Genomic DNA, 72,089 nt, shown 5'->3' with positions numbered 1-72,089 from the left:
AACAATTTTCCAAGTACTATACGAAGGAGGACAGTGTTTGTTACTGCAAAGACATTGGTGGTCTATTCAAACAGTTTGGTGAACCATATGATTCAAAAGAGTGGCGATTGTTCATAAATTAAGATTAAAGGCCGTATTATTGCATATTGGCAACTAAAAGCCATCTATTCCGATCGCGCATACAGTAAATACGAAGGAAACGTATGAGATAATGCAAAAATTGCTTAAATTAATCAAATACGAAGAACATGATTGGAAAATATGTGCCGATCTTAAAGTCGTTGGAATGCTATGTGGTCTACAAAGTGGATACACTGTTGCTTTCTATGCAAATGGGATAGCTGAGCTCGTCAAGACCACTACATCATAAAGGATTGGCCAGAACGAATCGAGTTTCAAGTTGGGGTGGATAACATGAAATACTCCCCACTTATAAAGAAGGAAAAAATAATTCTACCTCCGCTCGGCCTTATCAAAAACTTTGTCAAGGCTTTGGGCAAAGAAGGCGAAGCTTTTCATTATTTGAAGACAATCTTTCCAGAGATTTCAGAAGCAAAAATAAAGGAAGGGATTTTTGTGGGCCGCAAATAAGGAAAAAGATGACCAATAACCATTTCAAAGAACTATTGCCACCAGTGGAGGCAGCAGCGTGGGATTGTTTTGAAAAGGTCTTTACTTTTTTTTTAGGCAAACACAAAAGTCCTAACTACGAGATGATAGTGAACGACTTAATCAAAAACTATGCGGAAATGGGTAAATAAAAAACATATTTAAGACCGTTTTCTCAGTTAACTTTAAAACCCATTTGCTCGATAAACAAAATATTTCTATGAAAATTTTTTAATTTACATGAGAATATATAGCCCCTAAATCTGAATTCATCGTCCAGTTCTGAACAAACAAGAACGAGAAAAATGTAAACAAAAAATTTGCTCTGAATTGAAAGATAAATCCAGCCTAAGAAAATTGTATACTAATGTGTCACTTATGTATTTATCTAATATACTTTTTTACTTTCGTTCAGGAGTACATATGTCTTTAAAAATTCATTTTCTACACTCCCATTTAAATTTTTTCCTGCAAAATCTTGGCGACGAAAGTGACGAGCTTGGCGAAAGGTTTCACCAGCAAATGAAAATGATTGAAAGTCGGTATCAAGGATTCTGGGATGTCGCTATGATGGGTGACTACTGTTGGTTTCTCATAAGAGAAACCGATCCAAATCTAAATAAGCGCGAAAACAAGACACATAACTTTTTCAATTATAAAATAAGATCATAGAGTTAAGAATCATATGTACATATGGTATTATTTGTAGGGCACTTAAGTTTTACTATATGGATATATTATTTGAATGCTTATAACTTTTGTATTAGTTCATCGATTTTGTTGAATGAAAGCTTTTTTTTTTATAATAAAACAGAGCTTAGAGAGAAAAAAATCTGCAAAAAAATAAAAAGTTTTCGAGATCCTTCTTCGCAAAATACACATTTTTTTATATTTTTGCAAAAAAATTAAAAAAATCCGTAATTATTGTTCGTTATCTTTGAATCTTCAGGGCCTAGCGAAAAGTTTTGTATGCACAGTTTATATCAAATTTTATTGTCTTTTAAAAGCTTTAAACCGGTTTGGAATTGCTCTATTCGTTCTTGAGACATACATATATGATTAAGTGGACCAAATTTTTTTTTTTTTTTTTTTTGTAAAGAACCCTTATTCGTAAATATTTCAAAAACGTTACCATAGAATTAAAAATAACCTTGAATTTTGGAATCAGAGGGCGATTTTACATAGGAATTTCAAAATGGCGTCTCTGGTGCATTTTGGCTGTAAACCAGTGTTATTAATAACCTAAGTGATAGTCATCTCTGCGTACTTGGTAACTTCAGCTTATGCAACGAATGTTTGTAATTTTGGTCTTAAACCTAATAATCTCTCTGCAAATCATTAACTATATTTCATTGATAATCTACTTAGTCTTAATTTATTGCAAATCAACAAGTGTGCTAATACTTTAAATAGATTACTTGATCTCATATTTATTAGTGACAATATTAATTGTGAAATCAGTGAATGTACAAATCCAATCACTCACAAGGACAGGCATCACCTACCATTGGTTATTAATTTTAGTATTTATAGTTATGCACAGGATACTTCTGAAAGCAGATAATTAATTTTTTTTAATTTTAACTCGTTTGATTTTCCCAGTTTTAATGGTTTTTTATCTGAAATATACTGGGAAGCGGTACTTGAGGGACTTGATACCTCTAATATTTTCCTAACTTTCAAATCTATTCTATTAAATCATTTTCTGCATAAAATTCCTATAAAAAGAATGAGTCCTTACAAACTTCCGTGGTATATGAAAGAGTTGAAAAAATTGAAGAATCTCAGAAATAAATATATGCGTAAGTTTAAACATACGAACAACCGCTTGTTCTTTACTAAATACAAGCAATATTTGAAGAAATTTAATAATTTGTTATGCAAAAAAGTTGTTATAAGCTTTTCTGATCTGATATAATTTGGATAAGCTTCTGTATACCAACTATATTCATACAATCGAGTCTAATATTAAATTGAAACCGAAAACATTTTGGAGCTATATCAAGTCGAAAAAGGTCGCTCCATATACTGTCTGGAGTCTTCTTTGATGGCCACTCAGCGCGAACACCATGCTGTATTATTTGCGGAGTTTTTTAAGTCAAATTTTGCTGCCGACGATAGTTATCTATCGTTTGATGCCTCTACGAATCTTAACACTGCTCTAAACTTTGGTGCCCTCTGTCTCTCTTCTGATGATATTAGTAATGTTATTCTCAAACTTAAGTCTTCGTCTCAACCAGACGTTGATGGGTTTTCTTCAGTCCTATTCAAAAACTGCCCGACCTTAGTTTTGACGAGTGGAAGTTCACCTCTATTACCCCCGTCTTTAAAAGTGGTAACAAAAATTATGTGCGTAATTACATACCTATATCAAAGCATTCTACCATCTCCAAAATTTTTGAGCATGCTGCTAATGCCAAGTTTAGTTCTGCGGTTAAGTCTTTAATATATCCCGTCCAGCATGGCTTTGTCGCTGGTAGATCAACAGTTTCTAATCTTTCTGTTTTTAGTGAATATTGTGTTGAATCTTTTTCTGCAGGTTTTCAGGTTGATTGCATTTATACGGACTTTTCAAAAGCTTTTGACAGAATCCCTCATAGTGTTTTAATTAAAAAATTAGGTTGACTTGCTTTCCCCTCTTCGTTTTTGTATGGATAGAGTCCCATTTAAGTAACAGACGAGTGTCTTGTTTCCATAGATGGACATTCGTCTAGTCTATTTGTAGCCACTTCTGGGGTTCCCCAAGGGAGTATATTAGGTCCACTTTTATTTATCTTATTTATTAATGACGTAAGTAGTCGCTTTTCATTCGCGAAGTGTTTGCTATACGCCGACGACTTAAAACTATTTTCTACCATTAAGACGCTAGAGGATGTCTTAATGTTGCAGAATGATATTAATAAGTTGCACCAATGGTGCCTGAACTCTAGTATCTCTTTGAATCCGTCCAAATGTTTTCAAATGACCTACTCGAAGTCAATTAATCTTCTAACTACAAATTATAGTATTTCTAATTGTGAGCTTCAATGTGTCAATGAGATTAAGGACCTTGGTGTTGACTTTGACAATAACTTTTGTTTTAGTAAACACATACATTTCATAACCTCTAAATCATATTCTATGCTTGGCTTTGTGAGGCGCAATGCTGCCAAATTCTCTGATCCCTACACGTTTAAGCTACTTTACTCGTCTTTTGTTAGGTCTCATCTGTAATATGGCGCATTTATTTGGAGACCAAGTAGTCAAACTGCTATTACCAGAATTCAAAGAATACAAAAAAATGTTTTCAATATGCCCTTCGTCCTTTAAACTTCGCAGACCCTACACCCTCCTACTCTGCGCGACTTCTGCTTTTAAGCCTTAAGTCTTTAGAAAATCGCAGATCAATACTCTGCTTATCATTTACGTATGACGTTATTAATGGGTCCGTTGACTGTCCATATTTATTAGGTAGGATTCGATTGATTTTTCCTCAGCGGTGTATGCGTAGTTTCTATTCATTTTATTGTCACAATTCCAAAACCCACTACTTCCAGTAATGCTCCCATCGCTCGCGCTCTGCGTGAGTTTAACTCTATCAGTACTGTTGTAACTCTAGATTTTTCTGCTCCAAAAGCGAAACTGTTAAATATTTTGAAATCTGCTAATTACCTTGTATTATTTTTCAAATAAGTATCTCTTAATTTTAGTTTGTATCATAGTATGTAAGCATTGAAGTCCATTTTATCGGTTTTTTATCGATTTGTTGTCGAAAAAATTTATATCTTGCCGAAGTGTTTATGGAGTGTTTAGAGTTCAAATAAGAAAAGAAAGCGGATACTTCTTTGATTTATTTCAACAAATTAGTAAAAAAAATTACAAAGAACCATTCTCGAACTCTGAAATCCCATGTCTCTTTCCTCGAGGCAAACTTCGAAATATGAGAAATACCTTATTTGCGGGTAGCTGAATCTATTCCAAAAAGTTGGTTTTTTCCAATACCCAGCTGACAGTTTTACAGTGTTATCGCTGTTGCTTAAAAATTTCAAATCCCCAGTCATAACAATGGATTATGCTTGGGCTGATGGTTGATATCCAGCGAGCTGTGCAGCCCTACATAAATCTTGTAAGGAAGCATCCTCCTTCGCTCTTTTGTTGACATATCTCATCCGCTTTTGTTGACAGGACAAACAAGTACTAATAAATTAAAAATATTACAGTGCAAACGTGTGGAAAAATAAATAAGTAAATGATTGATGACCTTGGGGTCTTTAAGCGCTCAATATTGCAGGACTTTTAATTGAAATTCTAATGGAGATAATTAATTCAAAGGCCAAGAGCAACGTTCTGTGTATGTTGAAGTAACTATTGCTTGGATCGAATGATATACTTCAAACCCTACACACATACATACATATATAGAGCACGCATAGAAATATCAACAGATGAAGTGCATTTTCAAGTAAACGACTAGACGTAGCTAACAGTGAGCTGCAATTATTCATCTTTTAAGGTTATTAGTGGACTAACCAAAAAATGAATATTAGTGCGTACACAAAGAACACAAACAAAGAATATCAAGCACTTATATCCACTAAAACACATTTACATAGTCATGCTCCGTAAAATGAATAACCGCTCATAAGCCACGAAGCAGTTCAGTACTCAATTGTCTTATTGAGCAAGAAGTCAACTGTGTTATACGAAAACACTATTTGGAATCAGTAAGACTAATAGTGCAATAAAATGAATATAATCATATCAGTCTTCTGACGCTAGCAACACAACGATGTACACGAAACTAAACTGAATACAGCGCTAAATAAAAACCGATAGTAAACGAAGTATACAGTGTATTACACACTAAACCAAGATGCTACTGTGTTAAAGTGACTATGATTTCAGTTTATACTCAACAATGTCATATGGCATGGGACATATGTGTTGCGGGGCACTCGTATGTATTTTCTATTTTATGTGCTAGTCACTCCTAGTATTTTTCTGTACTTGAATAAGTACACATTTAGACACAATTTTTTGGCTCATGACTAAGTGCACTAATTTTATTAGTACTTAAAGCAGATCTCTGGTAGCTAATTGGCATGCTGCGCTCGCCTCAACCAAGCAAAATTCCAAATGGACTAACTTACGCTGAAGCATTGATACGATGTGAGTGAGTGCTTCATAAACATAATTGGCCCATTGTAACGGTTGCCCGCTTTTTATGTACGCACCAACCATCATCCTATCGAGTTTGATACATTTGAATGCCTGCAGCTAAACTGACAATGGCGAGTTTATAAAATCTCTTATTCACTGTCAGTCCACTTATAAAACGTATTTTCATTGTCAATTTTTTTCTTGTTAGACCATCGTTCGTCGCTTGCTGCAACATTCTGTTATAACTATTTAATCTACCCGGTGCAAAGGACAACAACCGCGAAGAGCTCAGGGCAAGCCACTTATATATACAAACATATATTTCTTTACGCTTAACGACAGCCTACAGCGTTCTGTTTGAATAAATTTAAGTGAATGGAAAAGTGGCATTCCGTTAGCTTAATGTGAAAATGTGATAAGTCACTTTTTTTGAAACATTTTATTTTAATGCAGTTTTAAACTGAATTCAAAACACATCGATCACAAAAAAAAATATTTTCATTTTTACGTGCTGTGGGCAATTATGTGTAAATGTGCTAAGTCGTCAGCTGTTAAAAAGAATGTGCTAAGTCAACCTGTAAATAATATCAATCTCAATTACTAGTAATTTCTTTGTTGTTGTTGTTGTATGAACCATAAAGACACTCCCCGAAGGCTTTGGGGAGTGTTACCGATGTTGATGGTCCTTTGCCGGATATAGATCCAATACGTTCCGGTAACAAAGCACTATTAAGTTACTAGCCCGACCATCTCGGGAACGATTTATATGACCACATTAAACCTTCTAGGCCATACCTCCCTCCTCAACCCCTAGTTCCATAAGGAACTTGGGTCGCCAGAGCTTCGGCTGGATTCGCCACGGTTAGGTGAGGTTGACAATTGGGTTGGAGAAGCTATATATTGCGCTGGCAACCCCTTGAGAGGGTTGCGAACACAATTTCTTGAAATTGGATTCACCCAATTGAGACATGCCTTTGGTGTTGATAAATGTTTTGCGCTGACCATAACCTATTTCAATACATGTCGATAACTACATGCTTTCTTACAGACTAGTTAAAAATAGAAAACAATGCAAGCTTAAACTTATATAAACTGTTATTAAAATTAATAATACTACTGAATCGATTTGCTAGATGTATAGTCCTAGTTGTAGGTTCATTCATATCATAATTCCTTTTATGAGTTATTTCGATAAATAATATATTATGCCGAAGATCACGCAGTGGGATGTATGAAATGAACATATTAGATAAATCAGAGCAATCGGTGCTAAAGTTTATTACACTATACGCAAGCATGAGTGAGATAAAAGTTCTTCTGTCATGCAAAGCCTGAAGACCAAGCAACTTGTGCCTGCTGGTATATGATGGGCGAGTGAAGCATACGTAAAGCAATTTTTGTAAAAATTTTTTGAACTCTCTCAATTTTATAGGAGTTAGATTCATAGAAAGGATAGCATATTATTGAGCAATATTCAAGACCACTTCTGTCCAAGCATATATAAAGTGTCTTCAACGTCATAGGGTCCTTACGTCTACTGAACCCAACCATTGCAACAAATTTTGAAACAACGAAGTCAATGTGACTAGAAAAAGAGAGTTTGGAGTCAAAAATTTCACCCAAGTCTTTACTCTCTTGACAACGATTAAGCGATTTGGCATTTAGTTAGTAGATAAAGTATGTGGCAGTTGTCTTTTTGGAATAAGACACAACACAGCATTTGTTTGAATTTAAATTATCATCTGCGCACCATCCGGCAAAAGAGTCCAGATCAGAACCGTTAGAAATAGTTTGACAAATAAATTTTTTGGGAAATATATAGTTTTAGTGTTATATTTCAATCTTTAAATGGGAGGAGTGATGGGAAAACATATTGAGTAAAAAGTACTAAGTCAGTAGAAAAATTTTTTTTGAGTGCGGAAATTGTGCTAAGTCATAAAATAGCAGCTGGGTTAGCATACATGATTTTTATTTATCTTTTTCAAAGCTTCTACACTCAAAAGTATTGCGACTAAGGTATCCTCATTCACAGTTTTGAAAAAATTATTCATTTTTTTTTTCGTCTCCTGTAAAATTTGTAAAAACTGACTTAGCCCATTTTCACATTAAACTAACGATTCGTGCTATGAAGTGCAATGGAAGGTATCTACGCCATCACTTTAGTCAATTAGTACTATGATCTTACGATTTGTGCACTTTGGTCAATATGAGCTACGTATGTGTGAGACACGTAAATACCTTGTGGCAAAAGCTGTAGTACTTTTTTAAGCTCACGAACGTTAAAAATCTAATTTAAACTAAAACTCAGATCTCCACACGTAATTTTGAGGCGTCCATTGTTGACAGGAATCCTTAGGGGAGAAGAAGACATCCATATACCGACCCTGACACAGAGGTCTGGTTCACTGACGGATCAAAATTCGATGGCGAAAAAACGGGAGATGGCATCAACTTTGGTAAATCGATACCAATGGGATACTACCCCTTTATTATTCAGGCAGAAACCTACGCAATAGAAGTTTGCGGTAGAAAATTTCTATGAAGAAGCTTATTCCCGAGGAGTATCCTCGTTAAGTCAGACATCCAGGCGGCCTTTGGCGCCTTGCAGTCTTACGCAATTACTTCTAAGCTAGTGGATAAATGCATCGGAGTCCTACTGAATTGAATGCCCAGGGCTAAACAGGCCAAAGTGCTTATACTCCCAGGAAAGATAGTATCAGCTAAACTAATTAATCTAAGGATAGAGAACGCACGAACTGTCAATGGGTATTTTACGAGAAACTGTAGTCTACGAGATCACCTTAGTAAATTAAATCTATCCGATACACAATTTATTTCAATATTTTATTTATTTTTCTACCTTCTCGTTGGGGTGAACAATTCATCCACTACCTCTAAATTACTTTGCAGAAATAAAAATTGAGTGCACTGTGCAAAACTATGAATCGAGCGACGATTATTTTACGGTTATAAGGTGAATAGATATGCACTGCCAACTAGATTGCGTGCCAATGTATTGTAACAAATTTTGGGAAATTCCGCTTATTTGAAACCTTTTGCTAACGTTCGAATCGCTAAACTGTTGAATAAATCATTCCAATATTCTGTATTGAAAAATGGTCTTTATTAGACTACTTTTATACTTCACAATTATACTTCACTTCGCAACTGATAGCGTATTTAAATCAAACTGACTAGTTATTACTCAGCTTGCGCTGATTTTATACTCTCTGTTGCCTCGTCTGCATATTTCTCCAAAAGTCTAGATGTTTCACCTTCTAGAACTCTTGTAGTTCATGCTTGGTTACCAGCTATACATGTATATTTGTAGTTTATAGCCATATGCGTGTGCATGTGTGAGTAACTACTTCGGCTGGTGACTACATGTGTGTGCGTGTGAGATATTTCTTCGTCGCCTTCTACATAAATGTTGCTCCTCTTTAACGTGAACATGTATGTATATAAGAGTGGCTGCTCCATGTTTTTGTTGTTGCGTGATTATTTACTAACAGCCTAGTGATGTCAACATTCGCCACAGTATTTAACCATTATATTAAGTTCGTAATAAATGTTGTTTATTAAGTTGTTTTTCTATGTACCTACTGCTCTACACAGTAAATCTCATATTTTTAAGTTCATATATTTCTGGAGTCATGTTTTTTAAATACACTTAGACGTTGTCTATAATGCCACCTACATGCATTAGTTTTAGAGACGGCAAATTTTTCGAATTTTACCTTCTATGGATTTTCGGGATTTCATATGATGAATTTCATATCAAATCCAATATGCGTTGAACCCGACCCTCTCAGAATTTGATTAAATTTTGCATGGGGTTACATCTTACCCACCAAACACAACCTCATTTTTAGAAATTGCATTTTCGAAAAATTGTGGGCGTGGCAAGGTATCGAAATATCCGAAAATATTAGAAAAATGACGATAATAGGTACATTTAAAGTGTGATTACTACGGAATGGCTTTTCCGATTTCAAAGATCTTTATACCATTAGAAAGGTATTGAAATAAGCTTTCTAAAAAATACACTGTAAAAAAAAATTTATGGTATACTGAAAAAAAAAATTTTTTTTAACAAAATTTAAAACTGAAAAACCACTTCAAAGATCAAGCGATTTTGAAAAATAAAATTTTATTTTAGAAAGGTCTATTTAATAAATATATCATATCTGAAAACTAAAATGGGGTTTTTTTTTTAATTTTTTTAAGTAAATGCATCACTTGGTTAATTTCTCATATTTGGATATCACGCGTAAATTAATCAACCAATTTGAAAAATGTTTATACCGTTAGAAAGGTATTAAAATCACCTTTGAAAACATATACTGTAAAGATTCTATATTACACTGAAAGAAAAAAAAATTTTTTATTTTTTTCTAATTTTTTTTTTCAAACTGGGAAAACACTTCAAAGACCAAGCGCTTAAAAAAAATTTTTTTTAGAAAGGTAGATTTAATATATATAACATATCTGAAAACTAGAAGGGTGTTTTTTTTTCTTCTTTTTTTAATTTATTTAAGTAAATGCATCTCTTGGTTACTTTCTGATATTTTGATATCACGCGTAAACTAATCAACCGATTTCAAAAATGTGTATACCGTTAGAAACGTATTAAAATTACCTTTGAAAACATATACTGTAAAGATTCTATATTACACTGAAAGAAAAAAATTTTTTTAATTTTTTTCTAAATTTTTTTTTTTTCAATCTGGGAAAACACTTCAAAGACCAAGCGATTAAAAAAAAAATTTTTTAGAAAGGTAGATTTAATATATATAACATATCTCAAAACTAGAAGGGTGTTTTTTTTTTCTTTTTTTTTTAATTTATTTAAGTAAATGCATCTCTTGGTTACTTTCTGATATTTTGATATCACGCGTAAACTAATCCACCGACTTCAAAAATTTTTATACCGTTAGAAAGGTATTACAATCACCTTTGAAAACATATACTGTAAGGATTCTATATTACACTGAAAGAAAAAAAATTTTTTTATTTTTTTCTAAATTTTTTTTTTTTCAAACTGGGAAAACACTTCAAAGACCAAGCGCTTAAAAAAAAATTTTTTTAGAAAGGTAGATTTAATATATATAACATATCTGAAAACTAGAAGGGTGTTTTTTTCTTTTTTTTTAATTTATTTAAGTAAATGCATCTCTTGGTTACTTTCTGATATTTTGATATCACGCGTAAACTAATCAACCGATTTCAAAAATTTGTATACCGTTAGAAAGGTATTAAAATCACCTTTGAAAACATATACTGTAAAGATTCTATATTACACTGAAAGAAAAAAAAATTTTAATTTTTTTCTAAATTTTTTTTTTCAAACTGGGAAAACACTTCAAAGACCAAGCGATTAAAAAAAAAATTTTTTTTAGAAAGGTAGATTTAATATATATAACATATCTGAAAACTAGAAGGGTGTTTTTTTTCTTTTTTTAAATTTATTTAAGTAAATGCAGCTCTTGGTTACTTTCTGATATTTTGATATCACGCGTAAACTAATCATCCGATTTCAAAAATTTTTATACCGTTAGAAAGGTATTAAAATCACCTTTGAAAACATATACTGTAAAGATTCTATATTACACTGAAAGAAAAAAAAATTTTAATTTTTTTCTAAATTTTTTTTTTCAAACTGGGAAAACACTTCAAAGACCAAGCGCTTAAAAAAAAAAATTTTTTTAGAAAGGTAGATTTAATATATATAACATATCTGAAAACTAGAAGGGTGTTTTTTTTCTTTTTTTTTTAATTTATTTAAGTAAATGCAGCTCTTGGTTACTTTCTGATATTTTGATATCACGCGTAAACTAATCAACCGATTTCAAAAATTTTTATACCGTTAGAAAGGTATTAAAATCACCTTTGAAAACATATTTAAATTTTAATTTTTTTCTAAATTTTTTTTTTCAAACTGGGAAAACACTTCAAAGACCAAGCGATTAAAAAAAAAAAATTTTTTTAGAAAGGTAGATTTAATATATATAACACTAGCCTTTACCCGCGGCCCCGTCCGCAAGGAAAATTTTAAATATATGGGCTATTCGCGTTAGCCTGCTTATTATCTGTTTAAAATTTTGTTTTCTGTCTAATGCATTTTATTTTTGTAATTGAGTAAAAAAAAGAACTAAATGAGCTGATAACCTGATAGGATCCCAAATGATCCCGAAATTATCCAGAAAAAGCTACGAAATGACCCCAACGCTATCGCGGACGGATCCCGAAAACCATAAAGAAATGCCCCGAAAGGGTCTTCAAAAGTTCCACGAATAGTCCCAAAAAAACCCGAAATGAGAGCGACACGATTCTAGACGTATCCAGAGAACCACACAGATCCCTGAAGGTGTTCCAAAATGATCCCGAAAAGGTTCCGAAATGACCCTGACGGGCTCCCGGGCGGATCTCAAAAACCATACAGAAAATATCCAGGAAGGGTCCCTAAATTATCCCGACATACTCCAGAAAAAGTTCCGAAATGGCTCCGAGGGGATCCACGATAGATCGCGAAAACCATACAGAAATGATTCCGGAAGGATTCCAAAATGATCTCGAAATAGTCCGGAATTGACCCAGATGGGATCCCGCACAGATCCAGAAATGATCCCGGAAGGGTGCAAAAACTATCCCGGAAAAGTAACAAAAAATCCCGAAATGGCTCCTACGGCATCCCGGACGGATCCAGAAATGATCTCGGAAGGGTCCCCAAATGATCCCAAAATGGTCCCGAAATGACCCTGATGGATCCGGCAAACCATCAAGAAATTATGCCGAAAGGGTCCCAAAATGATCCCGAAATAATACAGAAAAAGTCACGAAACGACATCTAGAGGATCCCCAAATGATCCCGTATTAGCCCCGAAAAGGTCCCGAAATAACCCCGACGGGATCCCGGACAAATCCCGAAAACCATCCAGAAATGATGCCGGAAGGAATCCCAAATGATTCCGTAAAAGTCCGACGGGATCCCGAACGGATACCGAAAATCATCCAGAAGTGATGCCGGAAAGGTCCTCAAATGATCACCTAATAGTCCCGAAATGACCCTTAAGGGGTCATGGACGGATCCCATCCAGAAATGATCCCGATATAGTCCCAAAGAAGTCCCGAAATGACCCTGACGGGATCTCGAACGCACCCCTAAATGACTCTGACGGGATCCCGGACAGATCCCGAAATCCATCCAGAAATTATCTTGGGAGGGACCCCAAATGATCCCGAAAAAGTCCCGCAATGATTCCGAGGGGATCCTGATCGGATACCGAAAACCATCCAGAAGTGATGCCGGAAAGGTCCTCAAATGATCACCTAATACCAAAATGAACCTGACGGCATCCCGGACTGATCCCAAAATCCATCCAGAAATGATCTTGGGAAGGTCCCAAAATTATCCCGAAATAGTCTCGGAAAAGTTCAGAAATTACCCTGACGGGTTCCCGGACGAATCCTGAAAGCCATCTCTAAATGATCCCGAAAAAGTCCCGAAATGACCCTGACTGGACCCCGAAAGGATCCCGAAAACTATCCAGAACCGATGCCGGAAATGTCCTTAAATGATCACCTAATAGTTCCAAAAAGACCCTGACGGGATCCCGAACGCATCCCGACAACTATCTAGAAATGATGCCGAAAGGGCCCGCAAATGATCCCGTATTAGTCGAGAAAAAGTCCCGAAATGAACCCGACGGGATGCCGGACGAATCCCAAAAACCATCCAGAAATGATGCCGGAGGGACACCAAATGATCCCGAAAAAGTCCCGTAATAATTCCGACGGGATCCTGAGCGGATACCGAAAACCATCCAGAAGTGATGCCGAAAAGGTCCTCAAATGATCACCTAATAGTCCCAAAATGACCCTGACGGCATCCCGGACAGATCCCGAAATCCATCCAGAAATGATCTTGGGAGGGTCCCAAAATTATCCCGAAATAGTCTGGGAAAAGTCCAGAAATTACCCTGACGGATCCCGGACGAATCCTGAAAACCAATCTTAAATGATGCCGAAAAAGTCCCGAAATGACCCTGATGGGACCCGGAAAGGATCCCGAAAACTAACCAGAAATGATGCCGGAAAGGTCCTCAAATGATCTCCCAATAGTTCCGAAAGGACCCTGACGGGATCCCGAACGGATCCCGACAACTATCCAGAGATGATACCGAAAGGGCCCGCAAATGATCCCGTATTAGTCGAGAAAAAGTCCCGAAATGACCCCGACGGGATGCCGGACGAATCCCAAAAACCATCCAGAAATGATGTCGGAAGGGACCCCAATGATCCCGAAAAAGTCCCGCAATTATTCCGACGGGAATCTGAACGGATACCGAAAACCATCCAGAAGTGATGCCGGAACGGTCCTCAAATGCTCACCTAATAGTCCCAAAATGACCCTGAGGGCATCCCGGACAAATCCCGAAATCCATCCAGAAATGATCTTGGGAAGGTCCCAAAATGATCCCGAAATAGTCTCGGAAAAGCCCAGAAATTACCCTGGCGGGTTCCCGGACGAATCCTGAAAGCCATCTTTAAATGATCCCGAAAAAGCCCCGAAATGACCCTGACGGGATCCCGAAAGGATTCCAAAAACTATCCAGAAATGATGCCGGAAAGGTCCTCAAATGATCCCCTAATAGTTCCGAAATGACCGTGACGGGATCCCGAACGGATCCCGACAACTATCCAGAAATTATGCCGAAAGGGTCCGCAAATGATCCCGTATTAGTCGAGAAAAAGTCCCGAAATGACCCCGACGGGATCCCGGACGAATCCCAAAAACCATCCAGAAATGATGCCGGTAGGTATCCCAAATGATCCCGAAATAATCCCGAAATGACCTCGTCGGCATCCCGGACGCATACCGAAAATTATTCAGAAATGATGCCGGAAAGGTCCACAAATGATCTCCTAATAGTCCTGAAATTACCCTGATGGGATCCCGGACGGATCCCGAAAACCATCCAGAAATTATGCCGGAAGAGCCCCCAAATGATCCCGAAAAAGTCCCCAAATGACCCCGACGAGATCCCGCACGGATCCCGAAAACCATCCAGAAATGATGCCGGAAGAGCCCCAAATGATCCCGAAAAAGTCCCCAAATGACCCCGACATACTCCAGAAAAGGTTCCGAAATGGCTCCGAGGGAATCAACGACGGATCGCGAAAACCATACAGAAATGATTCCGGAAGGATCCCAAAATGATCCCGAAATAGTCCGGAAATGACCCAGATGGGATCCCGCACAGAGCCAGAAATGATCCCGGAAGGGTCCAAAAACTATCCCGGAAAAGTAACAAAAAATCCCGAAATGGCTCCTACGGCATCCCGGACGGATCCAGAAATGATCTCGGAAGGGTCCCCAAATGATCCCAAAATGGTCCCGAAATGACCCTGATGGATCCGGCAAACCATCAAGAAATTATGCCGGAAGGGTCCCCAAATGATCCCGAAATAAAACAGAAAAAGTCACTAAACGACCCCTAGAGGATCCCCAAATGATCCCGTATTAGCCCCGAAAAAGTCCCAAAATGACCCTGACGGGATCCCGAAAGGATTCCGAAAACAATACAGAAATGATGCCGGAAAGGTCCTCAAATGATCCCCTAATAGTCCCGAAATGACCGTGACGGGATCCCGACAACTATCCAGAAATGATGCCGAAAGGGTTCCCAAATGATCCCGTATTAGTCGAGAAAAAGTCCCGAAATGACCCCGACGGGATCCCGGACGGATCCTGAAAACCATCCAGAAATGATGCCGAAAGGGTTCCCAAATGATCCCGTATTAGTCGCGAAAAAGTCCCGAAATGACCCCGACGGGATCCCGGACGGATCCCGAAAACCATCCAGAAATGATGCCGGATGAGCCCCAAAATGATCCCGAAAAAGTCCCCAAATGACCCCGACGAGATCCCGGAAGGATCCCGAAAACCATCCAGAAATGATGCCGGAACAGCCCCCAAATGATCCCGAAAAAGTCCCCAAATGACCCCGACGATATCCCGGAAAGATCCCGAAAATCATCCAGAAATGATGCCGGAAGAGCCCTCAAATAATCCCGAAAAAGTCCCCATATGACCCCGACGAGATCCCGCACGGATCCCGAAAACCATCCAGAAATGATGCCGGAAGGGTCCCCAAATGATCGCGAAATAGTCCCGAAATGATTCCGGAATAGTCCCGAAAATGTTCCAAAATAACCCCGACGGGATCCCGGACGGATCCCGTAAACTATACAGAAATGATCCCGGAAGGGTCCCAAAATGATCCCGAAATAGTCCCGCAAAAGTCCCGAAATTACCCCGGCGTAATCCCGGACCGATCCCGAAAACCATCCAGAAATGATCCCGGAAAGGTCTCGATATGACCCTTACGGGATTACAAATAAGGTGAAGCTAATTATAAAACCATGTTAATAAGGCAGCAGGCGCATTGGAGCGAATAAAAAGTTAGATAGAAACATAAAGCTAATAAAAGCGTGCTAATAAACACAATTGATGGAGGGCGGGAGTAGAGGAGAGGACCACTGATCGTTCCTTCAAAATTGTCTAGATCTCGTTCTGTATGTACCAGATACCAAAAACTATTGATTTAGGAGAAAATTTAGATTGAGTTATAACAATTTATGGATTTTACACCAGAGGGGGAGATAAAGGGGGCGGGCGGAGGGTGACACTGCTTACTTTGTAAGCCCTCGACTTATTTGACCCCTTGAGTCTGTGATATTGGTGAAGGCCAGTATACGTAAAGTTATGTGTAAAAATTATGAAAACTAATTTCTCGAAGGGGTCGTGGGACCCCCACCCCTCTTTCCATGTTCGAAAAAAATTTCGCTAGTAGACTACTGTCTGTGTCCCAAATTTCATCAAAATCCGTGTAGCCATTCTGGCGTGATTCAGTCGCAAAGACGAAAAAATATAATAATTAAATTATAACTGTTCCTAGGGGGCGGGGACCACGCCCCTTTTGAAAAATATATAGCTAGTAGATCCTTCTAGACTATTGGCTATATGTGTGCAAAATTTCATCCAAATCGGTCCAGCCGTTCTTGCGTTATTGAGTCACAAAGACAAACGTCTGGACAAACATCCAAACATCCAAACATCCAAACATCCAAACATCCAAACATCTTCACATCCAAACTTTGCCATTTATAATATACTAGCCTTTACCCGCGGCCCCGTCCGCAAGGAAAATTTTAAATATATGGGCTATTCGCGTTAGCCTGCTTATTATCTGTTTAAAATTTTGTTTTCTGTCTAATGCATTTTATTTTTGTAATTGAGTAAAAAAAAGAACTAAATGAGCTGATAACCTGATAGGATCCCAAATGATCCCGAAATTATCCAGAAAAAGCTACGAAATGACCCCAACGCTATCGCGGACGGATCCCGAAAACCATAAAGAAATGCCCCGAAAGGGTCTTCAAAAGTTCCACGAATAGTCCCAAAAAAACCCGAAATGAGAGCGACACGATTCTAGACGTATCCAGAGAACCACACAGATCCCTGAAGGTGTTCCAAAATGATCCCGAAAAGGTTCCGAAATGACCCTGACGGGCTCCCGGGCGGATCTCAAAAACCATCCAGAAAATATCCAGGAAGGGTCCCTAAATTATCCCGACATACTCCAGAAAAAGTTCCGAAATGGCTCCGAGGGGATCCACGATAGATCGCAAAAACCATACAGAAATGATTCCGGAAGGATTCCAAAATGATCTCGAAATAGTCCGGAATTGACCCAGATGGGATCCCGCACAGATCCAGAAATGATCCCGGAAGGGTGCAAAAACTATCCCGGAAAAGTAACAAAAAATCCCGAAATGGCTCCTACGGCATCCCGGACGGATCCAGAAATGATCTCGGAAGGGTCCCCAAATGATCCCAAAATGGTCCCGAAATGACCCTGATGGATCCGGCAAACCATCAAGAAATTATGCCGAAAGGGTCCCAAAATGATCCCGAAATAATACAGAAAAAGTCACGAAACGACATCTAGAGGATCCCCAAATGATCCCGTATTAGCCCCGAAAAGGTCCCGAAATAACCCCGACGGGATCCCGGACAAATCCCGAAAACCATCCAGAAATGATGCCGGAAGGAATCCCAAATGATTCCGTAAAAGTCCGACGGGATCCCGAACGGATACCGAAAATCATCCAGAAGTGATGCCGGAAAGGTCCTCAAATGATCACCTAATAGTCCCGAAATGACCCTTAAGGGGTCATGGACGGATCCCATCCAGAAATGATCCCGATATAGTCCCAAAGAAGTCCCGAAATGACCCTGACGGGATCTCGAACGCACCCCTAAATGACTCTGACGGGATCCCGGACAGATCCCGAAATCCATCCAGAAATTATCTTGGGAGGGACCCCAAATGATCCCGAAGAAGTCCCGCAATGATTCCGAGGGGATCCTGATCGGATACCGAAAACCATCCAGAAGTGATGCCGGAAAGGTCCTCAAATGATCACCTAATACCAAAATGAACCTGACGGCATCCCGGACTGATCCCAAAATCCATCCAGAAATGATCTTGGGAAGGTCCCAAAATTATACCGAAATAGTCTCGGAAAAGTTCAGAAATTACCCTGACGGGTTCCCGGACGAATCCTGAAAGCCATCTCTAAATGATCCCGAAAAAGTCCCGAAATGACCCTGACTGGACCCCGAAAGGATCCCGAAAACTATCCAGAACCGATGCCGGAAATGTCCTTAAATGATCACCTAATAGTTCCAAAAAGACCCTGACGGGATCCCGAACGGATCCCGACTACTATCTAGAAATGATGCCGAAAGGGCCCGCAAATGATCCCGTATTAGTCGAGAAAAAGTCCCGAAATGAACCCGACGGGATGCCGGACGAATCCCAAAAACCATCCAGAAATTATGCCGGAGGGACACCAAATGATCCCGAAAAAGTCCCGTAATAATTCCGACGGGATCCTGAGCGGATACCGAAAACCATCCAGAAGTGATGCCGAAAAGGTCCTCAAATGATCACCTAATAGTCCCAAAATGACCCTGACGGCATCCCGGACAGATCCCGAAATCCATCCAGAAATGATCTTGGGAGGGTCCCAAAATTATCCCGAAATAGTCTGGGAAAAGTCCAGAAATTACCCTGACGGATCCCGGACGAATCCTGAAAACCAATCTTAAATGATGCCGAAAAAGTCCCGAAATGACCCTGATGGGACCCGGAAAGGATCCCGAAAACTAACCAGAAATGATGCCGGAAAGGTCCTCAAATGATCTCCCAATAGTTCCGAAAGGACCCTGACGGGATCCCGAACGGATCCCGACAACTATCCAGAGATGATACCGAAAGGGCCCGCAAATGATCCCGTATTAGTCGAGAAAAAGTCCCGAAATGACCCCGACGGGATGCCGGACGAATCCCAAAAACCATCCAGAAATGATGTCGGAAGGGACCCCAATGATCCCGAAAAAGTCCCGCAATTATTCCGACGGGAATCTGAACGGATACCGAAAACCATCCAGAAGTGATGCCGGAACGGTCCTCAAATGCTCACCTAATAGTCCCAAAATGACCCTGAGGGCATCCCGGACAAATCCCGAAATCCATCCAGAAATGATCTTGGGAAGGTCCCAAAATGATCCCGAAATAGTCTCGGAAAAGCCCAGAAATTACCCTGGCGGGTTCCCGGACGAATCCTGAAAGCCATCTTTAAATGATCCCGAAAAAGCCCCGAAATGACCCTGACGGGATCCCGAAAGGATTCCAAAAACTATCCAGAAATGATGCCAGAAAGGTCCTCAAATGATCCCCTAATAGTTCCGAAATGACCGTGACGGGATCCCGAACGGATCCCGACAACTATCCAGAAATTATGCCGAAAGGGTCCGCAAATGATCCCGTATTAGTCGAGAAAAAGTCCCGAAATGACCCCGACGGGATCCCGGACGAATCCCAAAAACCATCCAGAAATGATGCCGGTAGGTATCCCAAATGATCCCGAAATAATCCCGAAATGACCTCGTCGGCATCCCGGACGCATACCGAAAATTATCCAGAAATGATGCCGGAAAGGTCCACAAATGATCTCCTAATAGTCCTGAAATTACCCTGATGGGATCCCGGACGGATCCCGAAAACCATCCAGAAATTATGCCGGAAGAGCCCCCAAATGATCCCGAAAAAGTCCCCAAATGACCCCGACGAGATCCCGCACGGATCCCGAAAACCATCCAGAAATGATGCCGGAAGAGCCCCAAATGATCCCGAAAAGTCCCCAAATGACCCCGACATACTCCAGAAAAGGTTCCGAAATGGCTCCGAGGGAATCAACGACGGATCGCGAAAACCATACAGAAATGATTCCGGAAGGATCCCAAAATGATCCCGAAATAGTCCGGAAATGACCCAGATGGGATCCCGCACAGAGCCAGAAATGATCCCGGAAGGGTCCAAAAACTATCCCGGAAAAGTAACAAAAAATCCCGAAATGGCTCCTACGGCATCCCGGACGGATCCAGAAATGATCTCGGAAGGGTCCCCAAATGATCCCAAAATGGTCCCGAAATGACCCTGATGGATCCGGCAAACCATCAAGAAATTATGCCGGAAGGGTCCCCAAATGATCCCGAAATAAAACAGAAAAAGTCACTAAACGACCCCTAGAGGATCCCCAAATGATCCCGTATTAGCCCCGAAAAAGTCCCAAAATGACCCTGACGGGATCCCGAAAGGATTCCGAAAACAATACAAAAATGATGCCGGAAAGGTCCTCAAATGATCCCCTAATAGTCCCGAAATGACCGTGACGGGATCCCGACAACTATCCAGAAATGATGCCGAAAGGGTTCCCAAATGATCCCGTATTAGTCGCGAAAAAGTCCCGAAATGACCCCGACGGGATCCCGGACGGATCCTGAAAACCAACCAGAAATGATGCCGAAAGGGTTCCCAAATGATCCCGTATTAGTCGCGAAAAAGTCCCGAAATGACCCCGACGGGATCCCGGACGGATCCCGAAAACCATCCAGAAATGATGCCGGATGAGCCCCAAAATGATCCCGAAAAAGTCCCCAAATGACCCCGACGAGATCCCGGAAGGATCCCGAAAACCATCCAGAAATGATGCCGGAACAGCCCCCAAATGATCCCGAAAAAGTCCCCAAATGACCCCGACGATATCCCGGAAAGATCCCGAAAATCATCCAGAAATGATGCCGGAAGAGCCCTCAAATAATCCCGAAAAAGTCCCCATATGACCCCGACGAGATCCCGCACGGATCCCGAAAACCATCCAGAAATGATGCCGGAAGGGTCCCCAAATGATCGCGAAATAGTCCCGAAATGATTCCGGAATAGTCCCGAAAATGTTCCAAAATAACCCCGACGGGATCCCGGACGGATCCCGTAAACTATACAGAAATGATCCCGGAAGGGTCCCAAAATGATCCCGAAATAGTCCCGAAAAAGTCCCGAAATTACCCCGGCGTAATCCCGGACCGATCCCGAAAACCATCCAGAAATGATCCCGGAAAGGTCTCGATATGACCCTTACGGGATTACAAATAAGGTGAAGCTAATTATAAAACCATGTTAATAAGGCAGCAGGCGCATTGGAGCGAATAAAAAGTTAGATAGAAACATAAAGCTAATAAAAGCGTGCTAATAAAAACAATTGATGGAGGGCGGGAGTAGAGGAGAGGACCACTGATCGTTCCTTCAAAATTGTCTAGATCTCGTTCTGTATGTACCAGATACCAAAAACTATTGATTTAGGAGAAAATTTAGATTGAGTTATAACAATTTATGGATTTTACACCAGAGGGGGAGATAAAGGGGGCGGGCGGAGGGTGACACTGCTTACTTTGTAAGCCCTCGACTTATTTGACCCCTTGAGTCTGTGATATTGGTGAAGGCCAGTATACGTAAAGTTATGTGTAAAAATTATGAAAACTAATTTCTCGAAGGGGTCGTGGGACCCCCACCCCTCTTTCCATGTTCGATAAAAATTTCGCTAGTAGACTACTGTCTGTGTCCCAAATTTCATCAAAATCCGTGTAGCCATTCTGGCGTGATTCAGTCGCAAAGACGAAAAAATATAATAATTAAATTATAACTGTTCCTAGGGGGCGGGGACCAAGCCCCTTTTGAAAAATATATAGCTAGTAGATCCTTCTAGACTATTGGCTATATGTGTGCAAAATTTCATCCAAATCGGTCCAGCCGTTCTTGCGTTATTGAGTCACAAAGACAAACGTCTGGACAAACATCCAAACATCCAAACATCCAAACATCCAAACATCTTCACATCCAAACTTTGCCATTTATAATATATATTAGATTAGATATTAGATATTAGATATTAGATATCTGAAAACTAGAAGGGTGTTTTTTTCTTTTTTTTTTACTTTATTTAAGTAAATGAATCTCTTGGTTACTTTCTGATATTTTGATATCACGCGTAAACTAATCAACCGATTTCAAAAATTTTTATACCGTTAGAAAGGTATTAAAATCACCTTTGAAAACATATACTGTAAAGATTCTATATTACACTGAAAGAAAAAAAATTTTTAATTTTTTTCTAAATTTTTTTTTTTCAAACTGGGAAAACACTTCAAAAACCAAGCGATTAAAAAAAAAAAATTTTTAGAAAGGTAGATTTAATATATATAAAATATCTGAAAACTAGAAGGGTGTTTTTTTTTCTTTTTTTTTTATTTATTTAAGTAAATGCATATCTTGGTTACTTTCTGATATTTTGATATCACGCGTAAACTAATCAACCGATTTCAAAAATTTTTATACCGTTAGAAAGGTATTAAAATCACCTTTGAAAAAATACACTGTAAAAAAATTTTATTCCAGTGGGGTGCACCCCGGATAACATCAAAACAACGGCTCGAATACTTCACGTACAAGGAAAAGGTCGGCGGCTCAATGTACTTGAGAACATGGAGATATACAAGTTAAAAACATTTGACGGCAGGATAATAAACGAACAAACCAACACTATCTCTGACGAAATTTTTGAACCCTTAAAACTAGTTTACAAAAAAACAGTACAAGCCAGAAGGTACAGCAACCAAACACGTAACAATGAACAAGCAAAAACAAAAAATTTACCAAACGGCAAAAATCACCGATTTCTACCTACCTCAACCTACCGCTTAGCTAACAAGCGGTATGTCTAGATACCTACAAAAACAACCCTTGGAAGAGGTAACAATTCGGACGTATCAATACCGCGCACACACACACGCATATTAACGTTACCTACCACGGACACATAGATTGACATTACCTGCCACAGCACCCATGGACTATAAAAAACAACACAACGGATAGACACAGACCAGAACGAAACTAGGCATTTATATGGAATCAACTAATAAATACAGATGTGTGCAGCTATCAAGAAAATGTTCCTCTCAACTTCGAAACATTAGCTTAAACGAAGCAGCGCTGATATCTGAGCAATTTCCAGCAGTCTCCGACATTCATCGTTGCCGTATTTGCGAAAGTTGTCGCTTTAAACTTAAGGATGCTATCAAGATTGCTGATAATCAGCGTTCTACTGAAACGGAAAGTGAAGAGGCATAAGAAATCTTGACTAGCGGTGAATTGTATCAAGAATATAAGGAAGTTCCAACATGCAGCAGCTATACTAAATCACTCGAACGCAACGAACTCGTCGACAATATAAATAAGCATGTTATTCCTCATCTTGGAAGCCATCCATCGCCAATGAAGCGAAAATATTTAGAAAGGGATTCATACTGCAAAAAAAAAACACAGCAAATTGCGCAAAGTATTTCGGATTCACTTGGAGGTGGTTCACTGTCAACTTTATCAGAAGACCTAAAGAAGATCAAAGCTTACTACGAACAAATTTTGGAGAACATGAAATATCAAATCGAAAACTGCTCATATAATTTGGATATGCAAAAAATATTATCTCTATTACCAAATACCATGACATCTAAGGAAATTAAAGACATTTTTGGGCATGATTTATCTTACGAATTGATAAAAATTAGCAAAGATATACAAAAAAATAAAACAAAGTTTTCGGACGTCAAACGCTCTAGCATGGACAGGCGTAGTTTACCTGAACAAACTAGTAAGTAAGCAAATATTCCGAAAGTCAGCAGTATGAGCAGCGCCCAAGCTGTATATTAAATCTAAATAAATAAAAATAAAAAATTAACTTTATCAAGTGTATGTCTATTTATTGTGCGTGTCTGAAAAAATTGATAATACGATTCTTGTTCGAATCTATTAGAATATTTAGTCATAGTATCTGTATCTGTATAACTTCCAAAGTATAGCTAGGTATCATTTTTGTCACACAATAATAGCAAAATAAAAAAAAGTTAACAAGAGATGGGTTTACTTATAAATTTTTTTAAAAGAAAAAAAAAACACCATTCTAGTTTTTATATTAAATCGACCTTTCTAAAAAAATTTTTTTTTTTAAATCGCTTGGTCTTTGAAGTGTTTTCCCAGTTTGAAAAAAAAATGTAGAAAAAAATTTTAAAAAAAATTTTTTCAGTGTAATATAGAATCTTTACAGTATATGTTTTCAAAGGTGATTTAATACCTTTCTAATGGTGTAAAAATTTTTCAAATTGGTTGATTAATTTACGCGTGATATCCAAATATGAGAAAGTAACCAAGAGATGCATTTACTTAAAAAAATTAAAAAAAAAAAACCCATTTTAGTTTTCAGATATGTTATATATATTAAATAGACCTTTCTAAAATAAAATTTTATTTTTCAAAATCGCTTGATCTTTGAAGTTTTTTTTTTCTGTTTTAAATTTTATTTAAAAAAATTTTTTTTCAGTATACTAAAAATGTTTACAGTGTATTTTTTTGAAAGCTTATTTCAATACCTTTCTAATGGTATGAAGATCTTTGAAATCGGTAGAGCCATTCCGTAGTAATCACACTTTAAAAGTACCTATTATCGTCATTTTTCTAATTTTTTCGGATATTTCGATACCTTGCCACGCCCACAATTTTTCGAAAATGCAATTTCTAAAAATGAGGTTGTGTTTGGGTGGGTAAGATGTAGCCCCATGCAAAATTTCATCAAATTCTGAGGGGGTCGGATTCGAAATGTACGTTTTTTTCAGCCTTTGATATGAAATTCATCATATGTCAGTCGCGGTATTATAAAGTTAGTCACGGATATGTAGGTATTTTTAATTTTTCAACAACTTCAATTTTGTTTAAATATTCCATCAGAAAACCGGCTGTTCATAATCCCTTGTACATATAGGCATGCAACAAATCATCAAAGGAAATATTTGATATATCTTCAAAAATATATCGACTACTGAGTGCAATATCACCCAATCTCGGCTGCCGTTTCGAAAACGCTCTATCTCAAAAACGCCCCATCTCAGATTTCGGTTGAAGAACGCCCTACCTCAGAGTTTTTTGTTTCATAAACGCCCCAGCTATTGTCAAATTGTATTGAATTTGAGCGCAGATAGGGGGTTTCTGCAACAAATTCTGAAATAGGGCGTTATACAAAAGTTTCCTGAGATAGAGCTATTTCGAAATAGCAGCCGAGATAGGGTGATATTCCACTCAGTAGTCGATATATTGTGATTAAAAAAAACTTCCTTAAACGAGGAAAATAGCTATTAAAAAAGAAAAAAAAAAATGGAAATCCCTCCCTCAATCTAAGAAAGTAATTTTTTATGTTTTATTTAATCTTTTGTTGTCGGAATAAATTTCTTAGGAATGGAGAAAGGTGATTTCGAGTCGAGGCGCTCAACTAGGAATGAAACGATGCTATGAAAATATCGATACCTGTTGTACTTGCAAGTAGCTTTGAAAAAAAGTATCGAAATTTACTAAGTGTCGGACCGAAGGTATCCATTCTTACTTATATCGGTACTTTTACGTAATACATAATTAACAACAGGAATTGAAACGATTTAAAAAATTGAACTAAAATATTCCCTCAAATTAAAGAAAAGTATTATGCAAAAATAGCAATGTTTACTCATTCCATAGAAATTTTCCTCAATTCAAAGCAAATTGTTTCCTCATTTAGGCCAGTGTTTTTTCAAGTGTACCGAATTGATAAATAGTTACATATATAGTTAAATTGATGTGTTAATTATTCCATGTGATGTAAAAATAAAAATTTAAAAAAATTATAATAAAATTATAACTCATCACGCTATTTAAGGACATTCAATCCGAATTTCTCAGAGAGGGCCCCATCTTAGACTCTTCAAAAAATAAGGATTTATAGACTGCTTGTATCTTAAAGAAAGGAAGCAAAAAAATGTTTGTCTTAATTTTACCAGAGTTTTGTTTTATCAGCTTTGTTAGCTTTTGTACACCTTTTTAGTGAAAAGTAACCTTTGATTTTCTTATCTTTCTTCAAGTTTTTTGACGGTTTGGATATATCAAGTATACTTGGGCATGTTGTGCATGCCATTATCCCATTATCGTTTAATAGGACGCAATTCTGGTAAGTTTCGTATATTATCTTTTTTTAATTAACTATTCCAGTATTCTTTTATTCAATGCTGCAGTAAATCTGATTAAATGGAAGTGACCAAACTGAGCAAAAATAAAGCTGACATTATGTGCTGCAATAGAAAATATGAAACGTTATTTCGCACCCTCCTCGTTTTCTATTACTTGGATCAAGTGCCGTTATGTGACAATAACATACTGTCCTTAAGGCTCTACTACAAATGGTTTACCAAAAGAGGAGCTGTTTACCAAACGGTGCCATTTAAGCTGGTGACACTGGAAGGTATACAATCACATCCATTGCTCTATTGCGTCTTGTAAATATTTTTATTAGAAAAGCCGAACATGTCGCAAACACAATTCAAAAACCTTTTTTTTGAAAATGTTATAACATGATGTTACATCCTTGCCTCGGCAACCCTCAAAGCGATCAATCCCTAACTATATTGCATTTAAAATGGATAAGTCGCAAATACTGTAGTTGAGTTGGATATTAGGCTATGCGCAGCTTCCGTAGATTCATAAGCCTTTAACTCGAGAGAAAGTGAAAAGAGCTGTTTATCAGTCTACGCAGGCATTTAGGGGATAGATCCCCCCATCGGAGTCGGTAATGTATATATGTATGTATATGTATATTCAGGGTTTAGTCTCAAAAAATGATCAAGGTTCTGCTCAATGTTCCGCTTTAAACTTCATTAATTAAAAAAATGTTTATCTTCCAAATTAGTAATTCATACCGAAAACTAGTAGTTCGTAAATAGTGTTGATGGTGAGTGCACGTTAAGTTGCGTACTAATCTAACTCCCCCGTGTTAAAAAAAATGTTGTAATAGACCGACAGGCATGTCGTGTTAATTACATGTAGAAATGAAATTTTTACTTTTTATAATAATAAACAAATTGTTGACTAATATATAAACTAAAATGCTAAAGTCTGATTTGCTATGTATTATATATAACACTGAAATTCTAATTACGTCATTGCACATTCTCTATCCCTCCCCATGTCCCAAGGCTATCTACGCCACTGAGTCTACGAGACTGATGTAATGCATTCCGACAAAGTTCAATGTACATAATTTGAGATCAGTTACATATCTTAGATTCTCAATAAAAAATTTAAGTCAGAGTGGTTTGAAGTTACGGTGTTCGATTATTCTACTTTTTTTTTTAAACCGGTTTTCGAATTATTCGAAAAATGTCAATTAGAGAAAACCGGTTTTATTTCGCAAACCCGGTTAAAACTGAATAAACCGGTTTTTTAGTACTTTCCTTAAACAATTAAACCTCCGATCAGCTAAAGGACTAACATACCAACAGGTAAATCGTTTATTAAAAACTAAACAGAAATCCAAAGTTAATACAGTGTTAAACAGAAGAATATTAAGTCTTATTTGATATCATAATACACTATTCGTTTGAGGTTATGAAAAATCTTCAGATGTGAGAACTTAGTCAATAAAAGTAATTTTTTAAAAAATGTTCTGACAAAATCATCAAAAATAATTTTGCGCACTTTTTCGCAAAATTATTTGAGTTTCGAATATTTCGAAAGATTTTATCCAACTCACTCTTTAATGTTTCTGCATCTGAAACACTTAGCTCTGCACTAGAATCAGATGTGTGAACTTGAATCTTCTCAAGCAATCGAGTTATTCGATATTCAGAATTTAAATATTTAAAACAAACCGTCCAAAAATTAAGGAAGAACCGGTTCGATTAAACCTGATTTAAATGTTGGCTTGTTGTACAGTAGCAATGAGTAATAACAGCCAAAGACCTTAAGACCTTATGGGAGCTTTATAATAAAGAAAATCTACTTAACTTGTTGCGCGCACGCAGTTTTGTGATAAATGATTCAACCAGTATAGAATCCCATTTAGACATAGTAAACAACGCAATTCGACAATGTATGGCAGGATTAACATTGGAAAAGTAGTGAAAGTAAAACTTCTGGAAAAGTTGTATGATCATGAACTTACACAATTAAATAAACTTAAATATAATCTTTTAAATGAGTCTAAGCAAACAGGAAATTGGGACAATTATAAAGAAATAAACAAAAGATACAAAAAACTGATCAAAACGAAAAAGGCGAAATATATGGAAAACAAAATCTTAATTAGTAACAAGTAAGGAAGGCTACGTTCGGGTGTAACCGAACATTACATACTCAGCTGAGAGCTATGGTGACAACATAAGGGAAAATAACCATGTAGGAAAATGAACCTAGGGTAACCCTGGAATGTGTTTGTATGACATATTTATCAAATGGAAGGTATTAAAGAGTATTTTAAAAGGAGTGGGCAATAGTTCTATAGGTGGATGCCTTTTCGAGATATCGCCATAAAGGTGGACCAGGGGTGACTCTAGAATTTGTTTGTACGATATGGGTATCAAACGAAAGGTGTTAATGACTATTTTAAAAGGGAGTGGGCCTTAGTTCTATGGGTGGACGCCTTTTCGAGATATCGCCATAAAGGTGGATCAGGTGTGACTCAAGAATTTGTTTGTACGATATGGGTATCAAATGAAAGGTGTTAATGACTATTTTAAAAAGGACGGGGGCCTTAGTTCTATGGGTGGATACCTTTTCGAGATATCACCAGGGGTGACTCTAGAATGCGTATGTAGAATATGGGTATCAAACCAAAGGTGATAATGAGTATTTTAAAGGGGGGTGGGCCTTAGTTCTATAGGTGGACGCCTTTTCGCGATATCCCCATAAAGGTGGACCAGGGGTGACTCTATAATGTGTTTGTACGATATGGGTATCAAATTTAAGGTATTAATGAGGGTTTTAAAAGTGAGTGGCCCTTAGTTGTATATGTGAAGGCGTTTTCGAGATATCGACCAAAATGTGGACCAGGGTGACCCAGCACATAATATGTCGGGTACCGCTAATTTATTTATATATGTATTCCTGCGAACAGTATTCCTGCCAAGATTCCAAGGGCTTTTGATTTCGCTCCGCAGAACTTTTTCATTTTCTTCTACTTAATATGGTAGGTGTCACACCCACTTTACAAAGATTTTTCCTAAAGTTATATTTTGCGTCAATAACCAATTCAATTACCATGTTTCATCCCTTTTTTCATATTTGGTATAGAATTATGGCATTTTTTTCATTTTTCGTAATTTTCGATATCGAAAGAGTGGGCGTGGTCATAGTCGGATTTCGGCCATTTTTATACCAATATAAAGTGAGTTCAGATAAGTACGTGAACTGAGTTTAGTAAAGATATATCGATTTTTGCTCAAGTTATCGTGTTAACGGCCGAGCGCAAGGACAGACGGCCGACTGTGATAAAAACTGCGCGTGGCTTCAACCGATTTCGCCCTTTTTCACAGAAAACAGTTATCGTCCTAGAATCTAAGCCCCCACCAAATTTCACAAGCATTGGTAAATTTTTGTTCGACTTATGGCATTAAAAGTATCCTAGACAAATTAAATGAAAAAGGGCGGAGCCACGCCCATTTTGAAATTTTCTTTTATTTTTGTATTTTGTTACACCATGTCATTACTGGAGTTGAATGTTGACAAAATTTACTTATATACTGTAAAGATATTAAAATATTAAATGGGCGTGGTCGTTCTCCGATTTTGCTAATTTTTATTAAGCTTACATATAGTAATAGGAGTAACCTTCCTGCCAAATTTCATCATGATATCTTCAACGACTGCCAAATTACAGCTTGCAAAACTTTTAAATTACCTTCTTTTAAAAGTGGGCGGTGCCACGTCCATTGTGCGAAATTTTACTAATTTTCTATTCTGCGTCATAAGTTCTAATCACCTACCAAGTTTCATCGCTTTATCCATCTTTGGTAATGAATTATCGCACTTTTTCGGTTTTTCGAAATTTTCGATATCGAAAAAGTGGCCGTGGTTATAGTCCGATATCGTTCATTTTAAATAGCGATCTGAGATGAGTGTCCAGGAACCTACGTACCAAATTTCATCAAGATACCTTAAAATTTACTCAAGTTATCGTGTTAACGGGCAGACGGACGGACATGGCTCAATCAATTTTTTTTTCGATACTGATGATTTTGATATATGGAAGTCTATATCTATCTCAATTCCTTTATACCTGTACAACCAACCGTTATCCAATCAAAGTTAATATACTCTTTGAGCTCTGCTGAACTGAGTATAAAAATAATAGCAAAGAAATGTGGAAAAACCTAAAGCAAACCATAAACCTGAAAAAAGATCATCAAGAAATCAACAAAATTCAAATATTAGATAAGCAAATCGAAGAAAAGATCGAAATTGCGAATGAGCTGAATAACTTTTTCGTAAACAGTGTATTAGAAATAAACCAAAGTATCGAACATTTTGATTTAAATTTAACCGTATCTGAGAGCAGTTCGACATTTAAATTTAATAAAGTTGTAGCAGATGACATTGTCAAAATAGTTCGGCTATTCAAGAACAAAATTGGTGGCAAAAATCTTTTATCAGAAGGAGTTTTAAAAGATTCAATAGAGTATACAGCTTATTTTTATGCAAAAATTGTAAATGAAAGCATGGAAACTGCCATTGTACCACAAAGATGGAAAACGTCGACCGTTACACCAGTCAAAAAAATAAAAAATACGTATAAACCTGAGGAAATGCGACCTATAAATACACAACCATTTGATGAAAAAATTATGGAAACAGTTATAAAAAATAAGTTAGAAAATTACTTGGAAGACAATAAATTAATAATAAGTGAACAATCGGGATTTAGAAAAAAACACTCATGTGAAACGGCACTGAATATCGTGATCTCTAACTGGAAGGAAGATCTAAATAACAAAAAACACTGTTTTGCGTTTTCCTGGATCTGAAAAGGGCATTCGAAACAGTGGACCGAGACATTTTGCTCCGAGACATTTTGCTATGAAAGTCATGGGAATTCAGAGTAAAGAATTAAAGTGGTTCCAAAATTACTTGACTGGCAGAAAACAAAAAACCATAATCGGTGATGAAGTATCGAACGAAATTTCGGTCCCATTAACTTTACCGCAAGGTTCTGTATTGGCTCCTTTATTATTTTTGATTTATATTAATGATATTGTTAAAGCTGTAAAATACTGTAACATAAAACTGTTTGCGGATGATGCTCTGCTTAGAATAAGTGAAAGTAATTTAACAACTGCATTGACAAAAAGGCAGTGTGACTTAGATAGTTTATATAAATTGCTATGTGGTAACAGACTTAAACTTAACGTGAGTAAAACAAAATATATGGTTATTAGCCGAAAAATCGAAAAAGAAGTTGAGAGTATTTAGCTCAGGGTGAAAGATGAAATGTTAGAGCAAATAAAATCAATAAAATATCTTGGGATTGTAATTGACAAGAAACTTAAATTTGATGAACATATTCGAAACACTGTAGGAAAGATAGCTAAACAAGTCGGTTTTATGCAAAGAACCTGTAAATTTATAAATAGAGAATTTAAGGATATTGTATACAAAATATTGATTGAATCTCATTTTAAATATTGCCCATCAGTCTTATTTATTATACCAGATACAAAAATAGATAGACTTCAGATATTGCGAAATAGGTGTATGAGATTTGTGTTACGGGAAAAGTCAGATGCGTCGATAAGCGACATGGTAATAAAACTAAAATGGTTAAGTGTCAAACAAATTAATTTTTATTATACTATGAAAATGATCATCAACATACGAAAGGGAAATGTACCTGAATACTTAACAAATAATGTTGTATATATTAAGGAAACCCATAATTTTAACACCCGTATAAAACACGATTTTAAACTGCCACTCTATAGAACAGAAGTAGACAAACAAAACCTTTTCCATAAAGGATTTAAAAACTTTAATGAATTGCCTAATGAAATAAAAAAATGTGAAGAAAGTTATGTATTTAAAGGCAGGCTATATGAACATTGTAAAACCTTACCTATAAGATAAGTTCTACAATGTGATTTAATAAATATTGTTCAAGCTAGGCTTACGCTGTAATAAATAAATAAATAAAATAAAAATACTATAATCTCTAAGCCGATACTAAGCAGTCACTTGTATGCACATAAACAAATCCATCATTATGTCTACACATATGTATGTACATACAATCAGCGGAGAGATACGCACAAACACATGCATATATCTGAGATACTCACAAAAGTATGCAATCATCATTACTCACATATACGCGCGCATATGGCTATGCGAGAGGCTATAAACTACAGATACACAGGCGACGCGTATAGCTGGTAACCAAGTAGAAAATTCCAACAGAAGAAACGCCTTGAAGTATTCGAACGAGACAGCAGAGAGTATAAAAGGAGCGAAAGCTGAGTAGACTGGGATCAGTTTGATTTAAGCACGTTATTGGTTGCGAAGTATAAGTGTTATTGTGAGGTATTTTCAAAGTAGTCTAATAAAGACCATTTTGCATTATTGAATATTGGAGTTATTTTATTCAACAGTTTAGCGATACGAACGTTAGCAGAAGATTGCAAATAAGAGGAATTTCACTAAATTCGTTACAATATAATTGTTTAGCATATAAGAGCACTCATTTCCTTCAGTGAGTGGCAGTTAACCTGAATGCCTTTATGTAATTTTTATTATTATATACTGATGACTGCGACGCAAACTGTCACGGCTTGATACATAATCTGGCCCTTAATTCTTCTCTTTAAAAACAAAAAAATAAAAACTTTGGTTGTTATTGCTTGTTTTCCACTTGTTCCATTTCTTTGCACTTGACTGTAAACTTAATTTTCAACGTAGGTACCTAGGACCGGATTAACCCTCAACGGGGCCCTAGGCAACCATCAATTTGGGGGCCCTTTTTCACGTCCGTTCCCTTCTTTTTTCGATTAAAAAATACAAAATTATATCTTTCATAAAAATTTTACTGTCACAATGTAATAATATCAATAAAATTATTATCTACATTTTAAACATGTCGTTGTTTACATTTGTTTTCGGAAAATTAATCAATTATATCATCAAAATCGATTTTGTTCAATAAATCTGACTCAATGCAAAGTATACCTAAAATCCCGAGTCGCTCTTGTCGCATTGTAGCTCTTTCAGCAGCTTTGCTTCTTTTTAATACATCGGCTAATTGATCTTCCATTAGAATCTTATATAAATGACTATGAGTTTTTTGGGCATCACTGCATCTGGAGTTCACGTAACTTTGGAATTGTTTCATTTCAATAAAAAATTCTTCCAAATCTCTAGAGTAAAAAATAACTAAGTTATTTATAGCTTCGTGGAGGTCTCCATCACTTAGAGAAAAGTTGATGAGAAATGCAAATCTCTCTGAAACTTCCATTTACTTTCACTGTGAAGATTGTCGATGATTTCGAGGAAACCTTTTGTCCTATAACCAACACCAGGTAATAATTGTTTTGTTTTTTCCTTGAAATCATTGAACTTTCACGGAATGGAACTAAACTCTTTTCTAACGATCCGTACAAAAAAGCACACGTTTGCAAATCTTCTTTTCCACTTTGCAATGACTTACTCACTGAACGCATAGCAGTCAAAATAGAGTTGAAGGCTTCTACACCCCCTGCTCCAAAAATAACCGAAATTTTTCAAAATAAACACAACCAGTGTACATTTTGAGTTAAATTTTTTTATTATTCAATATACTTTCCTTTCACTTCGATACACTTCTTTGCATGCTCATACAATTTTGTCAAATTAGTCGGAAATGTCCTTTTTAGGAACCTTGTCTAGTTTATCGGTCGTCGCCTTTTGAATGCGGTCAACTGAGTTTTATTTATTTGAGTAAAATTATTTTCAGTTCTGATTATGTTTTTCTTTCAATCTCTAGAATTTTATATTTGTAAGAAAATTTTAGAAGTCTTTTTCATTTTTGGGAGGCCCCCTAAACTCGGAAGCCCCAGGCAACTGCCTATTCTGCCTACTTGTTAATCCGGGCCTGTAGGTACTCCTACTTACTTTTTACATATCAAGTGTTCTTTATTTTGAGAAAGTTGCATTTGTTTGCACAAAGTTCTCACATTAACAACACGAATGTTTATAATATTAGACCTATGATTAATAAATAAGTGTCCAAAACGTATGGTCAATTCAATGTGTTTTGCCTTGTCGTGTAGAGAGGACGTTTCTCATGACTTTTTAATTGTTTTGAGTAAAAATGCCACAACAACAACTACAAATAAAAGCAAATAAGATCAAAATACAAATACAAATACATCGCAATTAAAAGTGTAATAATTAACTGTCAGTTTACAAAAGACTTATTTTGTTAAAATTTATTATATTTATACTAAAAAAAATGGCAACAAGCTTCAAGATCAATGGTCGTGAATTTAATGGTAAGTGCGAAGAACGAAGCTAATTGTCATTCAAGATTTTTAAATTGTGAAATATAAATATTTAAAAAAAAATCGCTTGACGCCAAGACACCGGAGAGGAAGGGGGAACCCTCAATAATAATATTTGCCTGATAGCGAGTAGAGAATTGCGCTACGTGATTGTTGTTTAAGACACTGCGTTCCAGAATCAGCTGGGAGCTAGTGGAATTCCAACAGTCTTAGGGTTAACTCACCATAGTTTTGGCTTTGTGTTATAGGCAGAATATTTCGTCAACTCAACAGAACCTCTGTTAAATATTGATCTTGCAGATGTTGCCTTGGTACTCTTATATGATCTGTGTTTTGCTACCATGATTGCAGCTTTAATGTTTTCTTCCAATGTCGCATAATAAAGGCCGAAACCGCACGTGCTGATTCCAGAAACCTCGCTTCCAGATGTCAGCCATTATTACTTTATCAGAGCTAAGTCAAACGAGCCCTTCCAAAGAGTTAATTGAAGTCCGCTCGATGCTATTTTACTGCCGTGAAAGTATATTTGTAGATGAATAAGATTAATATTTTCACAAGCTGCTTGTACAGCATATCCTACATCTCCTTGTTCATTTAGAGGATGGAGCTATAACCCAGCTCATCTTACAATTTCACCAGACATGAGATTCATACTTTGAACTTTGGCATCGTAGAGAAATGCGACCTATTTGCTACCTCCTTCTTCTTCTTCAAGTAGCGCTAAGGAGACATCTCAAAGGTTTTGGGGAGTTTTAACGATATTGATGGTCCTTTTCCGGCCATTTGTACTTTACATTCCGGACAATAGCACCAGTATGATCCTATCCTGTCCATTCGGGGAACGATTTCATTCAGTTTCCTCCTTCGCTTGCTAAATAAAAAGGATTTGAAAAAACTACCTCTAGCCAAGGTGCACAACCTCTTGAATATTCCATTCGCCACTTCGAACAATGCGCTAGCGCCGTATGTTTGATGTTTGCAAAATCTACCTCTACACATTTTCAAGGTACCGATATTTTTTAACACCATCAATCACATGGCTCCCAAAACATTTTTAAATCTGGGAATAGGCACCGTGCAACAAGGCAGCGCCCATTGCTACTGTTACTTCACGCAACGACCTGGTATCGGTGAAGTTCGGTTCAACCACAAACAATATAGCCGCTGGTTGCACATTATTTAATGGCCACGGTCTGTATAATATCCTGAATTAGGTTAACAATTCTTGGTCACCAACTTTCGATCGCTCCTATGTCGCACTGACGACATAGCAGAAGTATTAATGAGAAGTTTTACTTGGATTTACAATCATTCATACGGTTTTCGATAAGGTCTACGAACCCAGTTAGTCATAATAATTTCAAAAATTATAATTTATTAAATTTTGATGAGCTCGAGCCAGTTTAAAAAATTGAAACACAGTTTAAATGTTTGTATTTCTAATTTTATTTGGTCGATATTTCGATCTCATTCTGAGATCATCTTCAGGAACCGTGGACAAAAACAACAATTAGTTAACATGTAAACAATTTTTCACCCTAAACATAATACCACTTACACAATTGAATATGTTTTACCGACTAACAAGTTGTACGAAAAAAGAAAACGTAGAAGTCAAATAAATATGAAAATATAAACAATTTAAAACACCGTAAGTATAAACAACAAGTAAGGAGGGTTAAGTTCGGGTGTAACCGAACATTAAATACTCAGTTGAGAGCTATGGTGACAACATAAGGGAAAATAACCATGTAGGAAAATGAACCGAGGGAAACCCTGGAATGTGTTTGTATGACATGTCTATCAAATGAAAGGCACTAAAGAGTATTTTATGAGGGAGTGGGCCATAGTTCTATAGGTGGACGCCATTTAGGGGTATCGCCATAAAGGTGGACCAGGGGTGACTCTAGAATGTGTTTGTACGATATGGGTATAAAATTAAAGGTATTAATGAGGGTTTTAAAATGGAGTGGTAGTAGTTGTATAGGTGGTCGCCTTTTCGAGATATCGTCATAAAGGTGGACCAGGGGTGACTCTAGAATGCTTTTGTACAATATGGGTATCAAAAGAAAGGTGTTAATGAGTATTTTAAAAGGGGGTGGGCCTTAGTTCTATAGGTGGACGCCTTTTCGAGGTATCGCAACTTAGACTTTGTTTGTACGATATGGGTATCAAATGAAAGGTGTTAATGAGTATTTTTAAAAGGGAGTGGGTCTTCGTTCTATAGGTGGTCGCTTTTTCGAGATATCGCCATAAAGGTGGACCAGAGGTGACTCTAGAATATGCTTGTACGATATGGGTATCAAATGAAAGGTGTTAATGAGTATTTTAAAAGGGCGTGGGGTTTAGTTCTATAGGTGGACGCCTTTTCGAGATATCGCCATAAAGGTGGACCAGGGGTGACCCTAGAATTTGTTTGTACGATATTAGTATCAAATTAAAGGTATTAATGAGAGTTTTAAAAGGGAGTGGTGGTAGTTGTATATGTGAAGGCGTTTTCCAGATATCGACCAAAATGTGGACCACGGTGACCCAGAACATCATCTGTTGGATACCGCTAATTTATTTATATATGTAAGACCTGCCAAGATTTCAAGGGTTTTTTATTTCGCACTGCAGAACTTTTTCATTTTCTTCTACTTAATATGGTAGGTGTCACAACCATTTTACAAAGTTTTTTCTAAAGTTATATTTCGCGTCAATAAACCAATCCAATTACCATGTTTCATCCCTTTTTTCGTATTTGGTATTGAATTATGGCATTTTTTTCATTTTTCGTAATTTTCGATATCGAAAAAGTGGGCGTGGTCATAGTCGGATTTCGTTCATTTTTTATACCAAGATAAAGTGACTTCAGATAAGTACGTGAACTAAGTTCAGTAAAGATATGTCGATTTTGGTCAAGTTTTCGTGTTAAGGGCCATGCGGAAGGACAGACGGACGACTGTGTATAAAAACTGGGCGTGGCTTCAACCGATTTCGCTCATTTTCACAGAGATCAGTTAACGTCATAAAATCTATGCCCCTACCAAATTTCAAAAGGATTGGTAAATTTTTGTTCGACTTATGGCATTAAAAGTATCCTAGACAAATTAAATGAAAAAGGGCGGAGCCACGCCCATTTTGAAATTTTCTTTTATTTTTGTATTTTGTTGCACCATATCATTACTGGAGTTGAATGTTGACATAATTTACTTATATACTGTAAAGATATTAAATTTTTTGTTAAAATTTTACTTTAAAAAAAATTTTTTTTTAAAAGTGGGCGTGGTCCTTCTCCGATTTTGCTAATTTTTATTAAGCCTACATACAGTAATAGGAGTAACGTTCCTGCCAAATTTCATCATGATATCTTCAACGACTGCCAAATTACAGCTTGCAAAACTTTTAAATTACCTTCTTTTAAATGTGGGCGGTGCCACGCCCATTGTCCAAAATTTTACTAATTTTCTATTCTGCGTCATATGTTCAACCCATCTACCAAGTTTCATCGCTTTATCTGGCTTTGGTAATGAATTATCGCAGTTTTTCGGTTTTTCGAAATTTTCGATATCAAAAAAGTGGGCGTGGTTATAGTCCGATATCGTTCATTTTAAATAGCGATCTGAGATGAGTGCTTAGGAATCTACATACCAAATTTCATCAAGATACCTCAAAATTTACTCAAGTTATTGTGTTAACGGACGGACGGACGGATGGACGGACATGGCTCAATCAAATTTTTTTTTTGATCCTGATGATTTTGATATATGGAAGTCTATATTTATCTCGATTCCTTTATACCTGTACAACCAACCGTTATCCAATCAAACTTAATATACTCTGTGAGCTCTGCTCAACTGAGTATAAAAATCTGCTAAAACAACAATACATAGAATGACGAACAAAAAGACATACCCTGCAAAAGTCGTTGGATCATGTGTTCCACTGGAGTACTTCCCATTATACTCCACTGTAATGCAGCAATGGACCAACTCATGTTTCTACACGAACATATTGTAAGCCGATCATTGCTCGTTTTTAACGATTGTGATCACTACACGATGTTTATTGAACTGTGGGTACTCCATGGATTACTCTGATGTAATGCGGAGCTGAAGTATATGGTCCAGTCCTAGGACATCGCAATGTTAATTGGACCATATTTTTTGTATGAATTGTGGTTAACTTTGGAGCACTCGTGCATGCATGCATGGAGTACTCGCGATTTCTGCAGGGTAATCATTTGCATTAACATACAAATGTACATATGTACATATATATTGGTCATCCGACTGCATTTGTTGTGTTGAGCTGCAATTCTAACTAGAACAGTGTTGTAGTCTTAAAACTAAGTCGCGGTAAACGCGCGCCAGCTGATCAGTGTCTATTTTATAATTCATTTTCGTGTTATTAGAGGTGTTCGTAATGTGCAGCATTTCTAAAGTATATCTTTTGCCGTAATTTTTCTCCTCGTGTAAAATGGATACATTATCGAACTCGGGATAATGCCCGGTATCCTTGCAATGTGATGACAATTCCGTCTTATTGTCCGAAAAACTGCTTCTTAATTTCACATTTCACCCGTGAGCGGAAATCCTTGTCTTGAGTTTCATTTTTGTTGTCCCCACATATACCTTATCGCATAAGTGGGACCCGTCACCATTACACGGAATCCTGTAAACTACATCAGACTTCTCTTGTTTGGGAATTCTATCCTTTGTATTGCTGTATTGAGTTTTCCTAGCGTGTGTTTATAAGTTGACGCGATCTGATATTTATCTCTGTCATAGAGCCTTGAAAATTTTATTCTTTCCGATATTCCTGGAACATGAACTACTGATTTGTATATTTTTCCCTCTCCTTTGGCTTTGTTGGTTCTCTCCTTATTTTTGGTAAAGTATGTTCGAAGTAATTGATTTACGGTTGTCATAGGGAAGTCATTCTTTGTCAAGGTTACTTTTATTTCGTCAATATTCTTTTCGTCAAAAATCGTGTCGTTAATCGCGAGAACTCTTCTAATGAAATTGCTTGCGGTGTTTATAATTGTTTTTTTTGTCATGTTTTGAATTAAAATTAATAAATCTTCCAGATGCCGTGGGCTTTTTATACCAGTCAATCAACAATTTGTTATTCTTTGTGATAATAAGAGTGTCTAAGTAGGGAAGCTTTCCATCTTTTTCCGTTTCTATTGTAAATTGAATTGATTTATTGAAGTTGTTAAGATCGTTGAGCATCTTGTAGACATCTTGTGTCCTAACAATCGCGAACAAGTCGTCAACGTACTTAGTTAGTAAGCGCGGTTTGTTGGCAGTTTCCATCATGAATTTGGATAGTAGTTCCTCCATGACTATATCCGCTACGACAGGTGATGCTGGTGATCCCATAGGCATTCCTGACCGTTGCTCATATATTTTTTCATTATATTTAAAGTAACGATTTTCCATTATGCAAAATTTAACTATGTTTAAAAACAGCTCTTGCGTTAACTTTGTATGCTTCTTTAATTCATTCCATTTTGAGGATATTATCTTTAATGCCAAGTCTACTAGAATGCTTGGGAATAAGGACACTACATCAAAAGACACTAGAATCTCATCATCATAGATATAGGTATTATTTATTTTTCGTTTGAATTCAATCGCATCTTTAACATTAAATTTAGACGATTTAGTTATATTTTCCAATATGCTAACAACATATTTGCATAATTCATACGACGGTGAGCTAATAGAGGAACAAATAGGTCGAAGTGGCGCCCCTTCTTTATGAATTTTATGGAAGCCGTAAATTCTAGGTGTGTTGGCAGTTTTGCTTAAAAGTCGTTGTTTTTCTATTTCATTGATAACACCGTTAGCAAACATTTTTTGAACTAACGCACTGTTCTTCTCTTGTAATTTACTAGTAGGGTCTCGTTTTAACACTCTATATGTTGAAATATTGTTAACAATCGTTTGCATTTTTCTATCATATTCGGCTTTTTCCAACGCTACCGTTACATTACCCTTATCTGCATTTAGAATCAGTATATCTTTATTCTTTTTCAGAAATGTTTTTGTGGAGAGTACCGTTTTGTTTATAAATGTATCCCTTACAGAAATTTTATTCCTATTAAGATGCTCATGTATAAGTTTAGTAAAATTACTTCTTCCTATTTCTTGTTTTTCTTTGTCTTCAATAGTGCGTATAACATTCTCCCCGTCTGCTATAAGTTGGAATAAAGGAAACTCTTTATCTTGAATTGGAAGGGCATATTTCGGACCCAGAGATAAGAGCCAACGAATGTCCGTGGGAAAATCTATAGATAAAATATTATGAAACCATTCTGGGACCACCCTAATATTTAAGTTTTCTCTTTGTCTACTTTTGAGATTTTCGTATTTCGTAATTTGATTGGTTTTAATCTGCGCCGTTTGTTTGGTCGCTAACAACTCCTCACTTTGCAAAAATTGAGTGGAATGTGTTGCTTCAAGAGATTGAGTTATCAGTGCTCTCAATATATTTACCTCTTTTTTGTTGTGTCTTAAAAATTCATGCTTGATGTTGATTAGAAGGTTGATGAGTTTGCTTTTCACATTATTTATAAATGTGGCCACCACTTTGGAATATTGTTTGGGTATTTTGTTGTTGCTGGTATTAGGAGTTAAGCCATCTCTTCTGCACCTTTCCAAAAATTTAGTTGATGTTGTTAGTCTTGTGACTTGTTTCGTGATATGTTGGTAGGGTTTTATGTATTTGTTGGTCTGGGCGTCATAGTTATGCTTTATTTTTTGTACACTCTGGTTGTACTGTTTTTCTCTCGGTGTGCTCTCCGTTTGAACATTTTAAAAATATTTTTATTTCCCTTCAAATATTATAATTTATTAAATTTTGATGAGCTCGAGGCAGTTTAAAAAATTTAAACACAGTTTAAATGTTTGTATATCTAATTTTATTTGGTCGATATTTCGATCTCATTCTGAGATCATCTTCAGGAACTGTGGACAAAAACAACAATTAGTTAACATGTAAACAATTTTTCACCCTAAACATAATACCACTTACACAATTGAATATGTTTTACCGACTAACAAGTTGAACGTAAAAGTCAAATATGAAAATATAAACAATTTAAATTTAGTTCATATTCCAGGAATATCGGAAAGAATAAAATTTTCAAAGCTCTATAACAGAGATAAATATCAGAGATCGCGTCAACTTATAAACACACGCTAAGAAAACTCTACAGCAATACAAAGGATAGAATTCCCAAACAAGAGAAGTCTGATGTAGTTTACAGGATTCCGTGTAATGGTGACGGGTCCCACTTATGGGATAAGGTATATGTGGGGACAACAAAAATTAAACTCAAGACAAGGATTTCCGCTCAAAGGTCAAATGTGAAATTAAGAAGCAGTTTTTCGGACAATAAGACGGCATTGTCATCACATTGCAAGGATACCGGGCATTATCCCGATTTCGATATCGTATCCATTTTACACGAGGAGAAAAATTACGGCAAAAGATATACTTTAGAGATGCTGCACATTACGAACACCTCTAATGACACGAAAATGAAATAAAATAGACACTGATCAGCTGGCGCGCGTTTACCGCGACTTAGTTTTAAGACAACAACACTGTTCTAGTTAGAATTGCAGCTCAACACAACAAATGCAGTCGGATGACCAATATATATGTACATATGTACATTTGTATGTTAATGCAAATGATTATGTCTTTTTGTTCGTCATTCTATGTTTTGTTGTTTTTGCAGATTTTTGTTTATACTAACGGTGTTTTAAATTTCATATTTATTTGAATTCTATTTGAATTCTACGCTTTCTTTTTTCGTACAACTTGTTAGTCGGTAAAACATATTCAATTGTGTAAGTGGTATTATGTTTAGGGTTTGAAAATTGTTTACATGTTAACTAATTGTTGTTTTTGTCCACAGTTCCTGAAGATGATCTCAGAATGAGATCGAAATATCGACCAAATAAAATTAGAAATACAAACATTTAAACTGTGTTTCAATTTTTTAAACTGTCTCGAGCTCATCAAAATTTAATAAATTATAATATTTGAAGGCAAATAAAAATATTTTTAAATAATTTCAAAAACTTTAATATTATTATTTAAACACATAAGCTCTAACTCATTAGCTAAACATTTCCACAGTAAATTTATCCAACATGCCAGCGGATATAACACTTAACACCTTCATTCGTGAGCATGCTGGCCTCCCAGGCACCAAATTTATGTGTCAAGAGGGTGGTTGCGGTGTATGCGTTTGTGTGGTCACCGGCAAGCATCCAGTCACTGGTGTTGAACAAACTTGGGCGGTCAATTCTGTAAGTTTTAATTTCACCATATTTCCAAATTTAAACCAATTAAATTAAAATTATGCAAATTCATTATATTCACTTAAATACTTTCTTATCTAGTGTTTGACGTTATTAAACACCCGCATCGATTGGGAGATAACAACAACAGAAGGTATTGGAAATAAGCGTGACGGTTATCATCCGATACAAAAACGTTTATCGAAAATGAATGGCACACAATGTGGTTACTGTTCACCTGGTTTTGTTATGAATATGTATGGTTTGTTAAAATCCAAAAATGGCAAAGTCACCATGGCAGAGGTGGAAAATTCATTTGGTGGTAATATATGCCGTTGCACCGGTTATCGTCCCATATTGGATGCCATGAAATCTTTTGCAGTCGACAGTAATATTGAAGTGCCGGAAGAATGTCGTGACATTGAAGATTTGCATAGTAAAATATGTCCAAAAAGTGGTAACTCCTGTAATGGTGCTTGTCATGCTACCACAAAGCGCGCGCCTTTGAAATATATCGATGGAAGTCAATGGTTTTGGCCCACGACATTAACGGATGTCTTTGCCGCCATCGAACAAGCAAAGAGCCAAAAGTATATGTTGGTAGCTGGTAATACAGCTCATGGCGTATATCGACGTGATCGTTCTATTCGAACATTTATCGATATTAATGGTGTGGCTGAATTGACTCAACACAATATTGCACCGCAGTACTTAACCCTTGGGGGTAATTTAAGTTTAACCGAAACAATGTCGATTTTGGAAGAAGCAGTCAACAAAAAAGGCTTCGAATATTGTCAACAAGTTTGGCAGCATTTTGATTTGATAGCAAATGTTCCAGTTCGTAATGTGAGTATTTACTTATAAGTTAATTATATTTAAGACCTAATTATGTAAGACACCGGCTATTATTATTGCCAGTGAATGAAATGAGCAAAGGTGCTTATAACTCATTGCGCCACGCCGCGGTTTATATAATAAGCCCTCAATATATTGTTACGAATATTAGCAAAACTAAGGAGTGCTGCCATCTCTAAGCCGATGCTAAGCAGTGACGTGAATTCACATCCATAGATCAATCATTATCTATCTACATAAACGAAACAATAATTGCGTCTACACATATGTACCATGTACGTATACGAGCAGCGGAGAGTCAATGCACAAACACATGCATATATCTGAGATACTCCTATAAGTATGCAATGAGAAAAACTATAAAATTGTGCAATTGTAGTTACAGCTGAGAAGTTTGAGAGCTGCTGGACTAGTAGATTCTGGAAGCGCCTAGAAGATGTATAAAATTGTGCAATTGTAGTTACAGCTGAGAAGTTTGAGAGCTGCTGGACTAGTAGATTCTGGAAGCGCCTAGAAGATGCGAAGGTTGAAATCAAAGAGTATAAAAGGCGACAATTGTAGAGGCGCTGGAATTCAGTTTGATGTGAGTTGTCAAGCAGTTTCGATTAAGACGATATCTAGCGAGCAATAGCAGTATTATTTTGAAAGTCAGTTCATTTAAGCTATCAGTTTGGTTATTAAGCCAGCTAGTTGCAAAGTATAAGTGTTATTGTGAAGTACTTTAATAAAGACCATTATTCAATATTGGAGTTATTTATTCAACAGTTTAGTGATTCGAACGTTAGAAGAAAAGGCAAATAAGAGGATTTGCAAGCAAATTCGTTACAATTGGTGTAAGAAAAGGAATTGTTGAATAAATTCCAGAGGGCAACAAGGACATGGCAAAGTTCAGTGAATTGAAGATCCAGCAACTGAAGAAGGAGTTGGAGAGCCGTGGATTGAATACAACCGGCATTAAACTCGAACTTCAGGCACGACTACGAGAGGCAATGGAATTAGAAGGAATTGACGTGGAAGAGTATGACTTTCATCTTGAAGGCGAGGAAACAACAAAAATGGAAGAGACAGTTACGCAGACAGTTACGAGCACAGACTTGAACATGATTTTGGCTGCAATATCTGCTCAAATATCGACAGTGGCTTCTCAACTGGAATCGCAAAAGACAGATATAACATCTCAACTAGAAGAACAGAAAACGTATATGTCATCACAGATGGAATCGCAGGAGAACCGTATAACATCCAAGATGGAAACCCAATTGGAAGAACAGAAAACACACATGGCGTCACAAATTGCAGAACAATTAAAAGAACAAGAGGCACGCATAACATTACAGCTCGAAGCACAAGAAGAGCGTATCTCAACAAAGCTGGAGGCACAGGAAACAAAATTCTCATCGCAGCTGGAAGCTGTTAGTGAACGACAAAATAAAGTGGAGGCCGAGATGGATGCTTTGAAAGATCGGATTCAGGAGTTACAATTGAACCGTCCAATCACTTCAACGTCTACTCTGAAGGTAAAATCCCCAACGTTTGATGGTTCTGTTCCATTCCAGATATTTAAGGTCCAATTTGAGAAGACGTCGGCAGCGAACAACTGGAATGCTGAAGATAAAGTTGCAGCTCTGTTCGTGGCATTGAAAGGGCCAGCAGCCGAAATCCTACAGACGATTCCCTAAGGAGAGCGGAACAACTGTGAAGCATTGATGGCCGCTGTCGAGAGACGTTATGGAAGCGAGCATATGAAACAGATATTCCAAATTGAGTTGCAAAACCGTCACCAAAGAGCTAATGAGACTTTGCAGGAGTTTGCCTCGGATGTTGAAAGGTTGGCTCATCTCGCAAATGCGGACGCACCCGTGGAATACACCGAGAGGGTAAACATCCAGAGTTTTATAAATGGCATACGGGACGTGGAAACGAAGCGAGCTACATACGCAAACCCAAAGCTGACATTTGCTGAAACGGTATCACATGCATTGACCCAGGAAACGGCCTCACTATTGAGTAAACCAGCATACAAAGCTCATCGTGTGGAAGTGGAAAGACCAGATTGGGTAGACACAATTTTGGAAGCACTGAAGGGATCACAACAGAAAAATGCCGGAGTTATTAAATGTTTCAAGTGCGGCAACCCAGGTCATATTGCACGACATTGCAGCAGCGGTCCCAATAGCTCCAACAAATTGTGGGTTGTCGAAGCAGCAAATAAATCAGCACTGAACATACTTGTAGGAAAAACCCTGGCTATGACAAAACAAGATGGACGTATTCCGGTAAGAGTACTCAAAGGGTTCAAGTCACCATTCAATTTGACCAAAGGAGCTATTTTGGGAAAATGCCAAGAGGCCGAAGTAGTTATTAACTGTGAACAGCTCCAGGAACACGTTTCATCTAGTAATACTGATCTTTCAAACGACATCACGGCATGGACACAAGGGCTAGAGGAAGCCTATCAGAGTAAGGCAAAACAACTGCTCCTAAAGTACGCGAACATATTTGACCAGGATGGTTCCAAACCAGGCCGCACCAACGTTGTGAAACATCAAATTGACACTGGAGATGCGAGGCCGATCCGTCAAGCTCCACGTAGTGTTCTACTGGCAAAGCGGGAAGTTGTGAGTCAAATCATACAAGAAATGAGCGACATCGGCGTCAACGAACCATCAGCTAGTCCATGGAGCTCACCGGTAGTACTTGTAAAGAAGAAGGATGGAAAAATGAAGTTTTGCGTGGACTACCGGAAATTGAATGACGTTACGAAAAAGGATAGCTACCCATTTCCAAGAATTGACGACACTCAGGACTCGCTCTCTGGTACGAAATGGTTTTCCACACTGGACTTGAAAAGCGGGTACTGGCAAGTGGAGGTGAAGGAGGATGACAAAGAGAAAACAGCCTTCAGCGTCGGAGATGGTCTTTGGCAATTTACAGTAATGCACCAGCTACTTTCGAGAGACTCATAGATCAGGTATTGAAAGGACTACATTGGAAAACATGATTGATGTACCTGGACGACATCTTCGTATTGGGAAAGAACTTTGATGAACATCTTAAAAACTTAGATGAAGTTTTCCAGAGAATAGCTGGCGCTGGTCTGAAGTTAAGTCCCAAAAAATGTGCGCTGTTTAAAAAGGAAGTAAATTATTTGGGTCACAAGGTAACGACAGAAGGTATCCGTACAGCGAATGAAAAGACAGAGGCAGTAAAGGATTGGCCAAGACCACAGGATCTGCATGAATTGAGAAGTTTCCTTGGGCTGTGCACATATTACCGCCGATTTGTACCAAATTTTGCCAGCGTAGCCCATAGTCTCCACGAGCTAACAAGGAAAAATAAAGCTTTTGAATGGAAGAAGGAGCAAGAAGTAGCTTTCCAAAAATTGAAAGAGCGTTTGTGCGTAGCCCATAGTCTCCACGAGCTAACAAGGAAAAATAAAGCTTTTGAATGGAAGAATGCCATGCAAGGGCTCGAACGAAACGAAAGACCAAACAGGGATGAGATGTCAGCAGAGAGTCCCATTGCGAAGTCATATTGGGCACAGTGGAACAGTTTAGAATTGATATCCGGTTGCCTTCATCGAGTATGGGAGAGTGAGGATGGTAAATGCAAGAAGAAACTGATAGTTGTTCCCAGAAAGAGGATTCCTGACGTGCTCAGCGAGCTGCATAATGGTCCAAGCGGAGGTCATCTTGGAATCACGAAGACGCTCGAGAAGATTAAACAGAGATTCTATTGGGTTGGTTGCCGTCAGTCGGTCACTGAGTTGATTGCGAACTGCGAGGTTTGCAGCAGAGCGAAAGGGCCCAGAACCCGAAGTCATGGCCAGATTAAGCAATATAACTCAGGTGCGCCATTTGAAAGGATCGCTATGGATGTCGCCGGTCCATTTCCTACTAGCAACGGCGGAAACAAATATGTACTGGTAGTTATGGATTATTTCAGCAAATGGCCAGAGGTATACCCAATCCCAAATCAAGAAGCGGAAACGGTAGCAGAAGTGGTTAAAAACGAATGGGTTTCAAGGTATGGTGTACCAATGGAGTTACATTCTGACCAAGGCAGGAATTTTGAATCAGCTGTGTTCCAAGAAATGTGTAAATCTTTGGGCATTCGAAAAACACGGACAACTGCCTTGCATCCTCAGTCCGGTGGTATGGTGGAACGTTTCAATAGAACCTTGGAGGAGCACTTAAGGAAAGTAATAGACAAGTACCATAAAGAGAGGGATACCCGCATACCATTATTCTTGATGGCTTACCGATCGGTAGTGCATGAGACAAAGGGCCAAACTCCCGCAAAGGTAATTTTTGGCAATGACCTTAGACTGCCAGCTGATTTGAAGTTTGGGATAGATGCCAATGCGGAGAGAAATGTCAAGAAAACCACTAGTGATTTGGAAGAAGAGCTAAGAGAAATACATGATCTGATAAGGCAAAGAACAAAGATTATGAGTGACAAGATGAAAGCCAGATACGATAAAGCAATTAATTCAGAAGGTTTTCAGGAAGGAGATTTGGTGCTGTTTTACAACCCACAACGTAAAAAAGGTTTGTCCCCGAAATTGCAGTGTAATTGGGAAGGCCCATACAAAGTTGTAAAACGGATCAACGATGTAGTGTAATGCATACAAACCATCGGTAAACCACGAACGAAAATGAAAGTGGTCCATTTGGAAAGGCTGGCAACGTTTAGATCGGGAGATTTGTCTAATCGGGACGATCAGACTTAGGTGGAGGGCAGTGTTACGAATATTAGCAAAACTAAGGAGTGCTGCCATCGCTAAGCCGATGCTAAGCAGTGGCGTGAATTCACATCCATAGATCAATCATTATCTATCTACATAAACGAAACAATAATTGCGTCTACACATATGTACCATGTACGTATACGAGCAGCGGAGAGTCAATGCACAAACACATGCATATATCTGAGATACTCCTATAAGTATGCAATGAGAAAAACTATAAAATTGTACAATTGTAGTTACAGCTGAGAAGTTTGAGGGCTGCTGGACTAGTAGATTCAGGAAGCGCCTAGAAGATGTATAAAATTGTGCAATTGTAGTTACAGCTGAGAAGTTTGAGAGCTGCTGGACTAGTAGATTCTGGAAGCGCCTAGAAGATGCGAAGGTTGAAATCAAAGAGTATAAAAGGCGACAATTGTAGAGGCGCTGGAATTCAGTTTGATTTGAGTTGTCAAGCAGTTTCGATTAAGACGATATCTAGCGAGCAATAGCAGTATTATTTTTAAAGTCAGTTCATTTAAGCTATCAGTTTGGTTATTAAGCCAGATAGTTGCAAAGTATAAGTGTTATTGTGAAGTACTTTAATAAAGGCCATTTTTCCATTATTCAATATTGGAGTTATTTATTCAACAGTTTAGTGATTCGAACGTTAGAAGAAAAGGCAAGTAAGAGGATTTGCAAGCAAATTCGTTACAATATTTATAAATTACCTCATCTAGCAGACCCGGCAGACGTTGTTCTTCTCTAGCTTTGGCCTATCTGCATAACTTTTAAAAATTTGTTTACCTCTTACTCTCCCTTCCCCTCTCTCCCCACTTTCCCTTATCTTTTTATTCACTCTTCCCTCTGCCTTTCTCTTTATCTGCGACTCTCCCTCTCCTTCCTTTCGCTCATTTCTTTTCCGCTCTATCTATACCCATCTCTCTATCTTCGTCTAACTCCATCTCTTTCTGCTTCCCTCTTTTCTTTTCTCTGTAATGCTTCTTACTCTTCCCCATGCCTTGTTCCTATTCGCAGTCACAGCTGGTCCCTGCTCCATTTCTCAAAAAAAAAGTGTCGTAAATACTTATTTAGGCAAAAAGCTACCTACATACCAAATTTCAGACAAATCAAACTGTGCATAGAATTTGTTTGAATAGATATCGGTCCCTGGTCCACTCCCCGGAAAGAAACTTCGCGGGAACGCTATCCTATCTTTGAAGTTGGAGCAAACTGCACACGGTGTGCAACCTTGATTGAAAACGTTTAAATAGTTTGGGAGTCCATCGCGGACAAACACGACACGAAATTTATATTTATTAAGATAATAACAATCGAACAGTGTCGAGAAAATTTAGAAAACGTAATCAAAAAATCTTAGTACGAATCCGAACTTTTAAGCGGAATTTTAAGTAAGTAAGACATTGTTATTTTAAAATCCGAAAATAAAAACAACTAAGAAAGGCTAAGTTCGGGTGTAACCGAATATTACATACTTAGCTGAGAACTTAGCTGCGTTGGTTTCGTAGGGTTTCGTAGATGGTTTATAAGTGGTTTTTAATTCCATATCACATACGTTTGGGAATTATCGACCAAATTATAGATCAAGGGTAACGTTTTTGGAACGATTTTCCTTCATCCATTGTCAAATAAGGGAAAATCACCATGTATGGAAATGAACCTAGGGTAACCCTGGAATGTGTTTGTATGACATGGGTATCAAATTAAAGGTATTAAAGAGTATTTTAAAAGGAAGTGGGCCCTTAGTTCTAGAGGTGGAAGCCTTTTCGAGATATCGCCATAAAAGTGGACCAGGGGTGACTCTAGAATGTGTTCGTACGATATGGGTATCAAATTTAAGTTATTAATGAGGTTTTTAAAATAGAGTGGCCCTTATATGTATATGTGAAGGCGTTTTCGAGATATCGACCAAAATGTGGACCAGGGTGACCCAGAACATCATCTGTCGGGTACCGCTAATTTATTTATATATGTATTCCTGCGAACAATATTCCTGCCATGATTCCAAGAGCTTTTGATTTCACCCTGCAGAACCATTTGATTTTCTTCTACTTAATATGGTAGGTGTCACACCCATTTTACAAAGTTTTTTCTAAAGTTATATTTTGCGTCAAAAAACCAATCCAATCGCCATGTTCCATCCCGTTTTTCGTATTCGGTATAGAATTATGGAACTTTTTTCATTTTTCGAAATTTTCGATATCGAAAAACTGTGCGGGGTCAGTGTCGGATTTCGCCCATTTTTAATACCACGGTAAGGCGAGTTCAGATAAGTATGTGAACTAAGTTTAGTAAAGATATAACGATTTTTGCTCAAATTATCGTGTTAACGGCCGAGCGGAAGGACAGACGGTCTACTGAGTATAAAAACTGGGCGTGGCTTCAACTGATTTCGCCCATTTTCAGAGAAAATAGTTAACGTCATAGAAGCTATGCCCTTACCAAATTTCACAAGTATTGGTAAATTTTTGTTCGAGTTATGGCTTTGAAAATATGCTATACAAAATAAATTAAAAAGGGCGGAGACACGCCCATTTTTAAATTTTCTTTTATTTTTGTATTTTGTTGCACCATACCATTACTCGAGTTGAATGTTGACATAATTAACTTATATACTGCAAAGATATTCAATTTTTTTTTTTATTTGACTTAAAATTTTTTTTTTTAGAACACATATGTGACCCGGTCTATGAAAAGGTGGCTTATGGATCAAAAAATAAATTGCTAGAAACAGCTGTTAACAGCTGTTCTTTTTTTAGTCATAAGCCACCTTTTCATAGACCGGGTCACATATAGTAATGGGAGTAACGTTCCTGCCAAATTTCATTATGATATCTTCAACGACTGCCAAATTCCAGCTTGCAAAACTTTTAAATTACCTTCTTTTAAAAGTGGGTGGTGCCACTCCCATTGTCACAAATTTTACTAATTTTCTATTCTGTATCATAAGGTCAACCCAGCTACCAAGTTTCATCGCTTTATTCGTCTTTGGTAAGGAATTATTGCACTTTTTCGCTTTTTCGAAATTTTCGATATCGAAAGAGTGGGCGTGTTTATAGTCCGATTTCGTTCATCTTAAATAGCGATCTGAGATGAGTGACCAGGAACTTACATATCAAATTTGATTACGATACCTTAAAATTTACTCAAGTTATCGTGTTTACGGACGGACGAACGGACTGACATGGCTAAATGAGTTTCTTTTTTCACCAAGATCATTTTGATATATAGAAGTCTATATCTAACTCGATTAGTTTATGCCGTTACGGAGTACCGTTATGCGAACAAAATTAGTATACTCTGTGAGCTCTGCTCAGCAGAGTATAAAAATGTATGTGCACTTATTGCGTTTTGATATGGGACTCCTCAAATAGACTTTCAATGGCATATCTACCTGATAAGTCGGTCATGCGTTATAAACAAAATACTGCAAATAAAATGTATGTATTTCACTCAATTAGTCAGCAAATATTATTATTCGAAATGAAGTTTTTCCCGCAAAAGTGCAATTTAAACATTTCGCCGGCAAAGTGCGAATCCGCGTAACAGCACCTTCTAAAGTTGTGCTAGCTTAGCTATCAAGGAATTTCAAGAAAGATTTACCTGTTGTGAAATCTTTTGTCCTAGTACGTCGCGTATGCAAGTGCGCACCACAATGCGTGGGGAAAAGGCTATACACATGATAGATCCGAGTCTCTATCTCGTTACATACTGCAAAGCAATTTGCAGATAGCTAACATCGGTTGTGTCCCTAAACAGCAATGTTTTTGATATTACATTGACTTCTGAATGTGATTTTTCAAGGTATTATGATATCAAATGAATCGTAAACTTCATTCGTCGCATTCGTGCGCTTCCCAGAAATTTTTGAAGTATTTTTAATTTTTCGGGCCCCATAAAATCGGGTACCCCAGGCAACTGCCTATTCTGCCTACTTGTTAATCCGGCCCGGCCGAAGAGTAATCACACCTACTGGATGGGGCGAAACACTGCTACAAGAAGAAGAAGACGCTTGCGTAGACCCTTTGAAATTGTTCAGCCATAGCCAATACAAGGCTATTAATTATTAACCAAACCAAAAGGTTTGTGCAGAAAGACATACAGGGCATAACAGAATAAAGAACAATTTCCTCATGGAGTCCATCAATATGGCGCCTTTTGTATTAATTGGTCTCGGTCTCTAGCCGAGTGACATTCAACCAAAACCAGCTAATGTTTCTCTATTTTATTCTTTTAGATGGGCACCCTAGCAGGAAACCTTATGATGAAATATTACCGCAAAGATTTTCCTTCAGACATTTTTATTATTTTCGAGGCCTTAAATGCGCAAGTGGTGATACTAGAAACTCCCACCGTCCAAAAGACTATCACAATTGCAGAGTTCTTACGTACGCCAATGAGTGGCAAAGTCATCAAATCTTTTATAATTTCACCGTACGTACGTGACAAATACATCTTTCATTCGTACAAGGTAAGGGCTCATTATTAGCTTTTGAGAGCTTCCTAAAATCTTTTTTACTTACTTCTTTTCCACTGCGAACACAGATTATGATAAGAGCACAAAACGCGCACGCCTACGTCAACGCTGCTTTTCTGCTAAAAATAGAGCGACCACGGCTAATAGTGCGTGAGGCGCGTATTTGCTTTGGTGGCATAAATCCCGATTTCGTGCATGCCCGAGCAATTGAAGAAGAAATTGTAAGCCACCAGCTGTACGATACAAAAGTGCATGCGAAAATTTTTGCACGAGCTAAATATGAATTGATACCCGATGCCATACTACCCGACGCATCGCCAGAATATCGGCAAAGGTTAGCCTGTGGTTTGCTTTATAAAACAATTTTGAAACATGCCCCCATCAATGTTGTGCCCGAAAAGTTACGCAGCGGTGCAGACATACTCAAACGACCAATATCGTCGGGTAAGCAAATATACGAAAGCATGCACAAGGAAATGCCCATTCATCAGCCCATTGAAAAAGTGGAAGGTAAAATGCAAACTGCTGGCGAGGCCACCTACACCAACGACGTGCCAATACAACCGAAACAGCTATGGGCAGCTTATGTTACCGCAAAGAAAGTCGGCGTAAGTGTAATTAATATTGACGCTACAGAGGCTTTGCGATTGCCGGGTGTTGCAGCGCTCTACACGCTCAAAGATATACCTGGAAAAAATTTGGTATCTATCGATATTGCAATGTTCTTTACAGAAACCGAAGAATTTCTGCCGAGTGGTGCTATTAAATATTTCAATCAACCAATTGCTGTTATTGTGGCTGAGTCGAATGCATTGGCCAATGAAGCAGCAGAACTCGTGAAAGTCTCATACTTGCAAGAAAAAGTTGAAATCTTTCCAACACTGCACGATGTCCTAAATAGCGCGTCGGCCGCAAATCGTATTGATGACAATGTTAAGTCGCTAATTAAAGAATTGAAAATAGAGGAAAAATACGATGTGCATGGTGCAGGAAATTTAGATTTGGGTTTACAGTATCATTACTTTCTGGAACCACATGCTACTGTCGTCATACCGTTCGAAGGTGGTTTAGAGATATATTCGGCGACACAATGGATTGATTATGTGCAGCGTGTAATCACGAATTTGTTGAATTTGAAAAATAATGAGGTGCAAGTTAAAGTACGTCGTTTAGGTGGCGGCTATGGTGGTAAGGTGTCCCGCCCCATATTAGGCGCTTGTGCCGCTGCATTGGCTGCCTACAAACTCAATCGTCCTGTACGTTTTGTGCAAACCATTGAAACTATGATGCATACGCTTGGTAAACGTTGGGCTTTCCATACCGATTATGATTTTTATGTTAAGAATACAGGAAAAATAGTTGCACTTCGTAACGCATTTTACGAAGATGCCGGTTATTCACCCAATGAATCCCCAGTCGGGCATACCGTTTTTCTTGGTAAAAATTGTTATGATTTCAGTGATAATTACAAGCTCGACGGTTATATTGTACTAACTGATTCAGCAACAAATACGCCATGCCGTGCTCCCGGCTCTGTGGAAGGCATTGCCATGATTGAAAATATTCTCGAGCATATTTCTTTTGAAACGGGACTGGATCCCGTAGTTGTGCGTAGCGCTAACTTGATTGCTGGCCACAAAATGACTGAGATGTTAGCATATTTTGTGGAGTCAACCGATTACAAAGCGCGTAAGTAGGCTGTTAAAAAATTCAACGAACTCAATCGCTGGCGTAAAAAGGGTCTTGGCATTGCTATTATGGAATATCCAATTGGTTACTTTGGTAATTATCCAGCTACTATGGCTATTTATCAAGTCGATGGTACGGTAATGATTTCGCATGGTGGCATCGAAATGGGCCAGGGCATGAATACTAAAATTGCTCAATTGGTATCACATGAGTTGGGCATACCGGTGGATATGATACGATTTGAAAATAGTAATACATTCAATGGAGCAAATAGCATGGTAACTGGTGGATCGATTGGTAGTGAGTCGCTTTGCTACGTAAGTATCGGGACCAGGTATAAGGGAGATTATTGTAGATTAGGTTAGGTAAGGTTGAACTGGCTGGTCCGTGAGGACCTCACATAGACTGAGTGAAGCCATAGTGTTTAAAAGCTGAAAAACTCTATGAGAAACTAGAACATGCTTTCTATGGCCTATACTACTTGCTGCTTCTAGTTCTGCAAGCTGTGCCACTCCTAAAAGCTAGATTCTTATCCTTGCCAGCGCAGGGAACGAGCACAGACGTACTCGATCGTTTCATCGTCCAACCCGCACTTTCCACATCTGCTATCAATGGCAAGGCCTAATTAAAGGGCATATGACGCTAGAAGGCAGATTCCAAACAAAATACCAGACATGAGCATACAGCTCCCCCATTTCAACGATAAGCGTAACTTTCTCAGTCTAATGTGCAGGTCACATTATCTTCGACACTTGCAAACCAGCGCTTGGTTCCACGTCTTTCGTGCTTGGTCGATCATGTGCAGTTTTTAACCTTCTCTTAATCTCGCCCAATCAGATTGGAGCGTCTACGGTACAAACTTTCTCGTTTCTATATATTCCCATATGCTCAGGAGCCCAATACAGATGTTTATTTCTCCCTATCCCTCCCACTTTTAATACTTTTATGCCAACCTTTCACCTCTATCGGGGCTAGAAGAGACCCATCGAAGCACAGGTAGGAAACTAGGTAGTCTTTCTGTCCGGAGTTAAGTGTATTTATTATTATTATTTTTTTTTTGTCCTTTTCTGTCCTTTCGACAGAGTAGAATTTGGAACTATTTTCGAACGATTTTCCGGTTCCGATTTTATACCTTGTCAATTTTCGTTTGGATGCAAGCTGGCTGTAGTGTAGTGGCACCTTCAGTGTCGTTTTTTGCTGTTAAAATAAAAGTTGGCGTTGACTTGCCATGGGACTTAAATTAAGGTCTTTTATGTTTAACCTCCCAGTTTACTGTATGTCCAAGCTTCTTATACATTAAATAATTTCTGGGGCTTTTCATTCCAGGTTAGAAAAGAATTAGTAATCCATCAAACGGATAATCCTTTCTACCACCTACGTAGGAGGGTGGAGGGGTACCTGTGATTTGACCGAGCCTTTCCACGAGCATTTGTAAGTCTGGCTCCATCGCGAGCATTTGAAGAAAGTATGTTCAGCATCGTCTTCTTTGCATTGCCGTAAGCGGGTTTAGGATCTTTGGTCTGTTTTATTGTGTGCAGGTATACCTCACCAAAACTGCTGGTGCTCCATGCTTCAGTATCATTAGGTTCGTCATCCATCTGCTTCGTTGTTCATTTTCCCATGCCTTCTCGGTCGCATGTAGAATTTGAGCACAATATGTTAATCGCGAGCTGACGTAGCTGACAACCTTCGTTGATGTTACATTTACAGAGAAGGTTTCAAAGCTATTTCCTAGTGGTATATGCGTTTTTATATGGATTGTCCGCTTTGTTTTCTACCCAGTCTGACCACTCATTTTCATATATTATGACCAGGTTGAGCTTTATGCGCCCTTCTTCTCTGTTACGGGCTGTAATTACTGCGGCATTGTCGGCTGTGTATCCAACTAAGAATGAATCCTCCGGCATTTCAAAATTCACAATTTAATCGTAACTGACGTTACACAGGTCAGGACCAAGAATTTATCCCTGTACTGCTCCGCATGTGAATTTAATGGTCCGCGGACCTGTCAAGTTTGGTACATAAGGATGCAATCAGTTACATAGCTTCTATATAAGCGCTGCAGGTAGCATGGGACATGGAAACGCTGCTCTAAGGTGGTCAGCATGTCTGCCCCCCAACTCGCGCTGTTGAAGCATCTCATTTGGATTTAGCATTAACTCGATGTGCTTTTTCTACGCTTGTAATGATGTCTTCAATGACTCCCTTAATGCATATTTCGACCCTGAAGCCAAGTTGCCTCGATGATGGTCCTCAAGCTTGTTCTACGGCGTCTGCGATACGTGATTTTGGGGGTTTTTCTAAAAGTTTTCCAGCTGTGTCGAGCATACATAACGACCATGGGTGATGCTGATGGCGAGTTCGGGTTCTTCTTGCCTTTACCAATCAACACAAGCTGCTGAGTTTTCCATGTTTCGGCGAACAGTCCGGCCTTAAGGCATGCGTTATACATATCCTCTGACTTGTTTTGCCGTAGGCTGGGCTGTCAATCCAGTGTTGCCTCAGCACTTTAATTTCCCAGTTATTCATAATTTCTTCTATGTGTACTTTGATGAACCCACATAAAGTATTTGCATCATATAGTGCTGAGTATCAGACTATTTGGCAAGGTGGTGTGGCTTTTAATTATCTCTATGTCATTCTTGCTTGGAAACCCATCCTAATAGAACCTTGGTTTTGGCTCACAGATCGTATTGAATTTCAATGCATTCATCGACTAGCTTATAAGCGTTTGTGTAAGATCACAAGGCAGTCCTGTAGTCTGATATTATGTAGATCCGCCTCGATGCACCTTTTCGCAGGCATTCTTTACAGCAACCTTCTCTGGCTTGTATTTCAGCTTTTGGCTAGCATCCCATAGGTACCGATTTCTTTTCCAGCACCGTTTTATAGTGATTAAATTTTGATATATCCATGTCCCAAGACTCTTAGTCATAGTCGGTGTACGGACTTATTTCCCAGAGTCTTTCTTTCAAAATGCCCATCAAAAATCCGTAAGATTATACAATTCATCTAGGACTTACAAAAAAAGGTAGAGTTCCGGGAAGCTGGACCACCCACTCACATGTATTTCAAATTTGGTCGTCCAGCTAGACCACCTTCCCCCCCTCCTCTTATAAGTACTAGGTCAAACAAAAAATGTATTTGAGGAAATTACGTGCTCCAAGATAGCTGACGTAAATTTTAGGGAACTATTGAGCACATATATAGCACATAATTCCCCACATGTCCAATTTTAATTCTGCTGTGTGGGGTTATAGCCACCGCTTATCTCGAAGCACATAAATAGCACATAATTCCCACGTATATATTTAGACGGTTAAGACGGTTAAGCGCCAATTAAGTAAGTAATATATTTTTTGGTTGACCTACTGCTTATGAGAGGTAGGGGTCCCCCACTTAAAATTTTTTAAAAGAAGCAGTTAAATGTTCTCAAAAAAACATTTTATTACAAATCTTTATAAAAAAGCCTGACCCGTGCGCACCTTGCGCAACCAATATAAAAGTCTCTTATCAAATATCAACAGAAATAAGCGGTTCTATTAACTTACAGCTTGCGCTGCCATCTAGCGTATAATAACAACTACCGTCTATCAAATAAAACTTACATTTTGCGCTGCCATCTAGCGTACAATAGGAACTGCCGGTAATGCTGTGCAAATATTCACAATATTGCCATACTACAAATAGATTTCTTTGTGTGCTCACAATCGTTTATTTTAAACAAATTATTTTAATAAAATATAGTTAAGCAAAAGCACTACGACCAAAATTGCCCAAAGCTCGCTAAGAGCCCGAATCTCCATCTTTACAACCAAAACTTTATTTATATATTTGGATTCCCAATAAGAGCGAAAAAGGAACACGTACATAAAAACAGCAATTAGAAATAATGTATAAGATGATGTGCTGCCACGTAAACTTTATTTTACCGTCTGACCTAATACTTCTCATCATTTAATAGGCTCTACAAAACTGTTGTATTATAATCAATGAACGACTTAAGCCAGTACGAGAATCCTTGAAAAATCCAACTTGGGTTGAAGTAGTACAAGCTGCTCACAACCAAAACATCAGTTTAATATCGAGTGATCAAGTAAAGCAAAGCGACTTGAACCCATATACGATTTGTGCTCTCGGCCTTGTTGAGACCGAAGTTGATGTATTGACTGGTAATTATCAACTTAGTCGTGTCGATATACTCGAGGATGTTGGTGAGAGCTTAAATCCAAATGTGGATATCGGTCAAATTGAGGGAGCATTTATGATGGGTATGGGATATTGGACCTCAGAGGAAATAGTGGTTGATAGAACAAGCGGAGAAGTGATGACGAATCGTACATGGAACTATAAACCACCTGGTGTAAAGGATATACCAATCGATTTTCGTATTGAAATGATGCCACGCAGTTCGAATACGGGTGGTTTTATGCGCTCCAAAGGTATATTTGAAATATTTAGTATTTTTCTGGTTTTTTTTCTTTTCAAGTTATTCAGGCCTGTTCTGGATTCCGATTCCGATCAATTTTTTCGGAATCGAAATGGATTGGTGTTCTCAATTTCGATTCCGACCAAAAATTATCGGTTTGAAAAGTATTGCCTCTGAGCAGTCGGAATGAAAATTAATTGGCAGATTATACACAAATGTTGCGATATTTGTCTTTCAAATAATTTTTTTTAAATTCTTCATTTTATTTGGAAGAGTTGTGTGTATTTTTTGTTTAAATTTGAGTTAAATTGGCATAATAAATCTTTCTTTAAAAACTTCTATCAAGAAATCTATTAGGCAAAGAAATCGATGCTGATCGAAATGAAGTCGACCTGTTCTGAATTCCGATCCAGCGCATTTTTACGATTCGCACGCACAATAGCACGTATTCTTGCGTCTGCGCATCAAAAACCATATCTGCAGGCATTTTTTAATTAAAATAAAATTTTATGATACTTAAACAAAAACACATAAACAAAAACAGCTGATTAAACTGGTTTCCGAATCGGAATGAAAACGATTCGAAATCGAATTCGAATCGATTTTTTACAATCGGAATTGAGAACACCAAATAGAAACCGAGTCGAAATCAATGTCGTTTTACTTTTCATTCCGAGTCGGAATTCAGAACAGGCCTGATTATAAATTTTTTTTGAAAATTTCAGCTAGTGGTGAGCCCGCAATCTGTTTGGCTATAGCTATTGGTTTTGCCCTTGAAGAAGCTTTGCAATCGGCTCGCAGTGATGCCGGCGTGCCAAAGAAATGGATTCCATTATGCGCTCCGATGACACCCGAACGTGTGCTGTTAAATTCGGGCACCGATTACAATATGGTTCAGCTAAAATAAGTAAAAAATATATGTGATTCCAATTTTATTTTATGTACCTAATCTAAATATATTTGTATGTGCATATGTCTTTAGGAAAAAATTTCAAAAACCTACTAAAATAAATTTAACTAGCTCACAAAAGTCTCGTGTTCGTTGTAAGATCTTGAGTCGCATATTGTTTCTATATCGTCTAATATCACATTTCATTAAAGCGGAGCATATTCGACGAATCGAAGACCTAGCTGAACGTACGACGTTTTTGTGAGAATTTAGAATTACGGTTAAGATCTGAGGTTAGTCAACCATTTTGAACATCCACGTCAATGGCACTATGCTACCGACTGTCTTACATCCCAAAATCTTGGGTGTGACATTCGATCAGGGTCTACATTTTGGTGAGCACGCTGCCGCAATTGCACCTACAATCCAGAGCCGGGATCAAATCTCTTGATACTTGGGGAAAAGATAAAGAAAAGGTCATTACCACTTACAAAGCAATTGGCCAGCCGATTGCATGCTACGCGTCCCCGATATGGTCGCCAAGCCTAAAGACTACTCACTGGAGAAGCTACAGGCCTGTCAAAATACTGCCCTCAGAACCGCCACGTTTTGTCTTCTTATGTCCCCAGAACACCACCTACATAATGAGGCGAGAATACTCCCCATCAGGAGAGAAATGAAATGCTAACGAAACAGTTCCTGTTGAATACCCAGAAACCTTGGCATCGCAACAGACATCCGATTGATGAGCCAACACCGCCCAGGGGCTTAAGGAGTCATCTCCGCAAGCTTTATGAGGAAATATGGTACCTGAGAATACAGCCGCATGAAGCCAAAAAACACAAGCAGGTCCTCAGTGAACTCCACAAACAGGTGACCTCTATGTCAGGAATTTCCCGGTGAATCGTGTACTCAAAGAACAATACCCTAAACTTGCAGAAGAGGAACGCACACTTCCTAGAGAAATGCGAGTCACTCTAGCTCTACTTCGATCTGGATACTGTAACAGGTTAAACTCTTACCTATCCAGAATCAACCCCGGCATACAAAGCATATGTCCTGCTTGTAACGTCACCCCACGTGACACCAACAATCTCTTCCATTGTCCACCCCTGTTGAAACAGCAAGTTTCCTTGGACTCCCGTTAGAGGATATTAATGACAAATCGGTCACACCTATTAGATGGAGCGAAGCACTGCTACAACAACAACAACAATCGCTTACTGTTGCAGGATGAAATTTAGAGAGTCCGTGCTTTTCCCATGGCCAGCTATATGTTGCTTGCTCTAGAGTTAGAACGCCAAAAAATTTGTTTATCATTGCACCGAACGAAAAAAACAAAAATATTGTGTACCCACATGCATTACAATAATATACAATAATAAAATGTTTTTAACGAAAATTTCACCAAATATGCGTACAACGTACGCCGGGTAAAGCTAGTTATATATAAATTGGCCCGTCCTTATGACTTCATCAGCTCTAGAAAGTGTAATCGAACGACACTAGCGCCATCTGGCATACAAAAGTTGGTACTCTTCAGCTTTTGCTACATGCATATGAAGAAGAATTCGACATTTGCTTTAGATATGAGTGCTTCCAAACTTTGCAAATGAAGTTATTTTTCCTAGTATTTGGTACTTTTTCAACGTTTTTTACAATTAAATACATAATGCAATAAAATCAGACAGGTGAAGTCAGTAGTAGAACAACAAAAGTTTGACGGCCCTCAAAATTCGGCTATGAGCTTTGCTACATTATTATTATTTTTTGAAAAAATTTTTACTATCTAAGTAATGTAATTAGGGTTGCCAGATTTTTATTTCGGGTTCCCGGGACAAACCTCAAATTTGAGCCAAATTCCCGGGATTTTTAAAAATTTCCCGGGACATTTGAAAAATAAGAAACACCTATATATTTGTATGGGTTGCTCATTCGGCGAAATAATTTTTTGATAGAATTAAACTTTTTAAACTCTTTTATTTATAACAAATATTTTTATGAAACAGGCTAACAATTAATACGTTTACTGTGTTTAATGCGAATTGAATATTCTATGGATTCATTTTCAAAACGTTATTTTAAAACACAACACTTGCCTTGCAAAATGAATATTTAGGTGTGCGAAATGTCAAACATTGACTATATTCAGACCCACAGTAGGGATGAATTTTTCTTCTTTACAGAGTTGCATGCAATATGTTAATTAGCTGAATACAATCGAAGCAGCAAATATGGCCACGTTTCTTAGCTGATTATAATTTATTAATTTTGATATTGTGAAAATGCCGGGACATAGGATTTCCCGGCGGGACACTTTAAAATTTGCAACGCTAAATGTAATGTGCAGAAAAAGCCAAACTCGATATATCTTCACACTGGAAACGGGATAAAAAAAACTAATTGGAAAGCCGAAATAAGTTTCAATTGCTAAGTCAGAAGTTCCTTTATACAAACGCACCATCTTAGTTCCAAAAGAAGTAAGAGTTTCATACATTTGTTCGTTTTTCTCAATTTTGTAGAAATTTAACTTAGAAGTTTTTGACGGCCCTCATAATCCGGCCATGAATTTCAAAGTAGTGAGTAGGGAAAATCTTTGATACTGTGACGAATATTAGCAACAGTAAGGGATATTATCATCTTTAAGCCGATGCTGAACAGTGACTTCTATGCACATCAATATTTTGCTACTTTTTTACTACCTAAGTAATGTATGTGCAGAAAAAGCCAAACTCTATATATCTTGACACTGGAAACGGGATAAAAAAAGACTAATTGACAAGGCGAAATTAGTTTCAATTGCTAAGTCAGAAGTTCCTTTATACAAACGCAACATCTTAGTTCCAAAAGAAGTAAAAGTTTCATACATCTGTTCTTTTTTCTCAATTTTGTAGCAATTTAACTTAGAAGTTTATGACGGCCCTCATAATCCGGCCATGAATTTCAAAGTAGTGAGGAGGGAAAAACTTTGGTACTATTTTGCTACTTTTTTACTACCTAAGTAATGTAATGTATAGAAAAAGCCAATTTCGATATGTCTTCACACTGGAAACGGGATAAAAAAAAGAAAAAAACTAATTGGCAAGGCGAAATAAGTTTCAATTGCTACGTCAGAAGTCCCAAAAGAAGAAAGAGTTTCATACATCTGTTCGTTTTTCTCAATTTTGTAGCAATTTAACTTAGAAGAGTTTGAACATGGAATAACAAAGCTAAATTGTACCTATAATCTGGCGTTTGAGATAAACTAAAGGCTTCGATATTTTCCAATTACATCGGTTAAATGTTCCTCGAACATCGGCACCTAAAACAGCGTCTTTCTGTCACCTCCGCAGCTCTATTAATTGGTTTCTGCTAAGCGACTACTTGAAACCAAATTTGATAAACCCAAAATAGACAAAATGTTTTTACCTTTATCGCTAACATTTCAGAGAAAACTTCTTATCTCAACCTATGTTAGATAACGCCTGCGCATGACAATTTTTAACTTTCATTCGCTCTCGAGCAGTTAATATTTAGGGTTACCTACCAGCGAAAAAAATTACCTTCGACTGGGTTTTTGTCAAAACGGAATATTAAGTGCAAATTAGAAATTTTGTATGTGTTGGCTCAAAGGGTTTTAGGTTAGGTTGAAGTGGCCGGTCAATGGGGTTTTGAAATCATTACTTTTTTCGCCTTATTCAAGATATATACAAGCCTTAGGAATGCTTTTCTCTGTAGAGAACAAAAAATTGATTTAAGAGCGAAAGCCCTTTAAAACAAATACTAACACCAGGGTTAGAACTAGAGCAGGATCGTAGTAAATGGAAAAATTGTATGCGGAAAATGTCCAAATTCTGTATTAGATTTCCTCAGTCTCAAAATCTCATCAAGCTCTTTAATGTAAAGCCTAAAGTTAAAGTTAGGAAACGTTTTTTTTTTATTATACTTGTATTATTATACATGAAGTCATTTACCAAATAATCTTAAACGAGTGAATAAAAACTACATACTTAACTGAACAAATATGAAGTCATGCCATATTGACCCAAACGCTATTTGAAAATGTTTGTGAATACCAAAACAAGCTACAGAGTATCTATGTATATTTTGGTAATTTTTTTAGTTGCTTAAAAGATTAGAAACTTTTTTAGAAAAACGTAGTAAATCTCTACAATCGTACTAAGGTTCCAACCCTGACCTCTTATTGCTTTCGAGGCCGAATAGCGCCACTTGTTCAGTATTGCCAGAAAAAAAATTTCTTTGGGGCTAGAATCTAGAAAAAAAGGGCTAGAAAGAGCTAAATTTCTTCAAGAAAATCCAAACCCCGTTGCAAAAAGAGCTAAAAGTATGTGTATACTTTTCAGTGTAAGTTTTCACATTTATTTCAAATCGAACCTAAACAAAGTTATAAAAAAGGTAGAGTAAACTAAAAAAAAAAATAAGGTACAATAGATGTACATAAATAATATTGTTTTCATAGTTAATTTTATATTTTTTAATAACAAAAATACTTTTTTTTTACCTTTTGTTTTGCCATTTGGCAGTAAGGTATCGTTAAAAAGTAAGAAGTATTTTTCACACTAATACAAAGACGGCACGGCTATAGGTTCGCCAAAAATACGACTAGCAAAAATGTTGGCCGATATAAATTAATTAAAATTTTTCCAATTTTTAACGTCCTAGCTGTGTGCGAGTCACCATTAAAATACACGTGTGCGATATTCAAGTTTATGTTGAGACGAGATATGTTTGAAGGGCCTCAGATTTCAAAATCTATGATTTTGTCCTCAGAAGATGAATTATTATTTTTGCTACACTCATAAATATTTTTTGTGTTCATTACTTTTAAGAGACCGTTGTTTATTTCAAAGTCATGCCAGCATTTATTTAGCCATTTAAGACCACTTCTTATTGTCAGAAGCGAATTCAACATAACTAAAGTCATTTTATATATATGTAAGTAGGCTTTCCAATCTATATTTTATGTGCGATTAAAACTAAATTATTCCAGTAAATTATTCTAGTAAAAAAAGAAATGGTCGCGTAATAGTCAAGAGTGCCCTAAGCGCTTTCCCATGAGGATATTATGCAGAAGAGTCACTAAACAGCACTTACACTTCGATCACGGAGCGGGTAGTTTCGGACTTGGTGATTGATACCAAGATCGAATGGACGGCGAAAACTTTCTCAACTTTTAAATCGCCTAGCCCTCATGGTATATTCGCTGCCGTGCTTCAAATGTAGGTTAGAGTGATCGTGTAATGGCTCCAGATAATATTTGACGGGGACATAAGACTAAATCATGTACCCACTCCTTGAGCAATGCTCGTGTCATTATCCTACCAAAGGCCATACGTATTCCAAAGATCAGAGGTTCATTGGCTTAACATCACTTCAGCTCAAAACATTTGAGGGGCTATTGGATATGTATTGTAACGAATTAAGTGCAATTTCTCTTATTTGCAACCTTCTGCTAATGTTCGTATCGCTAAACTGTTGAATAAATAACTCTAATATGCAATAATGCAAAATGGCCTTTATTAGACTACTTTGAAGGTACTTCACAATAACACTTATACTTCACAACCAATAGCTTGCTTAAATCAAACTGATTCCATGATTGCTCAGCTTGCGCTCTTTTATACTCTTTGATTTCCTCGTTCGCATACTTCTAAGCGTTTCTAGAATTTAACTTAGTTACCAGCTATAAAATTACCAGCTCTAACTACAGATGCACGTAATAGTTTCTCATATGCGCGTGTATATGTGAGTGATACTTGCACATATGATTGCCTACTTTTGTGAGCATCTCAGATACGATATATGCATGTGTTTGTGCGTTTCACTCCGCTGCGTGTACGTACATATATGTAGTCATAATGATTAATTTGTTTACGTACATACAAGTGTGGCAGCTTGCTTTATTGTTGTTTTGGCTTTATTTACTTAGTATCGGATTAGTGATGTGAGTATCACTTCGTGTTACTAATATTCATCACAGTATATAATGCTCCACATCGATGAAAGACTTCTTCTGAACACTATATGCGTACGCCAAAGGCAAGTCGGTAGACATGGCACTACATAAGGTGATTATAAACATTGAGAATACAAGGAGTATTCTTAGATCTTGCCGCATAAAGCCTTTCAATGGGCGGTCATGGGTGGTCTTAATTACACTGAAGATCAGCTGCATGCCAAATTGCAGGAAGATTATGAGGCCACGGAAATAAACATGGGTACACCACAGGGCGATGTATAATCACCTCCGCTGTGGACGCTGGTTATCAATCAGCTGCTCAAGCGGTTCAACGAAAGACCCGTCAAACTTACGGCTTACGTAGATGACGTTGCAGTTGTCATAAGTGGAAAGTTTATTTAAACAATATAATCTTTGACCTATCGGGCGATGCGGAGAATATCGATCTTTTTTATCAGAAGGTATAAGGTACCCAACCGGGCTAGGCCTGACGTAGGAGAGGTAACTCTGCAAGAGAAACCTTGTGCAGAAGTTGTCATGGAAGCTCAATGTAGATGGGAGAGTGAAGAAGGCCCCGAAGATAGTTAATGTATGTAAAAGAATGAAAGCTTCTGGTAACACTAGTATATGTGATGTCCTCACGGACCGGTAAGTTTAACCTAATCTTTCCTATAACAAGTTCGGTGTGCTAATAGTAAACTCCTCAATCGACCATAGGAGATAATCGCCATGGAGACAATAATTAGTCTCTGCAGCGCGTATTGCTCAAATACGTTCTGATATTTTTAAGCCATCCGTCATTGAAAGGTACTTTACTTTACTTTCAGTTAAAGTTAAAAGCTGGCGTCAGTCTTGTTACCGTTAAGACATGCCTCTGAGCTCTAGAGGTCTTCCTCAGCTAAGATAACATTTGCGTGTCCTTTGTCCATAGCGGTTCTGAAAGTTTTACTCAAACGAAGTCCGGTTCTTTCTTTATACATTTTTCTAAAGAATTTTGATATTACAATTCCCGGAACTTGAATCTATGCTTTTGGAATGGTAGGCCAGAACACTACCTGCATATAACGGCGGCCTCTGTATATTTACATTGATCGATACTTTTTTTAAAAATATATATCTTTTATTTCTCTCGGCATCAACACATTCGGTCTTTGCTTTAACATTTTCCACTTTAAAATTATAGCAGATTTACGGCTTTTTAAATAGCAAAAAATAGCCTTTGACTATCTAGAAAAATATTCCTTTCATGGCTCCATTCCATTTTCCATATTCAATATGCATAATGCAATCACTAGCAAGAAGTTGGAGCGGAAGAGGAAAACCAGCGACTTTGAACCGCTAACGAAAGTCGAGGTATTAATTTTGGGATTATTTGTAAGCAATTCCTTTTTATTTTATACTACCAGACCCGGCAGACGTTGTTCTGCCCTAAATTTGGCCTATCTGCATACATTTTAATAAGCTTTTTCCATCTAACTCTGCCCTCCGCCCCCCCTCCCCCCCCGCCCTCTTCACTTTTTCCTAATCCTTTCATACACTCCTCCCTCCGTCTCTTTCGCTTCATCTATCTCCATCTTCGTCTCATTCTATCACTTTCTCAGTCTCCTTCTCTCTTTCCTCTCTTCTCTCAAGTTCTTCTCATTCTTCTTCATCCCTTATGGGCGGTATGTATTTTGTTCCAGTCCCAGTCCCAGTCCCACTCCGAGTCTCAGTCCCAGTCCTAGGCCTCATCTCAGTCCCAGCCCGTCTCTGGTCTACTTCCCGGAAAAAAGGATCGTAAATACTAATATAGGCAAATTTCAGGCAAATCGAGTAGGACGTATGTAAATAGGTATGTGTGTATTATTAATTCATGTCTTTATTTCGGCTTCGCATGCATATTTATCAGTTTTCCAGGTTGATGCGACTAAATCGAATATTACAATGAAAATTACTTTAGAGCTCTCAGCAACAGCTTTCATTTGATATCCATATTACACACACATTCTAGAGGTATCCGGGTACACGTTTTGGTCTATATCTCGCGACCCTAGTCACCCAGCGCACAGTGTTTCGTGTAGAACAAACTAGCTGGACAAATTTATTTTATGAGATTTTCCGCTTCATATGCAGTCATTTATTACAACTACGTAATTTTTTTCAGCCATATGTTCTTTTTTTTTATTTTTCTCCAAAATTTTACTTCATATGCATACATTTGCTTATTTCATATACAGTAACTCATGTGAATAAGTGACATAGATCCCAAAAATTTAAAGGACTTAAGAATATTACTTTATTGTACTTAAATTGAATGGAATACAAATCTCAATACTCTAAAAAATTCTAAAAATTCGGAAAAAAAATTAAAATTTTTTATGAAATTTCGTCGAATTTTTTAAATATAATTTAGTTTTTGTTATAGATCGTGACAAATTTTCTTATGGGAAATTAGTTAAAATAAATTTGCGAAAGCGAAAATTGTAAGAATTATCCAAAAAGGGGTGTCTACTTATTTATGTGAGTGACTGTACATATGTACATACATATTTTGTATTTATTTGAGTATTTATCCTGGCACTACAATTTTTACAGAATTATTTTATAGTACCAGTCAGGAATGTAAAAGTGAATTACAATAATAATAATAACAATGTAAATACTTAAATTAATTATGTGAAAATTACTTATTACAAAAACTTAAAAGTAAAGTATCATACAAAGTAGAAAAGACAATAGATTTAAATTAAATAAAACCTGATCCAACAAAAAGTTATAGGGTAGGTTATCTTTTATAATTATGTTATTATTCGCTATCATCACTTTCATTCGATGAGTCACTTGTGGAATAGTCATGAACATCAGCAACACTACTGTGAAAGCTTGAATCAACTGTGGTATTTATTGACTCCTCAACATTATCGGGGGACAGTAAATTTAAGACTTCTAAAGTCAGACTTTTAAATTTGTTCTTAGGTATCTCCCTAAAACTGTTAACTAAAGGATCCGATGTTATAAGCAACATATTCATAAGATCTCTATTCGTGGCTTCACGCGACTGCTTTTGTGTGTTATCAGCCCTGAATATTCTCAAATCTTTGTTACGGGCTTCCTGTGCTTCCTCGGAAAGTTGACCAATAGGTAAAATTGCTGATTTTATAATATCAGTACAATGCACTAAGAATTTATGAACTGTAACAGGCATATTAAACCATGGATAGAGATCTATGTATAGTTTTTTAGTCTCGACCGCAAATTTTTTAAATTTTTGGATATTTATATTGTACCCAGATGCTAATGCGCGAAGGAGAGTGTCGAATCTTTTGATGAGCGTTACATCCAATCCCGTAATCTCAGCACTAGCCGCAGAATTTTCGAAAAACCTACGAGCAGTGTTGCCGTCATTGGTATTGCCGAAACCTGGTTTTGGTGTATCTTCATCAATCCATTGTATGTACCTGTTTTTATGCCTTGGTGACCGGTGCGGTAGGTTGTGGCAGGCTGAAGTCAGAGATCTTCGCCTCTTTGCTTTTGGTGTGCTCTTGTTGACCTTGCGCGTTTATTTTTGTATGCTTTATGGCTACTTTTTTGTTCCCTGTACCAGGGAATTGTTTTTGCCGTTTGTAGATCAGCTTTAAAGGTTCAAATATCTCGTCGGAGCTGGTACGTACATACATCCTATTTGATATGTAGAGATAACTAAATCTACAAAAAAAAAAAATAAAAAATAGATGTGCAAAGAATTCGCAATGGTTTTTTCTTTCGACTATTAGTGAATACTTGCGACTATAACATATGTAAAATTAAGCCCGGATGTCCGCGGATGTATGTAACTTTTTTGTCCCTAAATTTAAAAATATAGGGAAAAAATACCTTTTCTTCTTAATAACGGAATGTTAAATATATTGAAAATACTCTAATTGTGAAAGAATTACTATTAAAAAATTTTACTCACCTTCGAGCTTAGAATCCATCAAAAAAATTATGTAAAAGTGTTCACTTAAAAGAAATATGAATCTTAATATTCAACAAGAATTTTGCAAATTAATCAATGCATTTTACGGCCACTCCTGCCTTCTTACTTCAATTACTCAATATATATGTATGAGCAAAAATATCAAAAAAAAAAGCAAAAATCCCGTTATTTTGTTTGTTTTCTTTCATTTCTCATTACACTTTTCTTGGAATAAGAACTTTGTTTTTGTCCAACTAGCTTGTTCTACACGCAACACTGTGCAGCGGTATAATATATTACTCTGCAGGGGCATAGCCAGAAAATTGCCTTGCGGGGGTTCAAAAAAAAAATTTTTTTTCAGTTAAGTAAATAAAAAAAATGTCTTTAGCTTTAACGTGTATTTAGAACAGGGCTATTCAAAACTGAAAGTGCACCTGTATTAGTGAGAGCGCAATCGTCGCGATGATCGTGCGGGTGAATTGATTTTTCATTTAGTCGCTTATGCGGCAATTACCCACCGACGTGTGCCGTACGTACGGACGTTGGTCGTACGAAACACGTTTGACCGAACCCTCAAGCCCGTAGGAATCAATGTGTGCGTCTGTGTACATGTACATAAGATATTTGTGTATGTATTGTTTACAGATAAGCACTGTTGCCATTGACCATTTTGCATGCACATGGAAAATAATATCAAATTTGCATTATATTTCAAAATAGGAAATGTGTACTTCAAAAAAATGCTGTAAATTTAACATTATTTAAATGTTAAAAATATTTGCCTTTTCATTACGATGAATGTAATCGCTGTTGAGGCAAACGAGCAAACGCCTGAATTGATTATATTACGCATGCAATAAGTTAGTTGATTTTAAATCAATGTCGGTTATGTTCGTTTAAGCAAGTTGGATCATTGAACACGATCATGTTGCCGTTACTGCCGAACGTTGTTGTGTTCGATTTATGCTGTTCTTTGATATGTATGTAGATTAAACCCCCAACTCCCCACCCCCCCGGTGCTTCGCTCCTGTTACTCTGTACTAAAGGACTCATCAACAGCTTTCATTTGATATCCATATTCTATAAACACATTCTAGGGGTAGCCGGGTCCACGTTTCGGCCTATATCACGAGACCCTGTACGTCGATCACAAACAAACCTATGTGCGAAACACCGCGTGAGGTATACACAACTTATGTGAAAGTTTGGACAAAATCGTCCGGCGCATCTCTTCAAACACCGGCGACCAACTAGCACACATTTTAGCCTTTCTTTTTATATATATAGATTTTTATTTTTCACACTTCACTATAATATTAAAACGAAATGCAGATACTCGTTGATTTTGAAATTCGGCTTAAAATTTGCACATGGAACAACTAAAGACTCTCCAGAATTAAAAAAAATGTCTTAGTACCTCTAAATCGCAGGCTCCATCAGAAACCCCGGGCCCGGGGGTAATCCCCTCACCCCCTCCCCTCTCGTCGGGCCTGGTGATGTGCTACACTTGATATCATTCGCTATAATATTTTTTATTGATAAGCACGTGGTTTAATTAAACACCAACCAATTACACGGAAGTATATTCGCTTCACCTGAAAATATGAGTGCCGGTGCGTATACGTAACATTTCATTATCACGTATAAGCATATAAAAAAATTTGCAATAAAATATTATTGCGACTATAAACTGAGATATAACCTATCCTATCTTAGTTAGATCAAACTACACACGGGGTGCAAAACAAATTCAAAATCGGTTTAGTAGTTTAGGAGTCTACCACGGACAAACAAAGTGACACGTGATTTTTATATATAAAGATTTCAGTTCCGCTGGGCACGTAACTCTTTGAGCCAGCGCAATTTCGGTAAGGTGTTTGTAGTTTTGCTACTCTTGGACCTGATTGTTATTTATAGTGGTTCTTTGTCTTAAGTGTTCGGAGCCATGCCATAGAACGAATACAGGTTCAGCAGCTCTTTCCTTTGGCTGCCCGTTGATCCACTGATGTTTGCCATCAATCTGTTTCGCATTCATGGTCGCATGCCCAATTTGCGCCCATCATGTTAGTGGTTAATCTGTATAGCTATTTATTCCCATGTATAAATATTAAATATTTCTTCTTTTGAGAGAAAGTTTCGAACCCACCTTCTAACTGTATGAGCTGTTTAGTGATGATAAGCACCTCTAATTTTTCTATTCCCAGCATGCTATGACC

The 72,089-nt window shown here is 37.5% G+C and overlaps 1 protein-coding gene across 1 annotated transcript; it reads left to right on the top strand.

The window, feature by feature from the left end:
• Window positions 1-34,268: 34,268 nt before the first annotated feature.
• Window positions 34,269-60,115, top strand: AOX1 (Aldehyde oxidase 1). Its single transcript, XM_067784375.1, is given in 7 exon segments — window positions 34,269-34,582; window positions 42,731-42,903; window positions 42,997-43,740; window positions 52,734-52,967; window positions 53,042-54,979; window positions 58,627-59,104; window positions 59,817-60,115. Coding segments are annotated over 7 exon segments (3,789 nt in total). The 5' UTR covers window positions 34,269-34,542; the 3' UTR covers window positions 59,999-60,115.
• The last annotated feature ends 11,974 nt before the right edge of the window (window positions 60,116-72,089 follow it).

The sequence above is a fragment of the Eurosta solidaginis genome, chromosome 4 (genome assembly GCF_040869045.1).
Source record: "Eurosta solidaginis isolate ZX-2024a chromosome 4, ASM4086904v1, whole genome shotgun sequence".
Classification (NCBI taxonomy): Eukaryota; Metazoa; Arthropoda; class Insecta; order Diptera; family Tephritidae; genus Eurosta; species Eurosta solidaginis.
The sequence above is the reverse complement of the archived record's forward strand: the minus strand, read 5'-3'. Positions and strand labels throughout refer to the sequence as shown.